The sequence below is a fragment of the Anas platyrhynchos genome, chromosome 13, assembly GCF_047663525.1.
Source record: "Anas platyrhynchos isolate ZD024472 breed Pekin duck chromosome 13, IASCAAS_PekinDuck_T2T, whole genome shotgun sequence".
Lineage (NCBI taxonomy): Eukaryota > Metazoa > Chordata > Aves > Anseriformes > Anatidae > Anas > Anas platyrhynchos.
Genome location: NC_092599.1, coordinates 3,108,328 through 3,178,936, shown reverse-complemented (window position 1 = coordinate 3,178,936; position 70,609 = coordinate 3,108,328). Strand labels below are relative to the sequence as shown.

The 70,609-nt window shown below is 38.3% G+C and overlaps 1 long non-coding RNA gene across 1 annotated transcript; it reads right to left on the bottom strand.

The window, feature by feature from the left end:
* Window positions 1–10,737: 10,737 nt before the first annotated feature.
* Window positions 10,738–37,051, bottom strand: LOC110352798 (uncharacterized). Its single transcript, XR_003500343.3, has 5 exons — window positions 36,924–37,051; window positions 24,763–24,875; window positions 23,130–23,225; window positions 13,589–13,647; window positions 10,738–12,664 (listed from the first exon to the last, which is right to left on the bottom strand). It is a non-coding gene; the product is annotated as an uncharacterized lncRNA (long non-coding RNA).
* Window positions 37,052–70,609: the final 33,558 nt, after the last annotated feature.

Sequence of the window (70,609 nt, the reverse complement as noted above, 5' to 3'; positions counted from 1 at the left end):
CTCATCTCTTCAAAAGTCTTTTGCAAGTCTCTACTTGCCATTGTGAGTAGAATGTTTTTTTCTATTCCCATTTTTTGGATAAGTTTTTTTTTTGGGACCATCATGGAAGTGGGACACTCAGATAATGTTATTCACTACGTTTTGAATTTCCCCACAAAGCGTTTCTCTGTATTTTTCAATATATCAGCAGAACAAATGTCAGCACTGAAGCAGCAAGAAAACTGATAGCATTTGGAGATCATCTCGTGGAGTATTGGATATTCAGGGCTGTATATTGCCCAGCAATGAAAAGCTGACATAATATCCTATGTTATGAAAATAAAAGCACTAATCCTATAAATTGTCCCACAGAAAAGACCCAGTGTATTTTGTTGGGTATTATAGAAATAAGGGTTTGATTTGGCTCCTGCTGCCAGGAACGATTCTTTGCTAGAAGACAGAGCAGCGTCCTCATACTCACATTATAGTTGACAACCCAAATATATCAGAGCAGCACAGCCAGGATCTGTGGCCCCAGAACATTCGGTATGTGAACTCATGGAAAAGCGTATTTTTATTTTATTTTAGTTAAACATTGGTTAGGACCAATGTTTAATTAACTTTAGCTTTGGCTGCTTGATTGTGGCTGTTGGGACATGAATACTAGCCCTGATTGAAAGTCTGTGGTTTTGTTATTTGCTCATATTTTTACCTCCCTGATTGAACTTTATCTCTCTGTTGTGCTCCTGAGAACACTTGGGGGCAGTGGATATTCTGTTCCACAACGAAGACTGCTTATTTTGGGAAAGAGGGAAATAAGAGTGAAGCAACAAATAATAAATCTGGAGCCAGTTCATTTTAGATATTTTAATGTTCTGCTCTTCAAAAAGAAAAAAAAAAAAAGTCTTTAAAAATGACAAAAATACTTCAAAATATATGTACGTCAGGACCCTCAAATGAAACTTTATTTTATTTTATTTTTTTCTTGTACTGCTTTGCACCAGGAAATCTGTTCTGAAAATCTGTGTGCTGGGTGAATCAGCTCACCAGCTCCATCCTGTCCCCTGCTACACTGCTAGGGGATTTCTTCCCCCATCAGGTCTGGCAAAGGAACCTCCTCTGGAGAAATAGCTGCAGCTGTCCAGTTAAGATAGGTTTGAGACAGGTCTCATTATAAACAGCAGGTGTGATGGGGTCAAAAAATTTGAAATTCTAGCTCTGCCCAAGTGCAAGGAAGAGCAAAATCTGCAGCTGTGTTTGTAAAGTAGTGAATGTTGCACTGAATATGGAAATCACATCACCTTCTGTTTCTTTCTTTAACATTTTTCTACGTATAGTGAGAATAGAATACGAGTTGCTGGGTAAAGGCCATAAGAGCCTTCTGAGTGTACAGATATTATGGCAGACTTCAGAAGTCTGACAATTCCCAATGCACTCTTTAATAAAACCTGGCATGGAACCGTAGAGTAATCTACCTGTCTTTGCTCTAGAGCCTAATACTGTGGGTTACATCAATAAGGTCTGAGTCATTCTTGTCACTGTGAAGATTGTCTTTTTGATGCCTGTATGGCTCTGAACACTCATTGGAAATTCATATTGACTGGCACTGGGTGTACTGAGTATTTGGATACTCAACAGATTTTCATGATGATCTTAAATAAGTTATGCATTTAAGTATATCGTATATCATAAGACATATGTATATCTTAAGTATATCATAAGATATCTATGCATCTGGACAATTTCAGCTATTGAATGCCCTGCTGGTGCCCAGCTCTGCCTCACCTCTCAGCTGCTCGGCCTCCAGGGAGCAGGAACCCGCACATCCCAACTCCGGCAGCGAATGCACTCTGCAAATGTGGCCATCCTCCTCCCTTCTGCTTATTAAACATTCATTATGGCACAGCTAATGCAACACAGCTGCATGTGGTAAAGTTGGTAGTTGTGCAAGCATACAAAGATATACGCCTCAAATGTTTTTCCAATGACATTATTTTCAGCACTTATCTATTGCTAAAACTTAATATATGGCCAGACATCGTTATTTTTAGAGCCTTTTTAACATGCATTCTGGACACACCGGAAACGATATTTTAAAAATATTTACATATATTACAAGAAATATGCAACAGCATTCCCTGAACTCAGTAACAGCCACAATCTGGCTTTACCTTTAACACTGCATCTTTATTACCTTAATGATGCAGTTTCCATGCAGACAAAAGACAGAATGACTTTGATGCAAGCTTTGTGCATATGAATATTATTGGAAGAAGCCCTTTGTTTCACCTTTAGTAGGAAAAGGAAGAAAATATGAAGGAAGTTCCATGGCATTTACAAGTTAGCAGAATTAGGATTTTGCTTTTGTAATTTTTTGTTTGGTTGTTTTTCCCTGTTGCTTGAAAAAGTGGCATTTGGGGCTCATGCTATGCTGATTTAGCCTTGCAAAAGTCTATGGAGTGCTTTGATGTTATTACACAGCCTGTGTTGATGCTGCGAGGGGTACAGAGAGATAGGCAGGGTAGTTGCAATAGGAATTATGTCAGATTTTGTATTCAGACAACCTGTAGTTGCAGTTCTGACATCATTGTTCATAAACACACTCGGAGCCAGCTGAAATGTGGTTTCCTGCTCTGCTCTCCTGAAGCACTGGGGTCAGCAGGGTGCTGGAGGGCAACATTTTGCAGATCTTCCTTCTACCTTGGAACCACCCCACAGGACCTGCACTAGAATGCCTTTTGCCTTCATGTTATACACACATTAAACAGATTTGAAAGATCCCATGCCAAATGAATATGATTCTAGACTATTCCAAACATATTCAATTGCTTAAAAGAGAATGCATTTTGTCTTGGTGCGCTGGCATTACAGGTTGAAAATAACTGAGCAGGTAGCAGGGACTGTCCTCACATTTATTCCAGCTGCTGAGGTATCATAGTAATTCTGCATTCTTGGGTTATGTGTATTTGATGGCATTTTACTTGAGAAGCCACCTAAACCAAACAAACTGATGTGGTAGATATGTAAGCGTGCAACACAGGATGACGGATAGTTTAAGGAGAAGCTGGGCTCTCCTTTTCCGAGCCACAGTATCTTCAGGCTTAAAGGATCAAAATTTAATAGAATCTGATGGACTCCAGCCCTGGATGAAGTGCTTATGAGACTACAGAATATGACCTAATTTACTAATCAGACACAATGAAGAATAAAGTCTCCGGAGAGAGAAGAGAAAATTTAACAATGGAAAAGGATGAAGAACAGAAGAGAAAATGGGAAAAGGTACAGGAGATATAATCTCATTTCAAATAAATTATACATGTTTGTCTTATTGCAGGTACTTCTCTTATATCACATGCTTTGCTGATCTCATGTACTCCTCACCATAAAAAGCTGCTCACAGGTACAGTGATGTTTCTAGAAGGTGAGTATATGTATGTCAGGAGAAAAAATAACACTTGAATTGAAGGATGATTTAAGATTATTCTTCTACACTTCTGTGTAAGATTGGATCTATTGTAACCTTCCTAAACCTTTGTTACCTTTGTAATTTAAACTGACAGGTTAAATGCTAATGCAATTGATAGGGGTGAACAACTGGTCAAGGAACAACCTGATCTGACTGTATAATGCATCAGAGAATTGCAAAAATATGCAGGTCAGATGTAATTTTGACAGAAAATGGCTCGCTGCAAGGGTTTATGTTTCCCAGGATAGTCTTAAAAAGAGTTGGACTATAGTAAGTACCACATTGCTTGAAAAAAATATCAAGTTAAATTTAATGGAAAAAATCCAAGTTCTCAATATCCTCAGATTTCATTATCAGTTTTTATTGGAGCTGGGATAATAAGATTATAGAATTAAAAGAAAAGTTATACCCATTTTCTTCAGCCCAGCAGTCCTAATGTGAAAAAAAGAAAGTGACACTCATTTCTCACCATAAATACACACTGGAAACTACCTGGAAGAAGAAGAGGCTTTTGACCACATGCAGTCTGACTTGGTCCTTATTGAAGTAGAAACTCTGTTACTTCAACAGGCACTGGGCCATGGCAGTTCCTGGTAACGGTAGGCAAAAAGACATTATCTTGTGAATTAATCCTGGAGTTAATGGTTTTCCACTTGGCATAGCATATATGACTGGTGTTCTTGTTTTAATTGAGTGCCCTAGCAGCTGCCCACAGAATCAGCTCTCTTTTTCAGGTGTAACTTATTTAAATGAGACAGTAACACCTGGGAAGATTGAGGGCAGTTCAGGTTAGACTACCTTATTTGTGGTTTAGGGAGCTTACCCAAAAACTAAGAGAGACACGTTTAAGTTGCTCTGCTGACTGGCCGAGATTAATTTGTAGCAGAAAGAAAAGGCTATGTACCCTGGATTGGAGAGTAGGCATCTTGTCCAACACTTTACTTATTTCCTTATTTTATCAAAATGTGCGCTTAAAAAAAAACAGCAGTGTTTTGGAATATAGATATGCTGGTTTCAGGGGACTATTTACTCCAGCATTAACCAGAAAGACATTGCTTCTACCAACTCGCTGGGGAAGTAGCTGTTCTCTGAAACCTTCCCATCAAGAAGGGAGTGGGTCTCCCTCCTGATTTGCCTTCTGTGACATTATGCTGATGCATTTTTGGTAATATAATGCTCAGACAAGAGTTAGTTTGTTTGTTTTTAAACTCTGAAATGCCAGGAATTGCTCACACTGTGCTACCATCAAGCCCTCGCCAGCTTATAGAGGTGGAGGGAACACACTCCAACAGCAAGCAGGCAGCACAAAGAGAGGGAAAGAAAAAACATATAACTTCTCCCCTTGAAAAAATAATGTATTTTTAACATTTTGCTTTTTTTTTTTTCTACTTCACTTTTTCTTTTCTACTTCTCTTTTTTTTTTTTTTTTTTTTTCCCCTATGAAAACTTGAAAGATGAATTTCTTCCATTGCCTGTGCAAGTGTTCCCTGTATTCTTCATCCATATAAATGTTTGAAAAAGGAAATAGAAATGTAAATTGCCTCAGTGCTTTTAAAAACCCTAAAAATAATAATTCATAGACTACCTTATGAAATGGAGCTGTCCTCACTGCTTAAACCTGCAGAGTAGGTTAGCATAACATGAAATCAATTATTGCTCTGGACACATAAAATCCGTTAGGTTTAATGCTTTACTGCGTTATCTCTTGTGAATGTTTGATTTCCAATCGCTTGTGTGAAGCTCTAGAAATACAGAGATATCAGAAAGATTCAGGGCTAAGAAACGTATTTGACTAGCCTGAGTTACAATGTGAAATCTGGAATGAGTAATGCACCCCGTGAACATGACTCCCTTTTTAATCAAATATTTTCTAGTCCCCTAAAGAAACACAGAACACAAACTACAGAGCAGATATTGAATTTCTATTCTGCATTGTCATAATTGTGACACCATTTCATTTCTTTCTCAGCTTGTCTGGAACCAGCTCTGCTTTGGCTGGAACATTATTGTTATCATTTTATTTTTTTTTAAATTTATTTATTTTTATTTCTGTTCAGAGAGAGAGAATCAGAAATACAAAAGAAATGCCTTGACTTTCACAGCTCTTCTGTCTACTACTAAGCTTTAGTATGTACTTAGATATTATACACAATGAAAACAATAATTATTACAGTCTTTCCTCTGTTATGTGCTTTATTATGTGACCTTGTTATGGCTAAGATTGCAATCTGACAGTTTGCATTGCATTGGCAGCAGTAATTCACTGACAACAAGTCCTTGACTTGGGACTCTAAAACTGATGGATTAAGCAAGTGTTAAGGATGGTGAAGTACTAATACTGTGGTAATGGGCACTTTAATATCCCCAAATATCTCAAAAGTAAAACCAAAACAATCCATCGGGGCTCTCAAATCATTCAGGGGCAGGTTTGAAGCTCTCGGTCACTTGACAGCTTTGCTCTATTGCTTGTAATGCCAGAAACATCAGCTGCCTGTGGTCCATAATAATTTGGTACAAAGAGTAATAAAAGCATAGAGCAGGAGAGGTATTCATCATGGCATATTTCAAGGTAGAAATGACAATCCTGAATTGATTCATTCTCTGAAATAAAAACTCCATGCTTAGCTCCTCTTAAAATTAAATAATAAAAAAAATAAAGAAAGAAAGAAACCAGGATTTATCCTCAAGATCAACACTCCTTTTCTTTTAGAAATTACATCCTAGACAATAAGTAATCACTATGTGCCAACAGACCTGTGAATCTGATTTTAACTTTCAGGTAACATATTAGGGCTATAACCAAATCTGAGGACTATTATCATAGCAAAATGACTGTAATGCTTCAAGGCTATAATAGTCATCACCTTTTTATCATTCATATTACCATCAGGCCAAGAAACAATGAATTTCTTTAATGTTATTCTACCATAACCTTTAACTATATGCATTATTTCAAACATCTGAAATAATACTTTATATGGCACAGCAGAACAATACATCTGCCACTCACTGCGCACTACAGTTTGCTAAATCCAGATGAGTGCAAATGTTTAAATCTGTTCTGCATATCATGGAAATACATCTATTCTTTCTATCATAGTGTGGAATGATCTTTATGGGATTCATAAGTTGAAGGAACATCAATAGAAAATATAAGGTTTGTACTTAAAGTCAATGAAAGCTCTTTCAGTTATATCACCATTATAAAATTGTCCTTCTTACCTGGTTTTGGGAAGGCTTTACATGGCTAGCTCTCACACACTTTATGTGGAATGTAAAACATAAATATTCCAGGGGTTCACTATATAAATTTTTTTGTGATATACCTTTCCAGCGTCCTTTGTGTTCTTTCATGAAATGTTTATTCCTGTTATATCAAGTAGGTGCTAATGCATAATACCAGCACTACACGTAGACCATCTTGATAAATAATCATGTGTATGCTCCAGTGGTTTTGTGCATAAATGCTCCTATATATAAGTTGCTACAGCCCTGGGCCCTGAATGGATCAAATTTGTAAATACAGCACTATATTTCTTACCTCAGTTGAAGTGTATTATGATAGCAGTACTGGCATTTATCTACGCTGTTGATATAAAGGTTGCTAGCCACACAAGCAATGCATATTGCATTATGAAATTCTGTAATAAACTGCTTGAATTATTACCAGAGATGGAGGATCTTGCAAAACATTGCATGAGGCCCAAGTTGAAATGTTTGTTTCTGACTACACAGTGCTTTGGATCAGGCCTTTGAGAATACTACCTATAAGACAACAGGCTTGAAGAACTTGTGATTTCTTCAATGTCATTATGTCACCCTGAAAACTAGATGCTTTAGTTCAATGAAAGGTCTCAGCAGTATGGAATTGGTTTTTGGTGAAGTTTAGCTACTTCCAAGAATTTGGAAATTTCATTTATGTGGCATGAGGTATGGCTTTCCATTGTACTAAAATGCTTAATGTAATTGTGAGCATGCAAGCAGGATTCAAAAGCTTTGGTTCTTCAGTTTGGTGGGACTGGCTTTATACTTCTTCTGTTAGGAAACTTGTCCAAGAGATCTTTGTTTCCAGGATATGCTTGGAGCTTCAGCATCCACCACCAGGGAAGGCTCCAGCTTGGATCCCGTGGAGGAGAGCTGTGATGTTCAGCCTGAATGAAAACTAATAGTGCTCCAAAGCTATCAGTTGTTCCATGTCTCCTCTGCTACAGCACACAGCTGGTGGTGACACGGAAATGTGATCTTAGAAATCTAAATTTATTGGAATATTTCTCAACTGCATTAAGGAAAAGGGATTCAGATTTAAAGGGCACAGGCATAGCATAAGGGGCAGCTATTCTTCTCTTACTGAATGAGCAAGAAATTATTGAACTTCAGTCTAATTTTTCTGTGATTTCTTTTGTGACCTTTTACAAGCTACACAGAGTCTGCCCAAGGAAATCACAAAATGATTTCTATTGGCTTCAATGGATGAGAGATTAAGGTTCTAATTTCTCTTTGAATCAGTGTTCTCATTAGTAAATTACCAACCTCAAAGCTTAATGTTTTTAATGCTCTTCAGTATCCTTGAAGGGAAAGTGATAGTGGAATGTTAACTGTCCTCGTTGCCAACAGCTATACAGCATACAAATCTAGATTAATATGAACATTTCACTGGCAGTGACAGCACTGTGAAATCTGTACCTGCGTTCCCTCTACCCCAGACGAAGAACTAGGCAAGAGTCAAAAAGATTAAACGTTATAGCTAAAGAGAAAGCTGATTTCTCAGCAGGTACCTTGTATTTCCTGCAGGTTTTACTATATTTTAAGACAGATTTTCCTTTGCTGTCATCAGAACCTCTGTTGAACTACTAATTTCATTCACAGAGTTAATCAGCAAGTTCACTTCACCTGGATTTGAAATTTCTGGATCTGAATATTCACTTTCTTACAGTACTCACAGGCTTACAATGTTCAAACACCATTATGAACTAAAAACTCAAGGAGAAGTAAAAGTTCTTCGTGCTCACAGTGGTCATCTTATATACAAACCTTTTAAAGGAAAATGTGAAAATTTCAAAGTGACCTTCAGTGGAGAAGAAATGAACAACTGATGGTGAATTTGCTGGTGAGCTAAGTATTTCAAAGAAGGACATTTTTGAACATTTCCCAGCAGAAAATCATTAAATCTGAGTGATAAAATGGGTTTACTTTAATTTGCTAGCTTGGATGTTCATGAACAATTAGCGGATTGTGGAAAATATCAGTCCACAGCTTGAAGCAAGGCTTGGATAATAACTGTATTAACCCACTTAGACTGTCTACCAGCAGTTTCTGTTATATTGGTTTTTATCATATGATATTTGCATCACAGGAAAGGCAACTTTTATATTGGTTAGTGCTATGGGCTAGACCCACTAGAGTATTTCTATCTCTGTAACAGTGATTTTGGATGTGAATGCTTAAATGAGCATTCTCAAAACCTCTGCTCAGATATGACCAAGCCCTGGAGTTACTGGCTGCTGCTCTGGCCAAGCAGATGAGCCTGTGTCACAACTGGCAGAGCTGGCATTCCCTGAGCTGCCATGCCTGAAGGACCCAAGCCAATAGATGGTGAGATCTGGACTTCATGCAAAACACAGCACCTTGTGTCCTTCTCACCTAGAAGGAGATTAATTGTGCTGCTGGCTCACAAAGAGGCAGACTGGGGTTGAGCTCTGTCACCTGGCTGAGAAGGGTTTGGTTCCTACCTCTGCTTGTTCCCCCAGGACTAGGCCACCGGTTACGAGCAGGGGGGACTTCTTGGTGTTTCTTTGAAGCTGTTCAACTTGCCATAAAGTATTCATGAACTCATTGGGGTAGGGCTTGGAAAGCAGCTGTTTTCCTCTTCCAGTGTGGGTGCTTTAATCTGCGGTCACCTCAGCCACGCTCACCATGGAGTGCTAAATCTTGCCTTGCACCTGTAGAAAACTCTAGATAAATCTAGTTTTGGTATAATCCATTATTTGGAATAAATACCTATCTCCCTCATTCCCACACTGCTCCATAACAGCTTGATTTTTCCACCACCAATTAAAAAACGATTCTTGCTCCGTCTCACATATGCTCATTCATACCAAGCCTTTCAAAATATCTACACAACTCCAATATACTCTTCTTAGCCCTCTATGCATATGATTAACCCAGCCTTTGACTCAGTAGTTATCCAAAATCCCCCAGTGGCAGATTCAATTGTATACTGGGTGAATGGGTGTCTGGTGCTATGCATAAATTTTGTATCAAATGACTCCATCCCTTTATTGGTGATAACTAGAATGGTAATTCTTAGACTGTGACAGATGGTACAGTTATTTTGGAAGACTTAGATGTCTAAGAGTCTAGGCAGCAGATGAACAATAGCTTAAAAATATTAGTGATATCTACATAGAAAATTAAATTGTGTGGAAGTCAGGAGAGGCTTCAAAACTTGACCAAGGGGCAAAATTAGGGCAGGTGTGGTAGAAACAGATGTACAAGTCTAAAAAGATTGAAAGCCTTTCTGGTATACCATTATATTGTCACTGATGGGATTATAGGTACCCACTTGTCTATATGGCTATTTTATTTTCCCTTGGTCAAAACACGCTTTGAGACACAATCTTGAGCTGACTGGAGCACAGTGCTGTTCTCACAAAGAGGCTTCAGTAGATCTTTCCCCTTTACACTGGCATCATGACACATGGTATAAATCACAACCCTTCTTTCTTCCTACTATTACTCAGTATTGCATGTGATTGAATACTATTGTTTTCAAAAATCATTCAGGTACTGCCTGCACAGTCTGAATATCCCAGCTGGAACTGCATAGGTTAAGGCCCAAATCAATCCTGCCTTTTACCAGCCTGGGGAGCAGGCAAACAGGTTTCTTACAGAAAGAGTATTCTGACCAGCTTAAAGGAGAAAAAGGGTACAGCCCTGAATATTCAGATTCATTTCTTGCATTGTTCACATTTCTGATTTTATCGATTTTGCATATTAGGCAATTATTTTATCACTAAAGACAATTGTGCACATGTACGTACACTCATATCTTGCACAAAAGTATCTTCATAAATAGTTCTGCTATGCAAACACACCAATAGTCCCCTGGGTGAGGGGGTGGAGCTGTGTATCCAGCAGAATTTCTTGGCAATGGGTCCTTATATCTTCATCCCTGTGAGAATAGAATGTACCTTTTCAGTAAATTAAAAAAGAAACCTCCATCTTCGCTGCAGAGTATCACCTGACATGCTTGTTGATTTACTCAACTTATTTTTCATTCCATAATTCTTCCAGACTGTTCAAATGATCTCATCCTGCATTTGTTTGATGAAGGTTACCAATCTGGAAAAGCCATCTACTTCCACCTTCATTATTATGACTGATATTTCTGCTGCTCTGTTTACTTGCCTTTAATCTAATCCAAGGCTAACATTTGTTTTTGGCCTCATCCACAAGGAATTCAGCAATACACTTCCCCCCATCCCCACCTAAGCAGTGGGAACTTCTGCATGGCAATGAATCCTTTGCCTTGAAGTAATTTAACATTTTAACTTCTGATCTGGAGGTGAATCAAGAACTGTGGAAATAGCATGTGGCATAGTCAGGACAACTCTAACTGCCCCTCAGTGGTCACCGATTTCAGCCACAACCTGAGTAATTGATCATGACACTCATTTCAAATGGGTGCAAAGTGAATATGAGCAACTGTTCTCCTTTAGTGTTCATTATCCCAACAATAGTTATGGATTAGATCCTAGTCCTGGGTGCCAGCAGGCAACATGGGCAGAACAGAATCATTCCTAAGGTATTTTAAAAGCCATCAATTTTCAAAAGTGTGCTATGTTGAATTAAAGCTTGTCCAAACTATTCAACCTGGTCATATTTCTTCACCATCAGTATTGTATATGTCATCTGTTGTTTCTCCACCTGTTAATCCGTCTGTGCTCTAGCCGTAGATTTGATTTATAAAGATGCCTATATCTTTTTTGCTACATGCGACCAAAGCAGCTTTATTTTTTTTTCTATCATTGTTTATCTTTTCATGTTACATCCACCTATTAGTCTAAATTTTGAAAGACAGGAAATATAAAAAACTAATTCCCACAACTGTCACTCACACATTTCTACCTTTTCATCACAACACAACAGGACATTGTTCACGTACATATTTTGATTTACAATTTTTCACCACCCCTATTCATTGCTATCAAAAATGAATTTTTAACCGTGAGTGATATATATAAACCTGATGATTTGTATTCATAATCAGCTAAGGTTGTAAGAAATCTCCTGCTGTGGTTAGTCAAGGTAATGCAGACATGAGTAAAATTACTTTACTCATAACCTGCAATAATTTTAATAATGTTATTTCTAGTTCTTTCAAAGTTCTGAAAAATATTAGTCAGATAAATGGTCCCTTCTTCAAATATCAGCTTTGCATTGCATTTATCAACTCCAGTAGGGTTTGTTTTGGTTTTGGTTCTGGTTTTCATATCTTTGTGCCTGGATATGTCTGCTCTTCAGTTGTCTTAGTATGTTCCAATACAGTAGCAACATTTTCCCTTTACTGCCTCATTTAACCTATGCAATAAAGATGCTTGTCGTGTCATAAGTAAGTATTTTCCCTAGAAATTTCTATAGAAGTTCTTGTCAAACTGGATGTTTTTATTGATTTTTGAATTGGTATTAACAGGTGTTTTTCTGCCTTATTTTTAACAATTGACTTTTAGACCTTCACATTTCTTGAAAGAAATATTGCTGTAAGTTGTGATGACCCAATGTAATCTTGACCTGCTCTTTTTCTTCTTCTTCTTTTTTTTTTTTTTCTCTCAGTGCTCCAGTATCCTAATAGCTTTTCTTATACTCCTTACAATTAGTTCACAGAAAATTAGAAGAGATAATGGTTAATGGACAACTGCCATTCACCATCAGTGAAGTGCTACAAATGAAAAGGCTATTTCAGAAGCCAGAGAAATAATATTACGTGGATAATAAGCCATCTACAGTTGGGGAAAAAAATGTGAGGAAACTGAAATTTTCCTCAGTCAAGACTGTTTTCAAAACTTGAGAATAATCATCTCTGTGTTACACTCACTCGGGTCAAATCTTGAAGAACTTTTCTAAACCTCAATACTTGCAGTGAAATGACACCATGTCAACTTAGGCCAGTGATACTGTTAGAAACCATCTCGCGGTCTTTCACAGGCTTGTCTTGAACTCCTAAAAAGATAGAGAAAAAAAACTGTTAAACCTGTGCAATACTAAAGTATATGACCAATATTTATACCCTAACTAACCAGTGTTTTCATTGATGGCCAGCATGCTGAGAGGCCCAGATTACTTTTACTTTTACCAGCACAGAAATCTAAAGTTTTTACCATGTTAGGAAAGTTTTCCATGTATTACTATTGCCTCATTCCTCCAAGATGAAAGGAGAAGAAATAAGAAACAATTTTTTAGTTATTGCATAAATTACTTAACCACATATATCTCCTTCAAGTGATTGCCAGTGATATTTTATAACTATATTTCTGCAACTGTAATTTAACTGGCTTTCATATGCATCACAGAAAGCTCATCATGGTACTACTATCTGAGCATCTTTGAGAAGTGCATGGTTGCCTGACTAATATGTTTTAGCTGTGATCTTTTTGCTTTTGAGTTTACTTAGATATAATTTATGTTTGAATTACACAAAATTCAGCACTTTGAGCTTTTCATGTGAGTATGGAGATGCATTTTGCCACTGTTAAGTTGAATGCTTATGGATACTGACGGCCTCATTTTAACGGCTCAGTACTATTCATGAGTTACAGGCATTTGCCTATGTAGACACTATCACACTGAGGGTTTTTTTCACTTGTAATTTGGAAAAGCCAAAGCTGACGGTTTCGTGATAAATATAATTGACAGAACATGAAGATCAGTTTAGGACATAACATTCCAGGAATACTGGAGAATAATCCCACTTCCGTAGGTTGCTTATACCCTTGTGGTGTACATTGACAATGCAGAACCTTTTATTCTACTTTTGCTTTTGTTCTAGAAGTAGTCACATCAAATTTAAAGTGGTTACAAAATTTCACATGAGGTAAAACTGGTAAAACTCAGGGCAGAAGAAGGCCACTTCTATTATTTACTTACCTAACCAAGCTTAGTCAGAAATGCCTCTGAATGTGGTTCAGAATGCTGTTTGTCTTCATCTGGGGGGAAAAAAAAAAAATCAATTCTGTTGTGGAAACACAGTGCACAGCATGGGATCACACTAATCAATTCAAGCAGGCCTTGGTAAAATTATCTACTACTCTGTAATCCAGCAGCATCAAAGCTAATTAATACTTTTCTCAGCTTTAATTAATGTATTAGTGGTTAATATTTCTTTATAAACTACTCATAACTCAATAATCCTATCACATTTGCATTATTAGTAGGACAGGTATGTGCCTTTGAGTTGATTGGTCATAAAACCTATTAGCCTAGATTGTAATTTGCCTCCAGTTACCTCCAAGAAAGAGAAGTAATCACTAAAGGCATGATAGCAGGTAACAGATTCAGTGATATGAAGGTCTTTTCAGCTTCAGAGTGACTGTTACTGGAGAATTACAATGACATATACATTTTAAACCTCAAGTGAGTTAGTCTAGAAAATTATAAAGTGTCTAAAACTAAGGACTAAGTGCCCTGGATTATGAGATTCCCAAACTCTTTCAGATAAAACTCACACAATATGGGAAAGTTTTACTCTCAGATTAAAACTGAAAAAAAAAAAAAAAAAAAAGTCTAAGCACAGGCTTATCCACTCTGCAGAAGAGAGAATTTCCATTACTCTCGTTACCCTACTCCATGTATGTAAAAACCTACTGTGCAGTGCAAGCTTATTTATTTAAACGATTCTGTGGGTTGTTTCAGGTGGGATATGAGTAAATACACCAAGCATTTCTCTAAAGCATGTTAGAGAAGAACAATATTTTGCAATTTCCCTCCTACAGGCTTTGTGTTCTACAAAGAGAAATAAAAAAGTACTTCATCCTTTTCAGCAGCCTTGAAAGCTTTTGCTTATTCATACCTCTTTACAATAGAGGACAGATAATCATCCAGAAAGGGGAAAGCAACATTCATACTCTGTGGAGAGAATACACAGTCAGATGGGTTCCACGTGAACAATAATACATATATATATATATATATATATATATACACATATATATATATATATATATATATGGAAAAAGCAGTTTGCTCCTTTGGAGACTCATCTTTTTAATGCACTACTTCCACAGGATCTTCTAATTGCTTCTTGTGGGATTGAAGTGTTTTCCCTTGCAATCTCAGTTTAGAAATTTGTTATATCAGTTGGTAGGCTGTTCTGCTTTTTTGTTTTTAGGTTTGAAGAATTATTTTCCTATTTTTATTCTTTTTTTACCCTGAGATATTTTCCCCACATCTCACATTTTCTTGTTCATGTTGTTACTATCAATGAAACTTAAGTTTATATGATGCTGTGAAGCTGAATCCTCTTTTATAGCTATACTTTCTTATACGGTGGAACAGCAGTGAAAGCTGCCAGCTAATCAGTTCTGAAGTCTCACATGCGGGCAGGAAGCTATGTTATTAATTATAGAGTGAGGTGTACCTGCATGCCTCACGTGAATTCATTTTCCATTCTGCACTGTATTTCTTTAGTTGCAATATCTTTGTTACAACCATATATAGAGAAAATTAAAGTGGGAAGAAGAACGATGTATAAGAAGCCATGCTATGTGAAACCAGAAGCAAAAGACACAGACATCACAGCTAAAAGAGGAGAGACATTCAAGTAGCAATGCCACTATTCCTGGCTGTACAGGAGCTACCAGTCCTGTATTTTTCACCTCATGTGAGGTGAGTTGCAATCAGTACAGGCAGAGCTATAGTTTTATGCATCCAAACTGCCTATGTATGTACAGGAGACCTCTTGTCTGCCAGGCTAGCAGACATGGTGCAGAGATAGAGTCCTGAAAGGAATGTGGACCACAAGCAATGCTTCCCTGTAGGGCTGAAAAGCTCACACAGGTCAGCATGGTCCAAGAACTATGAACCTGTGAAGGCATCTTGCAGTGCAGAGCTAAGCCAGTGCCCAAATGTACTTCAGAAAAAAAAAAAAAAAAAAAAAAAAAGCTCAGTTTTACAGCTCCTGAAAAGCAGAGTATTGCACATGGTTTTATCATCCACTCATTCAGACAAAGCTATTTATTGACAGCTGCCATGTGAAATTAAGGCCTAAAAAGTAATTTAGGCAGTCTTCCATAATGCCAAGAAAATGAGGAAAATAATACACTTTCACCATTTTTCTCAGAGCTTTGAATTAATGGGTTAAAAATGCTCCTTTATTTTGCATAGGGCTGAAAAATGTCACTCATAAATAATGTAGTAACTTAATTTCAACACTTTTCCTCTGTGAAATGTTTCTGAGTAGGTTTAAAAGTATTTCTTTTGAAAAAGTATTGGTGCTTGAGAGCAAATTACCAGATATTGTATCTGCAGATGACAGTTATATACAAACAAGTAATACTGTATATTGAGAAAGGCTAATATTACCTCTGCATATAGCAATTGAAAAGCATTTAAGAAGTAACTTTAAGGAAAATATTTATAGTTAAAATTAGTGTGTTAGGAATATTTTGTGCAACTGAAGCTCACTTACCAAGTGCTTGAGGAAAGTCATTTTGAAGGACGGAGGCTCAAATAAAAAATAATTATTTCTTAACATGCCAGTAAAATTATTGCTATCACTTGATTGGCTTTAATTAACAAATTCATTGCTTTTTAGGACAGATGATACTGTCTTATCTATACAAAGACCATGCACTCTCATCCTGATATCGAACTGCTCTAAGACAAATTGCCTGTGTTTAACTAAAACATGTCTCAGGATTACATCAAATCTTTTATTTCCCTTGATGCAGTTCTGTTATTTCCCTTGAAGCACTCCGTGTAGAAGGTTCAAACTGCGGCAAAAACAACAACTACTGAGGTAATGTGGAAAGATGCAAAACGAAAACGTGTCCAGATCTCCACTGGAAAAGCAATCACATTTCTGGTAAGCAGCAGAGATCAAATGAGGCAGAAAGAGCCTGACTGCCCACCAGTCTATTAAGGGCAATGAGAGTCAATGGAAGATCAATATGTTTTGGATACAGCCTTGAAACAGACCTCTAGATGTGCATAATTAGCCATTCTTGGAAGTGTCAAAATAGTTCATGCTAAAACACTCTTGCGTATGTGAGAACATTTGAGAGCACAGCCTGTGCTTACACCCGCGTGAAATGCAGCCTGTCCGGCATGTGTGAGAGGAACGAGAAAAGCCAGAAGAGTGACAACAGCTACAACCTAGAATGTGTTATATGAGTCATTCATGCCTTGGTTTGGTGAGAGGATGAATTAAAACTTCCATGTGCATGCCTGAAGACCAGCTGGTCTGGCCTTCAGTACTGCGAGGGGTTTCCCGGGTGCAGAGCGGCAGCAGAGATCTGTTCCACTTGCAACAACGCACGCGAGAAGCACATGCATCCTCTACTACATCTGGACAACAGAAGCTCAGAGATCTTACACTTAATTAGAGTTTTAGGATAATGTTGTACTGTACATGAGGACTAACGTTGCACAGTAAATAAGGACTTGCTACCATCCGGGAGGAAAGCACAGCCTGTAATCAAGGAAGTGATCGTTACTGTTTTCTTTCCAAAGCCATATCTCAAGAACTTTTTCTGCTAGGTCATTTCTGAACATTTGAGGTGCCCAAACTGGGGCTATTGTGAGTTTGGACCCCTGTTTCATTACATTGTAAGTAAGGTTGTACTTTTAGCATTTGGTGGTTTTCCCAAACAGAATCTCCTGTTTTTCAGTTACTGCAGTGCAGAAGGAAAAGCCCTATTGCTTTAAGAAGAATTACTAAAACTCCCTGCATGCCAGGCAAAAACCAACTTTAAAAAAAATCGGCGGTCTATTTATTATCCTCTTGGCGTCAGTGCATAACTCTCAGGAACTCAAAATGAAGCTGTATGCATGGATTGTTTACAAATGTTTGTATCTCTGGCTGCAGACACTCAAAACACACCAATATAAAAAGCAGCTATTGTTCATACACTGCAAATAGGCTTTTACTTTGCAGTTAATAATCCACAAACAGATTTATTCTCTGAATAGTTAGCAATCCTCAGAGCAGCAATATTTTTTTTCAACCAGGCTACGATTTCTGCTTTAATGACTGAAGGAACTAAAATATATGGTTAGGTTTCTTTTTTTTTTTTTGCTTTTTTTTTTTTTTTGCTTTCTTGTGACATTAGATTGGCATTTCAGAATGATCATTAGAAGTCTCTGGTGGTCTTAGAGCAAAAAAAGGAAAATGCAACAAACTGAAAGATATAAAATCTATCTTCACCCCCCTCAGGATGGGAGCGTGCATATATTCTGCTATTTAGGGCCGGTACTTTTCAATATTTTTATAAACGATCTGGATGTAGGAATAGAAGGCATTTTGAGCAAGTTTGCTGATGACACCAAACTTGGAGGAGTTGTGGACTCGAATGAGGGTGGAAAGGCCTTGCAGAGGGATCTGGATAGGTTGGAGAGCTGGGCGATCGCCAACCGCATGAAGTTCAATAAGAGCAAGTGCCGGGTCCTGCACCTGGGACGGGGAAACCCTGGCTGCACGTACAGACTGGGCGATGAGACGCTGGAGAGCAGCCTAGAAGAGAGGGATCTGGGGGTCGTGGTAGACAGCAAGTTGAATATGAGCCAGCAGTGTGCCCTGGCAGCCAGGAGGGCCAACCGTGTCCTGGGGTGCATCAAGCACGGCATCGCTAGTAGGTCGAGGGAGGTGATTGTCCCGCTCTACTCTGCGCTGGTGCGGCCTCACCTCGAGTACTGTGTGCAGTTCTGGGCACCACAGTATAAAAAGGACATGAAACTGTTGGAGAGTGTCCAGAGGAGGGCTACGAAGATGGTGAAAGGCCTGGAGGGGAAGACGTACGAGGAACGGCTGAGGGCACTGGGCCTGTTCAGCCTGGAGAAGAGGAGGCTGAGGGGAGACCTCATCGCAGTCTACAACTTCCTCGTAAGGGGGTGTCGAGAGGCAGGAGACCTTTTCTCCATTAACACCAGCGACAGGACCCGCGGGAATGGAGTTAAGCTGAGGCAGGGGAAGTTTAGGCTGGACATCAGGAAGGGGTTCTTCACAGAGAGAGTGGTTGCACACTGGAACAGGCTCCCCAGGGAAGTGGTCACTGCACCGAGCCTGACTGAATTTAAGAAGAGATTGGACTGTGCACTTAGTCACATGGTCTGAACTTTTGGGTAGACCTGTGCGGTGTCAAGAGTTGGACTTGATGATCCTTAAGGGTCCCTTCCAACTCAGGATATTCTATGATTCTATGATTCTATAATGTATATAAGATTTTATATATAACATTTAGTGCATATGGTTTCCACTACAGGACTCTCAGCCTATTTATTAAAGATCAATTTTTGTGTTATCATTGATCCACTGCGTGCTGGGACTGCTGTCCTTGTTCAGGAGTAGCTGCAGTAGCAGCTGAAGTACAAACCTTTCTTCAGTTCTTTGTGGATTAAGCCCTCATCATACACATAATAAACTTCCTTTGTGAAGATTATATGCCACTGGTAACAGACAAGGAAAAAAATAAATAAACTAAAAAAAAAGAAATGGTTATTGTTAAATGTAATATGTTATTAAAATGTTGAGGAATTACAGAGCAATCATACTCCACTCTGTGCCCAGACAGATACCAGAATTAATAGTCAGACAATCTATTTAAGTACTCAGAAGATAAAAGATGGTAAGTAAGAAACAGCATGGATGGTTTGAGAAGGAACCATATCAAGCGAACCTAAAGCCTTTCAGTTATAAAGTAACAGATTATGGATAGGGAAGCAGCAGTAGATGCCTGTAGAAGAGGAGTTATGGTGGGAGATGCTAGGAACATCATTGACATAGAAAAACAGCCATCAAATCAGGATAAATAAATAGGGATAGTATATTTAACATAGAAAGTAATTCTTCAAGCCTAGTCATTGGTCCGACCACAGCTGGATTACTCTGGCCTGTCTTTGGCCCAATACTTCTATAGATATATGGATTAATTAAAGGGAATTCTGAAGACAACATGCAAAATAGAACTACAGGAAACCTGAACCATGAGAAAAGACTGTAATTACTGAGCTTGTCTGGAAAAGGATGCTGAGGAAGGTGAAATGCCTTCACATGACTGAAAGGTTGTTGTAACCTACATTGACTAGGTCTAGCTCTTTACTTTGTGAGGAGGAAGGCTGTGAAGAGTACTTCTTGTCATCAGGGAGAAGATGGGATAATTTCCATTATTATGCAAGGGAAATTTAGGTTGAAAATTTCCAGCCTAACTTTAAGGAGAAATTTAACAGACATCATGCTTTTTCTTAGTTGTAAGAATCAAAGTCCCAGAAAAAAAAAAAATAATAATTTCAGTTAATGACATTTATCATAATTTTCTAATCCCACTTCTTATTTTGAGAGCAATGAAGACACAATTCTGATCTTGCACTGCTGATTCTGAGCTCTGATCTCCAAATGTAAACATCTGTAGAATAAGAGTCAAAGGTTTCTTAAAATTGGATGCTTAGCAGCCAACAGATATTTGTTATCATTGTTCATGAAGTCCTGTTCTCATGAGATAAATACACAGAGGCAACTTTTATATTTCACTTTGTTGAATTCATTTTATGAGATCCTCAGGTTTAGTGGTGCTTCATTGCATTATCAGGATTTTTTTTTATTATTATTATTATGTTTTCATCCAATTGTTCTTCTATAGATTTATAGTCAAAACAACTAAGGACACATTGTACCTAACCCTTTCATAAAAATGATTGAAAAGTTCAGCTGAATATTCTCAGTGCATTTATTTTCTTGCCATCCTTCACAGATTTATTTCTCTCCATTCCGTCTAAAAATATTGTTTTGCTTAAGAAGAAAAAAAACTATCCTTGTGACAATTTGCATAATATGTTAATGCTGATATGCATCTAGACATCTGGATGGCATTTTAATATCTCATTCTCATTCAAACAACTAGAAACCACACAGATGGTAGAGACAATTTTAAGAGCATTGTTGTAAACAAATAAGGCAGCCAGAAAATCAAACACACTCTAAGATAGGCTTTAGAGCCTCTACTGCTTTCTGTGTGAGAATATGCATATGACATGTTTTGACTGCACGAGCAAGCAGCCCTCTTCAGTTTCAGATAAACTAAGAGGCAAGTGCAAAATTTTTAATTGACATTGGTAATCATTTTATGGGAAACTTCTTACCCTACCCAGCCCAGCATAGCTGGCACCACAGACCATACTCACCACTAGAGAGACATTTGAGGCTTGTGATGCTGCTGGGCAGACTATGTGTTTTATTTCTTCTTATTTTCAATTAGCAATAGAAATATGAATAATCCTGATTGCTTCAGGAAGAAGACATGCCAATTTTGTTTCCATGCTTTACATAATAATGTACCTTCTAATAGTTGTCCCTGTTAAAAACTCACCTATAAGAAGTTGCATAGGACTCAGTAATTCTCTGCAGGCCTCTTTAATCTGCTGCTTGTTTGCACCTCCTTATAGGCAGGTAATCTTTCTGAACTAGAGGGCCTACTGCAGATGCCAAAGTTTGGGATCTGTTCAACATGGTTACATAAGAGCTATAGAGCAGCCTTTTCTGTAGGTGGAGCTGATGTCTCACCAGCTGCTGTAGGCTGGTATATCTTTCTGGATTGCATTAAAGTTACTCCTATTTTTACGAAGTGACTCCATAAACTGGTTATTTTTCCTCTTACTACAGTTGTTTCTGGATCTCTTAGCAGTTATGGTCACAGATCCCACATAATTAATTTCACTGACATACAGAAGTTTTCAGGGATTTAGCTTTACCCAGTGGAGTACATAATGCAAGATTCCAGGACCTCCTTCTTTTGCTTCATTCCCTTGTAGTCACAGACAAAAAGCAATAGCTCATACTCAATTACTTCTCTGTGTAATTGTAAGTACATCAGAATATTCCAAAAGCTGTTGAATTTTGTAATATAAAACTAGGTATCCAATCCTTTCATGGGAACCCAAGAAACACCTCAAGCAGTGAATGCCACTGACATATTTGGCAAACGAGTTAAAAATTAGTGCCCAGTATAGCCTAGTTAAATGAAGATCATAGGACACTCTTGAATTAAAGAGAATGGAATTAGAAACTCATGGAAAACTGGTGGTAACCTCTTCAGAAAGCAGTTTACTGGGAGACATGGAAAATAGCAGTTCTTCAAACATTTCTGCTTTTCCTCTCATATTAAAAATCCCAATTTGCAAATTTGCATATGGTGCATGCTAAGAAGGGAATAGAAGACAGCTCACAGATACAAAAGACAATGCCAATGGAAGTTCCAAAAAAAAAAAAAAAAAAGGTCTTAAGTCATCTTTTAAACCTAGGGATAAAAACAATATTTCAGAGTAAATTATCCCAACAGAAGCCTTTCGGACTGAACACTGAATAAATTCATTTCCCTTTATGACTGCAGCCTTCTCCCATGCTGAGGACCATCCCCACTACTGGCTGACATCCTTCTTTCCCACAGATGTTTGCTCAGTCTCCCTCTCTCACACTTTTCCATCCTGTAAGAACTCATTTGCACGTAAGTTTGGTGGCCCAGACTGAACCATGAGCCAGGTAGCTACAGTGGATTGAAGCTTGTCACTGAGACTGGAACTGGGAGCCCTAACCCAGAACAAGAGGTAGCAGGAGTGGGAATCTGAGTCAGGAAGACTTCTGCACTCTAATGCAGCTATGAAAACTTTATGGGCCACATTTGAAGTTTGCCTTTTAAAAAAAAATCAATAAAACTTTAATCCTAAGCGTGCTTACTTTGACAAATTTAGTTAGTGTCTAGCAGAAAAGGGAGGATAAAAATAGTCATTTAATTTTTAGTCTGCAAATTGTAAGATTGCAAACAACATTTGCTCTCAAAGATGATTCTTTACTTTGTTCACACAGCTGGATTTTTGTGATGTCTTGTGCATGTTTAAAGAAAATCATGATCTAATTGTTCATACTTCAAGCCTGTTGATGATGGAGCTATTGTGGCAACTAGAATGGATGGAAAAGACATTAATAACAAATGGTGCAAGCACCTCCCTCTGATCACAGAGTGCTAGAAAGCGGGAAAATGATTAAATTATGATAGGAATTGTCAGAACACAAGAGATGGGCACTTTTACAGCACAGATTTATCCTTTGTGCTTATGCTGAGGGGGCTGGTGCATTCCCTCTCCAAGTGTGGTGGGTTGGTAGGGGAGGAGACAGCTCCAGGGACTATGCTTAGTGCCTGAAAAGTGAGGTTGTCCACAAAACCAAGGTGGATGGGGGGGGGGTGCTGTGGGCAGGAGTTGCTGCTGGCTTCCTCAACATGGCAAAGGGATGTTGGCCATGGGCTTTCACCCCTGCTTTTTGTGGTGCAATGGCAGAAAGTGTCTGCCTCCACCCACCTGTCACTCCTCTCTTTGGATCCCTGTTTGGACGTGGGGAGGGCTCCTCCAGTGAATTTTGGAAGCATGTCTAACAGCTGGACTTCAAACATCGCCAAGACATTCATCTGACACACTTCTCACTCACCCTGGTTTTACAGCAGCATGCATTAGTGAAGCAGGTCAGAGAATCCAAAGTTATTTTTGAAGTCCATCATCTTGCCAAATATCAATCTTCCTGTGTCTCAGAAAACACAACAAACAGGCATTTTTATAGGATTGCAAGAGCTTTTGGTGAAAGGTTTTCATAAAATATGTATGAATTCATTGTATATATGCAGTAAAAAAAAAGAACAGATATATCACAGAGTATCATATTTTTTGTCAACTTTGGTGAGAAAATATAGACCAATCGATTCTAAACTCTTGTTTTGCTGGTTCTGAAACACTACAAAAAGCACTGATGTAACCAATGTAGACACCACAGGAAGAGTTATTATCTAATGAGTTTTCTCTATTTGGATCTGTAACTTAAACAATTCCATACTGAAAGAAATACATTTTGCTGTCTACTATTCTTTATCAACTTCTGAAGAGCAGAAAAAGCATTACAAGACACTCATTAAAGACAAAGAAACATTAAAGCTTTTCAGCTGAAAATTTATAAGAACTTTTATGTAAAGAATATAATAACTTGTTCCTCGATCTCATTTCCAAAATGAATGCCTTTTTAAAAAATTGAAATTTCTCCAAAACAATGTAGCAGATCCTTCAGGCTGCATGATTAAATTTGAGGACTTGAAAGCAACTGAAAATAGGGTATTAAATCAGGTAGTATTGATCGATCTGCATTATGAGTACAATCCCTGCTGTTTGAATAGGTGGAGAAGAGAAATTACATTGCCTGGAGATGACTGAAATCTGTTACCATTAATTTGTGTAGGCCTGGTTGGGAAGCAGAACATCAGTTGGTAAATTGAGGGATCATGATAGACAATCTTTTAAAGAATTTTTAAAAGTATAATGAAGAACTGGGATACTGTAATTTCTGTAAAGAAGCCATGATTGCGGGTATGTATACAATAGCATTAGATAGAGATATTCAAATTCCTATCAGTATTATGTCTGTGATCTCCAAAGCTACATTATTAAAAAGAGAGGTGCAATTAAAAGAGAAGGGGGTAATTCAAATATTAAAGTATAGTGGCTCCTTTAGAGCTGTTCCAAGCTTTAGTTATTTACCTTAATTAAAAAAGAAGGTGGGATTGTCTCCTCCATTTGCATGCTTAGAATAGCTATTTTGGTATCTCTCCAATACTCTGTGTAATTTTAGACTTAGGACAGCTGCTCACTCTAGTCAAGCTAATAAAATTTCACAAAGAAATGCATCACTCTGTGCACAGAACAAGATAGAGGCAAAGAAATATCAAAATGCATGATTTTTCTTACTACCTTGCAGCAAAGCCACCCCTGCTCTCAGAAATACTGGGGTGTTTGGTACCACAGAAAGTCTTTTGAGTGTAGCAAAGTGCCAAGGGATAATATGGAAATGAGAGGGAGAGATGCACTCTCCTTGATGCCATTTAGTTGTTGTTGATTCTCTCTCTATGGGATTAGATCTCCCAGCTGTCCTGAAGCAAATGACATACAAAAATGTACAAAAATGTCTACAGGGCCACACTACAGCTGCACATGTATGTCTAGTACTTGGCTGTGGAGTCCTGAGGATGGAGTGGTTTAAAGTTGAATCATTTTGGGGAGGGGGGGAGGTAAATACTTACTCCGGGTATTGTGCCTGTAACATTTGTAGGAAAGTTGTCTTTACGATCCCACCAGCTGGTCTTCTGTTGGTCTTCAGACATGCGCGTATCTATGTCTACCCTGGAGAAGCCACCTGCAATACATTCACAGATCAATTTACTGTCAAGTGGTTTGGAGTGGTTCTGTGCTCAGTTAGAAATGTAGTTGCCATAAGCAGCTGAATTTCAATGAGTGTTTCCTAGAATTGTACTTACAGTAAATTAAGCCATTTCAAAGGTTTTTCATTTAGATACAGGCAAGTGTTTCTGTACTTAATCAATGTTGTTTTGATTAGAATCTACTCTATAGGACTTCTGTGTCCTCCCTGTAAGCAGATGGGGAAGCAAAGGTTTCTATAGCTTATCTTGGTTGTGTAAAAAGCCAATTGCAGCCTTTGCAAATGAGCCACCCCTTCAACTGGGATCCATCCTGGTACAACCAGACTCATATCACACACACTGCAGTGGGAGCCTTTTCTCTCCTACTATCGAACCTCTTCATATCTCTCTCAAGATTTCTTTTTTATCCCAAACACTTCTCTACCAATGTACTTTAAGTGTATTATCAGATTTCATTGCTGTGTATGCTTCCTTTCTACAGACAGATTAGACAGATTGACTACTCCTCATATCTTAGAAAGCAAACAAAATAGGGAAAAGGCAAAGCCCTTGAAGGCCAACAGAAGGGAATCTCATTCTGCTCAGTTGAGTTTAATGCTCGGCTATTCCTCTTTCATTTATATTATGGACCATGTGGCAAGAGATCCTCCACTTCTTTCTCTTCTAACACTCTGTCTTGTCGCAATCGCCATGCAAAATATACAGGGTCCTAAAATGGAATCAACAAAGCACACTCATCCAGAAAGAAGAGGTAACATTGCTCAGCAACATGGATGAAAAGTGTGCATCTGTGTGGATGAAACTCCATTTGAAAGGGGTGAACAAATGCTTTGTGTGTATGTATGCATTATGTATGTATATACAGCACTTGTACCATAACTGGTATTTTTTAATTATCTTAGCTATTTTGCATCTAGGAAAATCAGTTTTGCCCTCTTTGTTCAGGAGAAGGATATTTTAATTGCATTTATAATGTTTATAAAAACCTTTCATACCTGCTTATATTTTATAACACCTGAGGTATGTAGTAAATTTCTATAAAGAAACTTCTTTTTCTTTCCAGCCAAACAAGAGATCGGACTGCATTAGATTATATGAAATTTAAATGCATTAGTTGTTAGCCAAACTGAATTTTCATATAAATTAATATTGTTATTGTATTTTAATAAAGCAATAGCATTTATGGAATTATGTAGACATCAATCACTTGGGGGTGTCTTGGAACAATTATTGACTTCATGCATCATCTGCTTCTTCACTTCAAAATTTGTTGCACTTTTCATAAATATCATATAGCAGCGAGCCATAAAACACATTTTAAATGCCTCCTAGCCCATCATAGACACTGTTGTTAGAAAAAGCCCCCTGAGCTGATGACATCCTAATATGTGACTGTGTAATTAAAATTTTGACATATGCAAAGAGTTGTAAAATAGATAAAAGAGTATGTATTGTAAATAGAAGTTTAAAGGCGCTGAGCAGATGGTTCGTTTGTGAAAGAGGTATGGGGACCGCCAAGAAATGACAAACAGATGGCTTAGGTGTGAAGGACAGGCAGGGAAATTTGGAAGAGTTGAGGACATAATGGACAACTATCTGGCATTTTGTACACACTAAGTGAATCATGGGCCTTGAATAGAAGGTTAAACATTTTACATTTTTGTATTTGAATTTATATAAATGTGTCAATGGAAAATGTCCAGCAATAAAGCCTGATAATAGTAATAAAGACAAGTCATGCTTCACAGACTTTGGGAAGGATAAAAATTCTGTTCAAATTACAGATATAACTTGAGTGATAACACAGGTACTTTTATCCCAAGTCATGTGTGTGCACTGCGTGGTCTCAATTCAAAGAGAAAATTTTCAGAATTGTAACAAAACCATATTGCCAATATTTATTCAGGTGCCTGAAAACAATTTTAGTAATGTCCTAATAAATTAACAAATGTTTGCCAGCTGCTGCTACTTGCTCTTCTACTATCTGTTGTGTTAGCAGGCTGTTCAATGAATTCAGTTCAAGTTTTGGTGATTATATACCAAAATCGTGACTGAAATGCAATATTTTGAGGCAGAAAGATCAGATCAAATAATGTTTATTTTTTGAAGTAATGGGAAGCTTTAACTATGACCAGATTAAAATTATGACATTACTAAATCTATCCTTGAATCTAATTTTCTGTTGTTTTGACTTTCCCATATTTGTCAGACTCCTGGCAGGCTTGAAAAATACATCACCAGCTAGAAAGTAAAGAAATTTGTGCATAAAAATGGACAAAAAAATCACTTTTAGTGATCAGAATCAAACTTGTAAAAATGTAGGGATTTTGAGAGTGGTCTTTGATCAGATTCTGCATGAAAACATGATCAATGTAGTAAAAGGGGGATATTTATGAACCTTTTTGCAGAAGTCAGTTAGTTTTGTCATGTTGCTTTTACAGGTCTGTACGGAAAAACTTGTAAGTCTATCCAGACCAGACTACTAACAATCCTTCCAAAGCAGCATTTAATAGAATTATTTTTGCTTAATTCTAGAAGTTATTTATTCAAAATTTATTCTTCTCTCCTTAAACAAAAGACTATTTACCTTGGAAATAGCAATTTTAATTAGGAAAACTGAGTTTCTGAAAAACAATTGTTACCTGAGAAATTGTGGAAGATTTTTCCTTGCAGCTTTTTAACTTGAAAAACAACAACAGAACCCAAACATACCAACAACAACTGGGCACTAGGCACAACAATAACAAGGCACTTCTGTGATGTGTAGTGTCTTTCGTAACTGTATTAGTAGCTACGTGCAGCGTAGATACTATGGTAATAGAGAGGAACACTGGAGTACTAATAAAAAATGGTCTTTGCTACCTACTGCTGCGTTATATAAACACTTGGGATTATTTATTGCTGCTATTTGAAAGACTAGCAGCATACAGTTCCTCTAAGAATCAAACCAGAGCCAGGCTGCAGTGTTCTGTAGTAAACATTATTGAAAACAACAACTGCTTACATTTGTCTTTGAAGAGTTCCTATAAATCGGTTAAAGTCAATTATAGTTTTCCTGCCTTACGAAGGCCCAAGAGTTATCCCAAGTCTGACCCACACAGCAATCTACCTTGCAATGTACATGCTCCTTTTAGATTCTTTTTTTTTTTTGAACTTTATCTGCATTTGTTTTGCTTACTGGATGATCGCTAATCCATGACTTACTTCTTTTCCTCAGCAATCTTGTTCTTTTGTGCATGTCTCTCTGCCTAGTTAATTTTGTGTCTGCACTCCTCAGGCATGCCAAACAGCAGCTAGCATCCTCCCAGCTGTCACCCCTTGTCATGGTGACAATCCCTTCTCCTGCCAGCTTCCCCCTGATTTTCCTACTCAAAACATCTCTATTGCTCAGCTCTCCATTTCTACGGTACTAGAGCTTGCTATCATGCTGCATAATTCTCGTCATCGATCCATCCTTTTTTCCTAGGATGTTGGTAAATTTATCTTCCATTTGTCTGGAGAGGAGCTGTGTATTTGAGCTCTATGTTATACACAGAAGGATGAACTTATTTGACCTCCCCTTTTTTTATTTTTTTGGCTAAGAGAGACTGTTACCTGTGATGTGTTATATCTCACTCCTGTATTCTGGGCTATCCTGAATCTTCTCCTTGATTTCTTTTATCTGCTAGGTATCACACCATACCAGCTGTCCAAAGGAGATGAATTTTAGTAGGACTGTTTGCACTATGACAGTTAAGATTGTGTCAGGAAAGTATTAAAAATGACATCCTTCAAAAGTTTCTAGCAGCCATAAACATTTGCTCTACAAATCTGTGGATTTTGTTAAGGTATTATTTTTATTTTTATTAATCTATATGATTTATATAAACACATCAATTATGTACTTATAAAATACAGTGTTATATTAAAATGCATAATAGAAACAATATAACTACAAAATAAATATGCATGTAACTATAGATTACTGTTATTTCAGTATGGGAATTTTTCTTATGCAAAAATGTTACTTGAATGACAGAATCCCTTTTTTTTTTTTTTTTTTTTGGTATATCTAAAAATAAAAACTTTCATAAAATAAAAACAATTAATATAGCCATACATACTTTCTGTGTCAGCAACAGAGAAGGCAAAGGCATTCCTCAACAGAAATATAAGATTGTTGATGCCATATCATAAGACTGAGAACTAAAACAAAGAATTAAAGCAAACCCAGTCAGAGGACAATCCGGTAACAGAAAAGCAATTGAATGTAATTGAGCTTTTGTTTCCCTTCCAGCATGTACACTAGTGAAGGTATCAATGCTTCAAACGTTCATTCAGTGTCTTTTCTAGGACCAAAAGTACTAAATGTTGAGGGTTGTTATAGGAAGTAAGTGTCACAGAGCTCCTTCTTATGCCCATGTAGGTTGTCCAAATGATGCACTGCAGGAGAGGAGCTGCAGGACACCCGAGCTACAAGGAATGGCTGGCAGCCAGTGGTGTGCTCTGCCACACCGGGCACATCCCTGCCAGGTACAACAAGGTACCAGAGCAAGACACGTCCAAAGAGAGAAAAAAGAAACCTTCTTAAGGATGTCTGACAATCATAATCTCTTCTCTTCCTTTCTGCCAGGGCTGTGACAAAATCATAGTAAATTTTATTCTGTTCTCCTTTATGAGTATAAAAATCTTAAGCTCATTCCATTGAGGAAGGCTGCAACCTCATTTACACTGAAGTCAATGATTTCTTCAGATGACTTCAGATTTATAGTGCCCCAAGTGAGAGAAAAATTTGACCCATAATTTTTTAAAAATAGTTATGGTTTTTTGCAGTCTTCCTTCTGAAGACTCACTTTATTCAGCCATCAATATTCACACTTTAAAGGCTTATTTCCATCAAGTTCCATCAATGACCTTTAGAAATTGGTCCCTTCAAATAAGAAAAAAGACCTCAATTACAACAACATCTGCCTCCATCTAGCACTTTATTTGCCTTAGAGAAGGGGTGGAATGATGATTAAGTTAATGGATAGGTCATTTTCATTTTTCACATTTACCATGTAAGTGGCTCCATGAATCACCGTTTATCTGTGGCCCAGTCATGGAAGGCAGTGGAAAACATCCATTGGTTTCCAGAAACTCGTTTCCTGTACACTTAGAGAGGGGAAGTGGAGTACTAGTATTAATCAACCTTTACAACCCATAGGATAATATATTTGTCTTTTCTTCAGTCTGGAAAATAAACACTACTGCCCTCAGGCTCCCGTTTCTCTAAAATCTCCCTTGGCTACCTCCGCTTTTTCTACCAGCACTCCGTTAAGCAGCATCACAACTTTACGTAGCCACTTGCAAGCTGTCAACTGATGATTTTGCTCCCTTAGCTAGGATTAAAGAGTGAAATTACAGCAAAGAAGAATTTCTCTACCAACTTCTTCTTTTTTACTAGGTTGATGCAAATATATAACCATAAAGACAGTCAGTGATGGCATGAGACGTGAGTGTCCCAGCCCTTGTACATGTAGTACTGCAAAACACTGTGAAATCCTGCTTGAAGAGATACACAGTCACCTTGTATGTGTGGACTGCTGACCACAGAAGTGAAAACCCAAAGCAGAGATCACTTTTAAAATATAGGATGTGTATAACATAAGAGAGGATACTTGCAAGACATACAAAAAAAAAAAAAAAAAGGAAAAAATAGCTATTTGGAAGCTAAGGAGCTTAGATTCAGTAGGAGACAAAGCCATAAGGCTAGTGTGTGAGCCCCAGGTAGTTAACACTGACTTATCCCTTCATGTGTCTTCTTAAATGAGAGCCTGCAGACCTACTGACTCACTTACTGGTCCAGTTTCATCCATGTCTTTGCAGAGTTGCAAGGACTTTTTTTTATAGGGTTCGTCTCCCTGACCTTGCTCAGCTTTGCTGTCCTCTTCTTGGACAGATGATGAAGTGCATTCACTGACACGATGGTGTGAAATTCCCTGGGTGCACACACAGTTATATATGAATATATGTTTGTATATATATATATAGTATATATATACACACATATATATACAAATACATATATACATACATATGTAGTATATATACCACATATATTATATATATACTGTATATATGTATATATACATAGAATGAGATTGAAAATATAGATTAAAACAAACCCAGTAAAGTACAAGAGAGAACAGAAGCTTTTAACAAATTAAGGTTAAAGATGTTTTCATTGAAAAAGAAAATAGGCCCCTACTACCGTGTCAAAAGGAAAATGAAAGAGCAGTATGTATGCTACCATTGTTACTCCTTTTTTGATACACCATGTATTAAAAAAGAGGGAGGAAGCAGAACAAATTGTTGTAGTGTTGGAGCTGACAGTGAAGCTTTAAAAGACTGAGAATGCACTGCAACAAATTGAACCAAGTGGGAAGCAAATATGCACAAAGCACAGCTCTCTTCAGAGGCAAAATGTATTACAGTGAGAGCCTGTTTGACCATCCCATTTGTTGACAAAGTTATAAAGATCAAGATCATTAGACTGAGCAAGTAGCCAAGATTTACAACAAAGGAAACAATAATGTGAAAAAATATATAGAAATTGAAGGTTTTTTTTTATTCGAACTGACAAATTGCATTTATTATTCAAACACTATAACCATCAACTGGTTCAAAACCAGAAGGAGCCTTGAAAGATGAGACATAAAATGGACTTAAATACAAGGCTGGAGAGAACAATAAGATCAGCATAAAGGCAATAAAAACCAGCCCAGAAAGTTGCATTCTGTAAAAGTTAGGGGCTATAGAGAAGAGACAAACAGGGCTGAATGTCACGACTTCAGTGTAAGCAGTGCCTGGACTACAAAAAATGCAACACGAGCATTTTACTAATAGAAAGTGCCAAAGGGAAGAAGCTGCACATAGTACGTGCATTCAGTTAGCAGCACAAAATCACTTGTGTCACAAAGCAAAGGGAGACAGACATAAAATGAAGTGCCTCCCTGATGAGCATACTGCTGGCACCATGAGACTGACAGCAGTAACATCCGCAAACAAAGAAATACAGAAGCTGCATAATTTAGCTGCATATAAATGCATGCTCAGAAAAATGTCCTTTCACTTGGACTCAGATATAGAATTCAGAGTGCAGACACATGCATACACACACACATATATGTATATATATACATTTTTTCTAACGGCAGAAGCCTGCGCTCTGTCCTCTGATCGAATAGAATGCCAAAATAATTAAGCACTATGTAGGAATATATCAGCTGGGAAGAGCAACACATCTGGAGATGTGAAAACATAAACAGTTCTAAGCAAAATTTCATTTCCACAGAGAATCTTTCTGTTTAAACTGCTTTCCCTATCCTTCAAGGATATGGCATCTATTCGCCTGAAGATAACGTATATCAATTTTAAGCCACATTTATGAACTTCTTTCAAAAGCTAGGATGCCTCTGAGTTATTAAACCATTAAACGCTTCTGTCACTTTTCACGTCAAGGTTAATAATCAAATGATTAAACAGATTAAAGTTAGAAGTCCAGCAGTAAAAATGTAATATTTTCACCCATTTTATTAAATTCAAGAAAAATCCTAAATGGGTTTTGATGTGAAAAACTGTGTTGAATTGTTTGTAATTAAAAGACAACTGCTGGAAAAGAAACTTAAAATATTTTTCATAATGTTCTTAAAAATAAGTTGTTTGATTCTTCTTTCCAGTAGGGAAATGAACCCCACATTTCATTTCAATATATTAACAAACCTCCATCACTTTAATTTACCTGATTTTCTTCAGATTAGGAGTCTGAATATGCTTCCAACATCAGAAGCGCCTAATCAAGAACAATGATGAATTTGCACTGGAAAATTAATAGCTGCTTTGGTTGTGACAAACTCTAAAGTGGGCTACTACAAAGTTTTCAACAAAACACACTATACACACAATTACTGTTGACTTACAGGTGTGTCAGCACACAGGGAGAGAGATGAATAATGCTTGTAAAGGACTGTGGTTTGGGGCAGTATTTACTTCAGTGTTGGACACAGCCTGTAGTGAAATGCTCGGTGGGGTGGGCTGCTTCATGCACTAGGCAAGAAGTGTCCAGGATGGAGCACCCCAGCAGTGTGGGAAGGTGAGGGCAGTGCCATTTGACTTCATTTGACTTCTGTTAAGCTGGAATTTCAGCAAGAAAGTTTTTTTTTTCTTAGATATTCATTGCCTCAAGTACTCCTAAAAACTATGGCTTACTAAATCTTTTATTTATTTATTTTTAATAGACAGTGGAAATGTCGAAATTTACTGTAGAAATATTTGCTAGAGAAACATTTTCCTGGAGGAGAAATGTGTGGAAATTCCTTTAAGAAACCTTGCTGACAACTTCACTGAATCCTATTGCTGTTTCTATTTTGGGACAGTTCGTGAAGGATTTATCTGGTTTGTGAAAAGCAGTAAGATAGTTCTATACAGTGTATGATGATACAATGAATTTAGCATTTGTGTTACCTTTCAGACTCCTACATTACAGCAATCTTTCAGTTTTATGACCACATGCTGTGTATGAAACACCACAGTGCCATACTGCATGCTTCTCACATCATTACATGCCTTAAGTAAACTCTGTGTTGGTCCTGTTCAAAGTTAAGCATTGCTGTGTTGGGTTCTGCTGTGATACAAAATGCGCAAACATACAGAAAGCACTAGGATCTGGAGCCAAGTGGCTGAAAGAATACCACTGTTTGAGACGGTGGTTTTCTTGTTTAGGTCGTGGGAGTAAATCATAAGAAAACTATCTGAAAATTACGTAGCTGAACAAAAAAAGAGCACATTAATTCAAACAGTCATGCATCCAATCATCTAAGTTGCATTTAAAGAAATCCAAATGAAAAATAACTTGTCCTGAGATGAAATCTCAGCTTCGGTACACACCAGAATAAAATGGTAATCACTGTAACTGGTATCTCTAATTTGCCATAGCAAAAAATGCCCATTTGTTAATAAACTGCATCCCTTGCAGTGCTCTTCTGTATAAGAAAAGTAATCTCCATTAATTAAGGTTTATAATACAGGAAACAAATAGGAATGATAAAACCCTTTCTCAAAAACTAGCTTTTAACTTCAATTTGAAGTGGAAAATGTGCATGTAGACATGGCAGTATTTGCGTGAAAATTTGCTAGAAACATCCTACTCAAATTAACTTCTCATTCTATTAGCTCGCTATTGTTGAAGATAGCAATATAATGTTGTAAAAGTCACTCCCTCTACATATACTGTTTCTTTATAGTAAAATGCCATGATTTATTATTTTTATTTCCAGTCGCCTGGCTTTCTCTCTGGAGGAATAGCTGATTAGTCTCACTTCAGGCAGTTTCAACCGGAAAGAGAGAAACAGCTAAAACAAGCTAGGAAAAAACACTACAGGAGCTATTTTGCTCTCTCTATAATTTGAAAGAGCTCTTCAGCCACTGTGTTGTTAAATTCCACCGGGTTCTGCTGGAAGAAAGTGAATGCTGCAGGCGAGGTGTTGAGGAATTAACATTTTTTTTTATTTATTTATTTTTTTTCCAGCTGTGTGTCTCTCCTTTTTTGGAAAATATTTTTAGATTAAATCCTTGCTATAGCTTAAAATAAATCTCATACTTGGGATATATAAGAGTAAATCTTATTTACTCTGTGTGGTAGTATGTCTGTTTCTCAGGATTCATGAGAAAACAGGAGCTCATTTATACGGTCAGATGAGAATTGAAGGTGATGCTATTGGAGCAAGTAGATATGGTGTCTTCACATCATTGTCTGACATGAAGATTACTACCTATCATAGTAGTAGTAGCACAGCTCTGTAGAAGGAGATCTCAGAGAAAACTTGTCCTGAGGACCTGCTGACCATACTGCAGAGATTTCCAGCACTCTGAATGTACTGCACTGCCATCACCCATGCACTCCAGGTGTGATTGGAGCACTTTGGTGTGCTCCTGGAGAACATCTTCCTGAAGACACACAGTTCAGGTACTTTGAGACGGCAACCAAAAGGCAGAAAAGGGAGACACCCAGGATGTGTGTTTGTCAGGTACTTCAGCCTGGGCTGAACAAATCCATTAATGCCTATGCACTCATTTTGCTTAAGAGAACAGGATAACACTATTGTGAATAATTGAATTGTTGCTCAGGTGTGATGGGGGTACTGTAGCAATGGAAAAAAAACCAGGTCTGCTGAGCCGTTCTTCACTTTCAAGTGAAATAGCTTTTCTCTTTTGTACGACCTGAAAATAACTGAAACATGCACAGAAAACTTTTCATTAGCTTTGCAAGGTCCCCTAATGAGACTGATGGAGAATCAGCTGCCTCTTCATGTGACAGGCCTGAAGCAGGTAGCACAGGCTGCAGACCCCCAGCAGGAACTTGGGGTGGAGGTAACACCTCCCCAGCCTGCATCTGCCTTCAACTGGCATCCACAGAGAGGAGTTAGAGATCCACAACCTGTAGTAGTGTCCCAACACCTACAACATGCACCAGCACAGCCTTGCTCTTGTGTGAGGCTATGGAAGAGGAAACGATCTAAGTTATTTGAACTTCTTCAACAAAGCACACTCAAGGAAACAAATGACAGCTAAACAGAACAAAACAAATTCTTCCTGAAAACCTCAAAATAAGGCAATTTTAAGGACAACATCTCCACATTATCTATTATGATTCACCATAATTATATTTATTATTGGCTTATTTTAGTCATCTCTAGACATATTAGAATGTTTTTCTTTCAAATTCAACAGGACACAGAGGTTTAGATTACTTATATTTATGAAAGGAATTATATGATGTGATGTGCTAGCAGGAGACAGGATATGCCAACCCAGGAGATCTTTTCCCACTTCTGCTTCTCTTTCAGTGTTCCTTTGTTCCTACTTAGGAGGCTGGTATAATACAAGCAGTACTCATAATATGCAATATATTTTTTCCAGATTACTTTAATAGTACCAAAAAGATAACCAGTGAATAATCATAATAAAATATATGCAAAGGGGATCACAAATCTCACTGATGCAGAACAGGAAGAATTTATTTTCAAAGTGTTGCTAATGACTTTCTGCCTGCCCCTTTGAAAATTGCTTTGAGCTTAGTACTATCCCTTTGAAATCCAATTCATAAATTCACAAGCAGTGTGAAATTCCGGTAGGAAATAAAACACTTTTATTCAAATGTATTATAGCATGTTAATGTTATTTCTTAGAGCATAAGCTGCAGTAAACACTGCGCTGAAATACAAACAAGGAGTGACCTTACTATATGATTTTGAAAAGTTTCTGGGTTAAAAGCCACAAGTTCAGCAGACTCACACACAGATTACTGCAAATGGATCCAGATGATATTCTGTGGCTAATGCAATCACAGAGAAAGTGTTGCTCCTGTGAGGAGCGTATACCTTCCTCATGCCGAGGAATCAATACTGAGCTACTGCTTTGGGGAGCTACAGGGACAAGTGCGATGCTTCCCAAATTCACTGCCAAAAAAAGCAATATGCAGAGAGCAGGTGCTGCAGACTGGTGCTTTGGCAGCAGTGCCGTGTCATTCAGCAGCTGCTGATAAGTGATAATTTTTCATGGGAGCTATCTCAGAAGCATTTCTCCAAGTGGCTGGTTCTCATGACTGCCTCTGCTCTCATTTTACTCTGAGTGCTCCTGTTAAGCACTCTCTACAGATCTGCTCTGCCTGGAGTGTGATAGAAAGTTGCTGAAATTCTAAATATTGCCACTAAATACATATTGGTTTCTAACTGGGCTCTGGAAATAACTGGTAGTCTCCTTGTATCATGGTCTCTATAGCTCTGCTAAATATTTTGTTGCTCTGCACAGATGGAAGGCATAGCTTCTGATGCTACCCAGCATTGTCTGTGCGTATTTGGCTGCCTCATGTCAAGAGCTGCTCAATTGCCTCTTCCTTTTCTTTTTAAGGAAAACCAACTGATATTCCTAGAGAATCACAAGAGGAAGTGATAGAAATATCCAGGATGCAGAAAAAGACAGAGAGATCAGAATTTCCTTAGTACCTGGTGGATGTGGTAGGTCCTGAGGATGTCCAGGGTGTGGGAGCTTCTGTCCTGCATCGCAAGAGGTGTGATCTCCTGGAGGCTCTGCCAAGCACCTGTGTGAAACCAATGGCCATGGAGTGAAATGGTGCCTCTTCAAAAAATAATTAAATAAATAAATAAATAAATAAATAAATCTTGGTTGTAAATCAGAGCAACTACCTTTGGAAAAAAAAATAAAATAATAATAAAACATTAATGAACTGCAACTTCTATAGTCTTGGGGAACAGAAAGTTGTCAAGCTCAGTCCCATTCATGAGAGAAGTGAAAGATCAGTCACCTGGAACAGCACTGCCAGGGAATCTCTGGAGCAGCAGACGTGGCTTTCACGGGAAACCTGTCTCTTGTCTTCTGCAATTCTCACAAAATATTAGACAGCAAATGAAAGTGACCTCCACCGAATGCCAGGCAAACTTTCTCATTAATCGGGGAATTTACCAGGAGCTCTCTCTCTTTTAATCACTATTTTACATTTTTGACTAATGCCTACAAAAGAAAAAAGGGCAATTCCATAGATTAAGACTAAAATATGGGAAAGACAGAAAGGTGGAAATATCAAGAATTGGCTGATTTTGTATCAATGCTCAAAAATCCATGTTTTTCCATAAATTCTCTCTTGAAATCTCTCCAGCTTTATGATGTACTTCTATCATCTGTGTGCTGATTTACAAGAAAGGTTATTAATGTTTCTAAACAAGCATTTTTCATAGGAGAAAAGAAGTCATGCTTCTGACCATTTAAGGATCTACATTTATAGACTAAATGTGCAATTTCCAGTTGTGTCAGGCAGTGCATCCATCTCCTAGGTCAGGCCTCAAGCTCTGCAGTGATTCGGACAGACTTTCCTTTCAGTCCCTGCTCTGCTACCTGAGGCCAGGAGGTATTTGGCCAGCCCTTGTACCTCTCTTCATTCTGGGATAACATGCAGCCGGGCAGCCTCTTTAAAATGTTATTTATTTTAACGTAGTATCATAGAGAAAAGATGAAAATTGCAGAGCTGCCTCCCTTCAGACACCACTCTTGGGATGTGGGAAAGGTCAGCTCCTCCAGGCTCTCCCAGCCCCAGCCCTGAAAGTTTTAACCCTTTCCTTTTGAGCTCCATGATCCCAAACATAACTGTCACTTCTGAAAAGACAAAAGAAGTACAATGTTCTACAATAAACTACAAAAGCCCTTGCTTTGTCTGGGACAAACCTAGACATTCCTATTCCAGCTTGATGGCAGTAGATCAATTTTTGTATTTTTCACTTTACTTTTTATTGAATCTCTAGGAATTCAGTGATCATGATGAACAACACTCTGCTGCATTTGACTAATGGCCTCTCTTAATAACTATGCTGTACTTCAGTATTCTTGCACTGTAGCCCCCGAAGAGTTCAGTGCATTATTAAATATCAATTCCAGTTCTGTCATTTCAGGCTCCTTAATGCTGTTGAAGCTATCTTCATATTTGAAAACCATGTACAAGTACATGAATATCTTTTTGCTTAAAATTAGGCATCTAAATTCACCTTAAACATCCAAATAAAGCCAGACAGATTCTCAAAAGTGCTGAAAATCTACATCATTCACAGCCATCAGAGAGATCAGATGATGCTCAGAGCCTTTGGAAATATAGAAATCTGTTTTATAGCAAAATATACAGTTTTACTAGCTAAATGTCAGGTACCCACTCTCAAATATCTTCTTCAGAGAACTCTGCATTTTGCATCCAGAAATGTTTTCATTTCCTGGAATAGCTGTGTTTATTACTTTAATAAACTGAATTAGGAAATATGGTTATTGGTTTCCTAACTAGGCTAAATTAAGTTTCATTAAAAAATAAAATCTAGGATTCCAGTTTATTCTTGACATAAAGGCACTTAAAATGTAAAACCAGCCATATTCCTTTTCCTTTTTTATTTTAAAATGTGTAGATAAAGAAATCCTTCCTGCATTAAAGGTAGAGCTATTCTCAATGTTTCAAATGGAAGACAATACCATAAATACAACTTTTAATTAAAATATCAAGTACGTAATATTTCTATACTTATTACGTGTATGATTTTTCTGCTTTCTGTAGATCACAGAATAAAAACTCTTAAAATGTCTTTATTAAGCTAGCAGAGTGATGCTGCAGAGCTGTTACCTTGTCTCTCCTCTAGGAATGGAAGTATTTTGTGGAGCTGCTGTGGGCTGCAGAAGGTCCTTTCTGGAAGTAGGGTATGAATGTGGACATGGGCTGTAGCATCCCAGCCAAGTAAAACCCACCAAGAAATTATGTATTGTTCCTGGGTGAAATTAACTTGTCTCACACAAAACCTGTTTAATGGCCATGCCAGAGGTATGTCTCGGTTATGAAAGGAAACAACAGGTAGTAACATTTTTTGTGCTTATTACTTTCAGATCTGACACTGAGACAGCTAGGTCATGACTTTTTCAAAGCAGTTATCAAGTTGGTTGTGCATCCAGAGCTAATGCTTCTGTGGCTCCTGCTGAGGCATTGTGGCACCCTGCTCTCCCGCCGGTCTCTAATGGGCATCGGCTGACACCTTCCTGAAAGCTCTGCTGCAGCGTGATTTACTGTGCAGGGAGTAAATGCAAAGAGGTACAATATTAACTCTGGCTGCTTCAATCCAGTGTGCCCTGGCATGAAAGGGGGCCAAAACACAGCAGTGAGAAAAAATCTGCCTGCCCCAGCTTGTTTTGCTCTCCTTTGTACCTGATATTATTGTTAGGCTCCCCCATGCCCACACCTTCCTGGAGTAACGTTAAGGGGATCCCATGTCCCTGGAGACATTTGGAAATCCCATCCAGGAGCGTGCTTATGTCCAGCTACACCCAAGCCTGTGGTGTGGGTGACCCACTCGTGTCTGCTTCTGCACATACCAGGCCTAGAAAAACCTGAAGGAATGGGTGCAGAACCATGAGCTCATCAGGAACAGCCTGGTACCCATTCACCAGCACATCACACCTCACTGGGATGGTCTGGCCTTCCTAGCAGGACTTCAGCACGGCAGTGAGGCTGTTCCTGTCACGTCCCTTGCAGACCAATTCCAGCTGCATTTATTAATGGAGAATCACTGAAGCATGAGCTAATTCTTTTATCTACACTTTTGTCCCACAAATTGGTGTTTAATTGTCTGAATAAAGAAAATGGTGGGTGGACACTGTAGTGGAGATAAATGCATTGATTCTTATCGCTGAAACAGTTAAAAGCCCTGTTTATTTCCCCAGAGGAGCCTGTTCAGTATATTTATAAAAGCCACAGAGCTGCTTTGGACTGTGGGTGGGCTATTGTGGACTAATTTCCACTTGCAAGATTTTCAAACGATAGATTACCTCCAACAAAAATTATTGTGGAGATAAGCTGAAAAGGTTCCCTAAAATAAAAAGGTTCAGCTACCTCTAAACATAATGGCAGATTCAGCACATGTACGTCATATGCTGTGAAAATTACTGCATGTGTGTCAGAAAGAAGTTCTGCAAACTTTTTTCCAGGTTCATAACTGAACTACTGAACTTTCCACTCAATGAATTTAGATGTTGTAGGGCTGTAGTATGGAGAGAAAGCATTAAATTCAGTTTCTGTGACAGTAATTAATAACAGAAGAAATACTAAAAAAATAAAAAGCTTTGTGAGAGGCTTAATAAGTAGCTAAGTGATCAAAACCATTACAAGGAGTCACAACTGGGAAGACAAACTGTATCAAATCCTTATCTGCAAATGTTGAAAGCTTAATGAGATAATTGTTTATTTCCTTGTCTTCTTTATGACATTTTTTATTCTAAACTCTCTTCAACTGTACAGGCAGCACTGTTTAAGACAATGACACCTCCTTGCAAGCCAGGCAGGTCATCCCACTGAAATCAGTGAGATGGCTTCTGGCATAATGCATTTTCAGGCATTAGGATATAAAAATTGTCTTTTATTTTATAACAAATGTTATGACTGTCCTGGACCCCAGTCCAGCCCAAAGCACACACTTTCCTCTGATAGTGTATCTATAGTTTAAAAGGTAATTAATACATCTGAAGCTATTAATCTGTCAGAAGAACATAGGTTCAGAAATCACAATGCTTTAGTGAGCAAGATTATGCACCAGTTCTCCTGAGTCTTTGAACCTCTCAGTCAGGCACCAGCTCGATCCACATTCATAGGTCATATGGCATAAACAGAACAGTTAGTCCCAAGGAAATAAGAACTTACTGGAGAACAAAAAGCCTTTTTCTGTTTGTTCCATGTAGATACGTTAATCCTGCACCTGGGTGAGGGTTGTGTTACCTCCTCCTGCATGGAGGGGAGGACCAACCAGAGCACTGTTTCTTGCCCAGCATTAGAGGTAGGCATTTTTGCCTGTTGGCTGTTGCTACCACTGCTGCTGTGACTTTTCAGGCTTCATTCTTGAAAGGATAATAACTGACGAGATGAATATTGCTGAGAGGAGCTGCAGTGAGTGACTGAAAAATTACAATCTCAGGTTCTGGTTGCATATCTGCTTTCCACAAAAGTAACACAAGAAGAGAGTAGGATGTTCAACACCAACAGGCAAGAAGAGAACAGTGAAGTATGCATAAAACTGAAATAAACCAAAATTGCATGATTGTCTAGAGCCTCAAACCATTATTCATCTTGATGAAGAAAATAATCCAACAGAACATGCAATATTGTCCATGTTGCTCTCTTCTTAATCTGTTAGGAACAATTCAAGCTATATTCTCCTCATATAAACCCTGGCCAACTCTGGATTATCACATATGAATGTAAGTTGTATCCTCATCTCATTTCTTCCAGAAACCTGCTGAAATCCATGGGAATTTGGCATTAGAAAATAATACAACATATCACACTATAATCATCATATTGCAGTGTGCCAGGCTATCATTGCAATAAATGGTTGTGTGGAAGGAGACAGAAGTATATGCTGATATCACTACACAATGCTTAGCACCACAAAGCAGTTTTACTAACTCTGCAATGGTAATTGATTAAGGGGAGCATGTTAAAAAAACACGTAAATAGATGCATTAGCTAATTACGAAAGAATCACTTTCTTCTCCAGTTGCATGAAGAGCACAGGAATGATTTCCCAGCTCATTAAGTTAGTAAATGAAAGAATAAAAAATCAAGCTGCATGTGGCAGAAAACAGTTAGTAGAGACAGACCTGTGCTGCAGAGGTACAGATTTCCCTGCCAGCATAAAGGTATGGCCAAAGCTCAAAGGGACACAAAACTGGAGGGTTTTTTTGCATGCAGAATGTTGAGACGTACACAAACAGAATAATATATACATATATTTTTTCTAATATGCATCTCCAGCTTTTCAGGCATTAGGTCTTTGCCAAGCTTGATGCTTTATGCCCTACTTTTCAAAAGGACAGAGACAGTCAGACAGAAAAGGAGGGCCTACCCCGTGCCAGGCTGCAGCTGGGAGGGGAGCATGGAAGGGGCCGTGCAGGTGGGGGAGCTCTTCCCCCAGCGGAGATGGAGATGTGTGCAGCAGCCTGGAAGTGTAATAGATGAGCAAATGCATCCTGGTGTTATTGGGCCATGAAACCAACATCCCAGTAATGAATTGAGAGATAACCGAGTGAGGAGAGGTCATGAAAATGAGAACAAGTAGCTTATGTTTGCCATGACACAAAGAGGAGCTAATGGGAGAGCACTGGCAGGAGGATGAAGTGCTCAGATTAGAGAACTAAATATTCATTATTGAAATATTTTGAATGTATACGAGTGGAACAAGATGGGATTTGTCAAGGCCAGAAAAGAGCACAGCGTTTCCTTTCTCTCCTCCATCCCAGGCTGAAGTCCTTCTGAAAATCTGAAACAGTTCCTTGGTTTTGTCCCACTGAACCAGAACCTACTGCATTGGTCAGGGGTCATTTGGTTTACAAAGAAACCCTGCGGCAGGGCACATACAGAACTAGGGTAAATGGCCACTGTTACACTAAATGCTTTGATTACAGCTAATTTGTGAGATACAGCATACAAATAGAAGACTAATTAAGTGGGCCAAGATAAGCAAAGTCAAGATAGCAGGTGTTAGAAAGCAAACTGAGAAAGGATTGCCAGGTTTTGTATTTTCCACAACTTAGAGAAGCAAAGCTGCTGCTGATTTGATATGTTTCACAGAACTTGCTGTGAACAGTATGGCACAAAGCTTCAGGTAAACACGCCGTAATGAGAATATGTAGAATGTAAAAATAATTAGTCGAGGTTTATGGACCCTACCAGCTAAAGACAGGACACTGCGAAATTATCAAAGACACTGTACAGGTGTATAATGATATGAAAGCGTTGTATGGCAGATTCAGAGAGCAGATCTGCAGGCTTTCATAGCACAATTAATATAACTTTGTTCCCTGTTGGTGTTGAAAATAGTCATTGTAAGTACAGCAAAACACAGATAAAATATACACTTACACTGTATCATTCCATCTCCATATTTGTCTTATAAACTGCTTTCTCCAGTTCTCGTCTTAACACATTTGGAAGAAAGACTTCTTGAAAGTCTTCTATGAGAGTCAGATGTTGATTTCCCTTCAAACAAGTGCGCTTTGAATACAGAAAACACAAAAGTAGCTCGAAAGTGTCTACTTTCATCTTTCTCTTCTCTCATCATTAAAAATATTTTTTACATCACCAGTAATTTTCATCAGCCTACATCAAAGAATTCTGCACTCTGGGGAGGAAACTTGGACAGTGACCTGAAGAGCAACCAATACCACAAGCTGCTGGCAAGGCAGCTGTATTAAAATATGGGTAACATGGTGAATCAAGGAGTGCAAAATACACACCTGCAGAAAGCTTTAGAACAAACAGTGATCCCGGGGGAAGGTGTAGACTAATTGCAATTAGTGCTACAAAAATATGTTACTGTTCTAACGTGTTAGCATGAGGTCATGCACAAGAGAGTAATAACAGAAATGTCAAAGGAAGTGAGCAACCATGGAAGAGCCTGGGCTGAGGGATCTAAAGATGAGTGTCTGGGGAAGCAGGTCAGAAACTGCTTGTAGCAAATAGAGTTCTCTAAAAAATTAAAGGGTAAGAGAAACCATGTGCAGATGTCTCTCTCTGTCATGGGACAAGACACAAGCAGTGTTCTCAGAGGCAGATGCTCATACCTAAACACAGGACATTTCAAATGAGACCATTTGATTTGCATGTAATCAATGTCCATGACATGGACTCAACCGCGTACCCACAGTTGGGGATACCACTGCTCTGAGATGGCTGGAGATATTTTTTTGGAATAGGAAAGAAGAGACTGCTAGATTTCCCGCCTTAACCTGCAGTCCGCAAATCACTTTCCAGTGCTGCACATCAGCTGCACTACCCACACTGTGACCTCTTTTTTTTTTTTTTTTTTTTTTTTTTTTTTCAGATGTGTAGGGCTTAAAAAGTCCTACAGGCTCCCCTCCATGAACCTGCAAGGCAGGGCTCATCTTGTTGCTTCTGCCCCTTCTGGCTCATCACAGCAATGGGCAGACAGCTGACTGGAAGACAAATTCCCTAGCAAATTTACCTCAGTACCTGAAGGACTGAATTCATTTCTAGCTCACATCTATTATGATACAGAGACATAGCTGTCTCTTTTATGAGAGGCAGTTTTAGGTGACAAAGTCAGCTGGGTTGCAACCAGCGTGCTGCAAACCAAAGCCAAATGAGCACCTAACACACCCCCAAAAAGAACAAAAGACCTTCTCTAATTGTCTTCCTCCTCCTGGAAAAAAATAAAAATAAAAATAAATCCCAAATGCATGAACTGGGCAACCTCCAGTTCCTGGGCCTCTGAAAGCAGAATGATCAATCTTTTCCCATCTGGTTGGTCTTGGACTAATTAACTGACATGGTTGAAAATGAGCATCGGCTAATTGGAGCACTCTGTTCTCCCTCTCCCTGGCAGGAATTTAATGGATTCCAGATGATCAGTGGTTCAAAACCCATCAACATTTTCCAAGTAATCCCACATCAATGCCACCAGTCCTGAGCCAGCTTCCCAGCAGCAGGCATACATCCTCACCTGGGGCTATAAAGCCAAGCAGCATCATTGGAAAGGAAACTTGCCAAGCATCCTGAAACGGCAGGCAGATGTGTGTAGTCCATGGTTTATATGATACCCTGAAAAATATGCCACCTGCAAGAAATAATTGGGCCAGCCGAACTACAGGCCTTCTCTGAAGCCAAAGGAAATCCTTTAAGCTAGCCCACACAACCTAAAGAAGCAAAGGCCACCTGCAGAGCTCCTCATGAGAGAACTGGCCTCGTGTGGAGCTAACAGATGGTGGTGTGAATGCCCTGCAGGTGCTGTATCTCTGAATCCAGGGTCAGCAGAGACAGGATTCCCCAGGATTTCCCCGAATTTAGGCATGAATATTGCAATGCCCACGTGAAAGTTACGCAATTATGTCCTTTAAAATACGACCATGTACAGTGATGAATGCTAAAACCAGTTGTTTTCTTTTATGCAACTATGTCTACAACACTCGGTGGGGTTTATTTTTTTCTCAATTACACTATAAAGCAGGGTTAAGCCTGCTGAGGTCAGGAGATGGCTTGTGATGAAACCAAGGTTTGTGAGAACAGACTCTCACCTGAAGGAAGCTTTCTTCATCTTTCTGCAATGCAAATTTTTTAAGATTCTCCTGGCATATCTTGTTTTCTGCTCTTTAGTGGATATTAAAAAAGTGTATATTTTGATCCCCAAACTATGATTAATTTCAAGGATTTTTTTCCCCTCTATTTTTATCTTAAATAATTAAATTAGAGCAAAATTAGATTAGAAGCTAGATTCTCTAAGAGAAGTTTTTACATGTCTGAGCATTTTATTTCTGTGTTTATCAAGTTTGGAAATAAGAAAGCATAAATAAAGTATCTTCATGGAATGGTAATTCACTTCTTTTTCTCTAATACACCAAATACAGTTATGAAATACAGATCATCTTCTAGCTAGAAAGATCATTTAATATTTATTACTATGCCATTTGGCTCTTCTGATATATGGGGAATATCTCACTACTTCTTGATCTGTGGACTTTTAGGGTCGTGACCTCAGAATGTACCACCACTAAAAAACGGTGGACCAATGTTCCTTTTACCCTAGCAAACAAAGTTCGGTTTAAACTACAGGATTTTGGGACAATTCCCAGTCTCAGTCCTTTAGAGGCATCAACATAAAGCTCATCTTTCTTCACCGCCATACAAGCAAACAGCTTCAGGAAACAAGATTAAGGAATCTCTTTACTGTGGAAACGGGAGTCTTGTCAAATTAGAGAAAATTCTATCACTCTACAAGACCAGAGTCAAGCCTCTGCAGCAGGTTGCACAGTGGCTTCTGTTTCCCAACAGCTGCTTTAATCAGGCTACAAAGGGCTTTCCAACAGCTTCCATAAGAAAACAAATTTTATCTTGTGATAAATAAGCGAGCTATACTTTACAGGAAAATGAAAATGTGCTCCATTCTTAATAAGAAGCGACATTTTCTGTGTTTTATGTATGTTGAGTGATTATGGGTGGGTTATGTCCTGGATTCCTCATGGATGTTTACCTGTCCTGGCTTAATGGGTTCAGCTCTGCTGTGTGCATGTGCTTAAATACCCATATAGATATATGAGTCACATCACATTAATATAACAATGTACTAAACGATATGACTGACAATAGGCAGCAATTTTAAGTACTGGCCACCTCTCTCCTTACCTCACACACTTCAGAAAATGACAGCTTGGAAGAGGTAAAAGCTAATCTGCTGGCAGCACTCACTCAGAGTTAGTGTGTGCTCTGAATCTCTAATGCATTCTGAGTTGTGGTAATAAATTTAATACCATTAAGGGCCTGTTCCATCGCCCAGATGGATATGACAAAAAATCCAAGCATGTGAATGGAAAAAATACTGTTTATTTCAACAGCTTTTCTAAAGAGTGGCTTAGAAAACAGTGGGAGCTCTTGTGCACTGAGCACTTTTGAAGATCCAGCCCCTTTGAACAGGAGGCAGAACTCTCTTAAATACCTGCGCCTTTATGCTCCATTTAGGGTGGCAGCATGTCTTCCTTCCAGCATGACAAACAGCAGCTAATAGGATATTTTTAAAAAAGCCATCACCCCAAAGCTTGACTGCCTCTCCGTGGTTCAATTGCCACTTCGGTTTGTGGTTCAATAACCACTTTGCCTCCTTCCGAGTTTGTAAAACTGAGCAAAATGCACTGAGAATTGCAACCAGATTGCAGGTAAGGGACAGCACTATAAAACATCTTCCCTTGCTCACTCCTACCAACACGGGGCAGAAGCCTGTATCATGCATTCACTCCTGCATGCACATGAATTACTCACTATGGTCTCACGGCATTTAACCCTCCCATTTCTCTTCACCTCTAGAACAGAGCATATACCACCGGCTGGGCAGATCCAGCCCCACACCAAGGTGTTCATCCTCCTTGAGTACCTCAGGGCTGCCTTTTTGCCCCAGCCCCACACACGACAGCATGCCCTACGCCCACCCTTCAACCTCTGCATCTCCCAGCACACTGAGCTGCTTAATCAAGGAATGCTGAGGACCTTTCTCAAATCTCCGGCATGAAACTGGCTGTCTTTTCAACACATTAGCACCTTGCCTTTGAAATATAAATGATAGCAAGGCTGAATCCCAAGGTAAGCAACTGTGTGCTGCTGGCAGGTCACAGCTTGGGGCAGTGGTTGTGGCGGTAGCACTGGGTCTTATCACGAGTGGCTGTATGAACTGTGATGTCTGTATCCCAGACATCAGTGCCGCTAGTTCAGCCTCTAATTGCACTGTCATTGAGCATAATGGCACACAAAGAGAAAAGCGTATTTTTGTTACAAAAGTGTTAAAATCCTCTCATTGTAAATTTCCATCCCTACACCCCAAAATGTTTCATTTCTTAAATCAAAAGCTAATTTACATGCCTGATTGCTCATTTAGAGACCAGGGGAATTGAAGCGATCCTTTCCCGTACGAAAAAAATACAATTTAACTTTTTCCTCGTTATTAGGTATTGGCAAGGCAGACACAGACCAATTATCCTATGAAAAATATATCAGCATCCCCCCCAGAGCGAGGGGGGCTGACGTTGCCTGGTGACAGACACACCGAGCCACCAGCTGCGCTCTGCCTTCACTACCGCTGACAAACCACAGGCTATTTCTGTCCGAGGCAGGAGCCGAGCATTCACGATCCCACTACATTCCTTTCATTTTGTTTTTAAATTCTCATCAAGCTCCACGTGCTATTGTCAGAAGCCGCAAGGATGGCGGGCGTGCAATCTGCAGGCAGATGGGATAACCAGGACAGAAACAAAACATCCTAAAGCTGTTGAAAGGGAGGTTGCTTCAGCTCCCGTCTCCAACCAGCACTAAACCTGAGCCTACAAAGGATCCTGTTGACACCCAAACAGGTTCAGTTACTAAAACAGATAGACTTTCCAGAACGTTATATATACTCAAAATATAGTCATTGCCAAGTCAGACCTCATAACTGTAAAACACTAAGGAGCTGAATGCTGGAGGTTAGGACACAGCAGCAAACTTGACTTCTATGATGAAGCACCACAAGAAGATCAGAGTCAACACTGGGAGCAGATTTTTTTTTTTTTTTTTTTCCTAACACAATTTCATTCTCTCATATCACTTCAAAGTGCTGTTTTCAGGGGTTTTACACAGCATTCAGTTACTTGGACCTAAACCCAGTTTCTGTTCATCTCAGCTCTGCTTATCCAAGCTACGTGCATGCAAAACCTTTCTTTGCACTTTTAACACTTTGAAATAATTTCATAAGTGCTTTTAAAGTTATTTCATATTAGAAAACCTTTGGAGTGCTGAATTGTACTACTGTGGTGTGCACCCTGAACAAGAAATACAGAAAGCTAAGCAGAAAACAACGGGCAGCAGATGGCTTCAGACAAGGAGAGAGAACATGTGATGAAAATCCTCTGCTGCCCTAATGACTTCAGCAATTAGGGCATGATCTCCCCCCAGGTCTGCCAGTGCTGCTGACCATGCTGTGTCCACAGCTGCATTCCTGGCTCCAGCAGCAGTGGGACCTTCTACCTATAGCAAGGTTTTTTCCCTCTACGGTGAGGTTCCCATAGGAGCAGAAATCTACAGCTGTCTTCTTTGTAAGCAAGATTTCATTTCAAGCCACTTTTGTGTTGCAGCCTGTTATAACTCTCTAACCTTCTTGTATTATCATTTATTCTCTCTTTTGATGTGTGTTTATTTACCAGTAGATGTATAGGTTTGTGTCTTTCTCTGTAGTACCAGTCTGTCCTTGTACAGCTGTTGACTCAAGCTCTTCTCTCTCCCTTTTTATGTTCAAATTCAGCATAAAAGGAACTCTGGGACAGGACCATGTGCTGAACACCTCCAAACTTCTATTTGCATGGGAAATATTTCTTCACAGGTGCTACTTGTTCCCAAACAGATTAGGATCAGTGGAAAATGCTCAACATCCTTTAGGATATCTAGCATTCATACTGTTATATAATTAACTCTCATTACCACCTGCATTTGTCGAATTCCAGCAAAAACAGCTTTCTTGCCAATGACCTCACTTTTGGACGAGCACAGAGCACAGTGACTCAGCCTAGGGGTAGGTGAGAGCAGTCACTCCAGCACAAAATTGCTGTGCTTTGTGTTGAGGATATTTATTAGTAATTGGATTGCCTCTGAAATTACAACAACAGTGGATAATCTACCCCCTAGAAAAAAAAGAAAAAAAAAAAGGGATATTGTTGGCCTGCTTCTTTATAGCAAATGGAAAAAAAGGTAATTATTATACATGCCAAATGCATCAGCTCTAATGCGTGCATGTTCAAAGCACTCTGTGTGCCATTTACTTCTTCTTATAGTGGTTTGGAGAAGGTGCACCCTTCAGAGAGAAAGTCTGCCAAAAAGATATGAAACAAGTCCTTCTTATCTCACTTGCCCTAAAAAATCTTAACTGATTTTAATTAAACTAAGCAGAAGGTGGCAATTTGGGCAAGATTTAGAGTACCAGGGAAAGAAATCTTGTTCAAAAGGTACAGCTTCCCTGCATTGTATCAGCACAGCCCAAACACAAGCTGAGGACCAGGAGTCAAAATATTCTCTCCAGTTGCGTGGTGGATGGGAAAGCTGCAAGGATCAAATTTGGCCCTGAATAAAGATGCAATATTATTCCCCATGCTTCATAATGTACTGAAAGATGCTTTATGCTCATATCTTTTCTTTTTATGCTTATCTTTTGGCAGAGGTGCTGCAAAATATGTGGTAGAACTGAGAAGATTTTCTTCAAGGACATTTTAAGCTCCCAGGTATGAAAGTTGCTCAAAGTCTACTATTATTATTGCCCTTTAGGAAAAACATCTGTGAAAACTCTGATTGCATTCACTTTAAGGCTTGCTGTTATATTTATAAACAGAAGCAATGGTGGTTTGGCTTTTTAGAAGCCCATTTTGCTGTTTATCTGTAGAGGGAAAAAAGATATAGAACAAGAAGTACATTTCAGAGGGATGTCTTAAACAGCACAACTAGAAAAAGTTTCCCATCTGCTACAATTCCATTAAATGCTGAAATGAAGAATTTTCAAGCTTGTGATTTTGGTGCTAAAGGTGTAAGCAGTTCTAGTCACATTTACAGTTTGTATCCATCCAGGCATATGTGGAGAGTTTACAGTTGCCTGAGAAAAGCCTGAAAAAGGCCTAAGTTTGTACTCACAAACAAATACATTTTGATTAATGAATCACATTTACACATAAACCTCTACTTGTATATCAATGACTTCGGAGTACACAAATTTCCTCGGATAGGGAAATATTCCATTAGCAGTAAACAGAAATGCATTTGAAAAACAAGCAAACAAGAAATCTAAATCAACCAACCAATGAACAACAACAAAAAAACACTCCTAAATATGTACTGTATAAATATAAATATTATATATTTATTATATAAATATATTTTATAAATATAATATAAATGTATTATGTTATTTATTATATAAATATGTATAAACCACAGTACTTTCAGCCAATGTATGTCTTTATAATCATTTCAAATGAATACAATTCTTCAAAAACTAGCTGTGTATGACAAACTGAAAAATCCTCAAGAAAAGTGCTCTCTTTTGTTACCAGTTACCTGTGGAATAGTCTAGAAAGTTTAACTGGTCTTCATGAATGGCTACACCGTGTTTTAATCTCATTCTTGTGTACCACTTCTTGACCCCTCTTGCTTGTAGCACAAACAGCACAACATGACCCACAAAGAGAATAACTGTGTTCAAGTTTCATAGTACTGTCAATAGTTACTTTCAGCGAAAGGATGAGGATGAGGAAAGGATTCTACAGTCCTCCTGAATGGAGGGCACAGGAAATTCTCCAAATACGGTGTGTGTACTCAGAGAGTTTCACTATCTGTACTGTTTGAAGAAACAAATTACATCTGCACATAGAAACTCAATATCCACATGGGTAGGTAAACTTGAGGATGACAGTAATAGGGATTTATGTCTTTAAATAGAAAACTTGCAAATGTGTGTCTGGTTAAGTTAGCATGTGTTTTGCAGATGAACCTATCACTCGGCCAGCTCACAAATTAGAGCTGGCAGTTAAAGAGATTAACTCAGGTAGGTATTCATGTAGTAGATACATACCTGGCATTAAATTTTAAGTGCAGCTCGTGTCTGCCCTTAGGGTAGTGCAGGTTTTTGTTTATTTTGTTCTGTTGTTTGTTTTTTGGTTGTGGACAATCAGCTTTACTTCTGACAATTATGAAATGATAAATAAAATACCATATTCCACAAAGCAGAGGAAAAAATCCCAATCCCAAAACAAACCTCTCTGAATTTACGAAGAGCAGTCATAATTCAGCAACGATAAGGATATAAATAACTGAAAGAACTTCTAATGGTCAAGTGGTAACGTGGATTTTATGTCAGGATATAATATTTGTGGGACTCTCTAGTTATTAAAGAGAAAATGAATTTGCCCTATTGATTCCTTTTTATTATTATTTTTATACACCTATGTTTTGGTAGTTTCTATTACATATTTTTGGTAGTTTGACAGTTCTTCAGCTCTCTTGTAAACAAAATTCATTCAGAAATACAACTATACATTATGAGATTCAGTGGGATATTCCAAACCATATAGTTTAAGACTGGAGAGAAATCTGGTAAGGCTACATTTTGTTTCTACCCAGACTGAAAGTTATTGGAACAGAAATGAAACGTGCATAAGATTGCAGAAATACATTTCTTTTCTTGCCTTCATGCTTCTGAATAGCTGAGACAGACCCCAAAGCTCCCAAATTGTCAAAATTAAGGCAGGAAGGGAGATGCAGTCCTCTCGGGAGCTTTTGCAGAGGGAAGGCTGCTATGGCAAAAGCTGTCAGAGATGCAAGGTGAGCACACACCTGCTGGCAACAATTCCCCATGGAGATGCTAATTGCAAAGCAGAGATGGGAGGTAAGTGAAAGGAGTGTATGCTTCAAGACAAAGAAATTATTAAAGAATGCTATGATTAGTGGAGTTTTCCTTCCTGAAAAACTACCGAAAGACTTCAGGTGTGAAAAGGCTTAAGGTAAGCAGAGCTCTGCTCTCCTGGAGCAGTGCAGCAGGGCTGGAAGTCATAGATGAAAGTGATTGATCTTGATGCAATGGTGGCTCTAAAGGACAAGATTGTGCTCCTGTATTGGTAAGGAGGAGAACTGAGTTCATAACTTTTCAGATACCTATATATTACGCCCTTTGTCTACAGCAATTTCTATGCACTTTGTTAAAAACAAAATAGAGCAACACTTGACAGTCTATTTTCCTTCTCCTCCTTCTCATGCTACTTCATGCATCATTTGTACGCTTTTCTGCTGGAGGCAAAAATGGAAAGTCTATTGCTTACAGCTTCTTCCCAGCCTTCTGTTTAAAACAAAATATTGAGTTTGGTTATTTCTCACATAATCTCATCTGGAATTTCTTCACTTTTAACTTTCAAACTCTATTCTTGCCTTGACCAGAATATACCTTATGAAAAATATTCATTATGTTAAATTACTTTATATTTATTCCATAAGATACTTATCAGACATATTGGAGCACACACTGGAAAACTGCAATACCTGATTAAAGATTCATTAAGCCTTAAGAGGAAGAATGTTTTACTTTTATCCAGTTTTCTCAAATCACAATCCTATCCCAATTAATGAAATGTATAGACAGGTGTATTTACAACACAAAAAGTATATCACTCAGTAACAAAATACATGGGTGAATAAATTAAAGAAAAACTTCTCAATCTATCCTGAGGCCACATCAGAAAATCATCTCCTGCATTTAACTTGCTAATAAACAACTCTGCTTCAGAGAAGTGTAAATCTCCTCCTCCTCCTTATGGTGACTATGGTTTGTTTTTCTGTGAACTCTACCTGATACCAAAATAACAATGATACCAAAATTCATCTACTACTGATTTTTGAAAGCATTGAAGGTTTGATAGGTTTGGGGCAATGGATATTTCATCTTTTATAGTGCACACTGGAGCACATCCAAATAGCCTTTTAAAATTATAATTGAAGTTTTATATATGTAATAACCTGACTACTGAAATGCAAATTAAAAATAATTACTATTGCTGTCATATATCTATCTTCTATAGGCAAGAGTTGTCCTACAGCACAACAACTGATATCTAATGGGGACTTCAGGGACCATTTCGGCTTCTATGCCTTATTTCTACAGAAAAGGGGAGCAGAGGGAAAGCATATCAGAAGAACATTTAGCCCCCTATTTTCATGTAGCCATTCAAGCTTAAAATCCTACTCCTGGCCTTGCTGGAGTTAGCTCATGTAAGCTTAAACATATAACTTCAGGTTATCCCAGGACTAGAAGCAGTAGTGTTCTTGTTTCCTCTAAAAATTCCATGCAATCAACTGTATTTTAGTTTTTATGTTCCCCCATCCATTTTATTGTTGCTTCAGATGATGATGCTCAAGGAGGGATTTCCAAATTGTGTGACATCCCTCACCACTGGTGATACAAAATTACTTCAAAGCATTACGAAAAGGCTAACTGAATAGCTACATTTCTCCCCAGACATCTGTGTTCCCCATGTACGGAGTCTGGCACTGCAGCAAGAGAGAAGCAAATTAAATCTGGTAATCCACAAGTGCCAGTGATGCAGGCTGAAGATGACAATTGTGTGTGTTTGTGTGTGGCAGATTATTTGAAAGAAGAGAGAAAGCTCAGACTAGAACAGCAGGTGAGAAGCGTGTTTAGCTAACTTGTTGGCACCCAGGTATCTAGGAGCTTCCACAGCACTTCGAGGAACATTGTTCTGGTTGATAATTTAAAACACTTCACCTTTCTGAACAATGCTTCCATCCTCCCTGAACTCAGCCTTTACCTGCTGCTCCTTGTCCATGAGCTCATTTCTGCCAGGCTTCATAGGCCTGACAAGAGAGTGCAAGAGGTTTGCAGAGTTGATAAGTAAACTTTATCTTTCCAAGAAAATGCTATCTATATTAAATGCTAAAATTAACCAAGGCTAATTGGTTGCCACACACAGAGCACGATATGCTCTGCTGGATAAAGAAACAAATATATTAATAGATTTAAACTGTTCCATTATTCTCTATTACAGAAAGTGTGTTCACCCTATTAAACTTTTGGCATTAGAGATGCGCTGCTGACTGCTCTTACATGCTGAATACGGTCACCTAGGCTGGCCCCAAGAGCCATGGCTCAGAATTAACCAAAAGGAAACAAACCTATTTAAAATACAAATGCATGTTCTGACCTTTCACATATTCTGGAAGTTATTTGCAATTAGAGCTTCATTCCTCTAAGTCTCAGGGAAAGCCATGGATATTGAATAGTACAACTTTTTTATTGATTTGTGCTTCCTAGGACAACACTTATTTTATTTCAGATCCTTTATGTGGAATGACCCTGGTCACCACCAGGGATTCACAGCTGGAGAATTAGGGCACTGTCATCAGTTACCTCCCTTTTTTTCTGGATAAGACAAGTAGTGAATGAGAGACAACGGAAGGAAGAGTTGAAAGTAATCTCTGGGATTACTCCCTCTGCACTGGTACAGAAAACTGTTAACATGGGAAACAGAACCTCTATACTGCAAATTTCACTTTAAAATTGCTCCCCGGAGTCCCTGGAAACAATTAACAGAGGTCATGGGTGATTTCCCTGGTAGCTCTTGTCCCATACTAGCTTTGTACCTCAAGACCCTAAGCTTTCACTAGGGCTCTAGGCTTACCAAGGTGTTATGGTTATAGCTGCCTGATGTAACTGACACATGAAAGGAAAGGATCACATGAAAACATTCTACGATATAAAGGAAAGACTGTCATGAATTAAAAAGACTAGGTTTCCAGCTGGGTAGAAGTCATGAGTTGTTTAAGATCTCTGGTAAAAGATAGATTATTAAAAATGTATTTGAGTCATAACTCATGCCTATGCCTAGATTCATCTTTCCTGAGATACTTACTTACCTTGGGACTAAAATTATGCTGAAGTCCCTAGCAGTTAACAGAAGGAGCAGGGTGGCACCTCCACAGGTGGAATCCAGGAAAAAACTGCCCTCAGAACACAGACATCTCAGTTTCTTCCCTTATTAATGACAACTTGTGCAGGCTCAAGCCTGATCAACTCTGAAGCTGAAGAAAACTGCAGGTAATGCTAAAAATATATATCTATGTTTTATAAATGTCATCTAGAAAAGAATTAGATGGAATAATTTGATCCCACACAGGAAACATAATTTCTTATTTCTTTCAATGTACATGGAGAGACTTCTGAGCTAGGGCTTCTGATTCTGCTAAATAACTGAGGCCCATACTTGCATAGCTAAAATTCAAGCCTGTGGAAAGCCAACACAGTATCTTTTGATTCTGTTTCTTCATTTCTTCTGATTATTTGACAGCACCGTGTTCTCCAAATGTTTGTTTAACTTAGTATGTTTGCTTAATTAAAAGCAAGCTTTGCAATGAAAATATACTGCCTGGTGTCTGCATATTTTATTGCAGATTGAGATGAGGGGACACTAGGAAGCCAAGCTATAGTATTACCAAAATACTATACACCAAGCAAACAAAAAGATACAGAGTATTCCTTTTCTTGTTCAATCATTGTAAATAGATGCAAACTTTTTTCTTTGTCATTTAATTTAAATTATTCAATTCAGACATCTGCTAGGATCTGTCTGAATTTAAAAAAAAAAGTGAATATAGATCTGATATGAGCACTCAACTTCTGTTTTCCTCAAATCTCATTAACTTGCATGGACACACTGTGGAACTAATTGAACATCCCTAGCACAATATTCTAGACTTTCTGATTTAACTTTATTATAGTCAGAAGGAATAACAGTGTAGAAAGAAAAATGTTGCTAAAGACTCAATAGCATACAGTCTTGAAGTGGATCAATAAAAGCAGACTGCTTATCCTAGTGCATTATTTTAATTATTGCTCCTTTTTAGATGGAAAGAGAATTTCCCCACAAGTCAGAAGAGCAGTATTCAACACAAAGGTCTTTGTTTTCTTTCAATAGCTAAGTGTATAGTCTACTTCCCAAAATTTCCTAGAATCTTTATTCTTACTACTGCAGGAAGAACTTCTGATATTGTTGCAATCTCCTCCTTTTCCTGTGATACATTATGGTTTCATTTTTCAACATTTGCTAAAGGTTTTGAAATTGCTCTACAACATCAAGGAATATTCTGCTGACTGTGAACATATTCTGAACTAAACATCTGTTGCAGAACTCCAGAAATTACAGAGGAATTGCATTCAGTAACACAGATGGTCTTTTTCAGGTTTATGTTCCTACCATATCCAGTAGTTAGGACTTTCAAAAACAGATTAACAAAATTGAAGGGTTTTTATTTGTTTTATGTTTGTGGGATTGATATCTGTACCAATGTAACAATCATCTGGAAATCCCACTAATTTCAGCAGTCAGATTGCTGGTTTAAATCTACTTGAAGAGATACTTTAGTATTGATTTTTATTTTTATTTTATTTTTTGAGAAATCTGAATAAGAATAAAATTTCCTTACTAACTGGCAGAATCTGAAAAATATCTATGATTTCAAGTTGCAAATCCTACAAGTAGAATAACCTCAAAATTCTATGATATATGGTAACAGAAGGACTTGTGTAAACCCTAAGAAGTGTAAACTCTTGTAATCCTTCTCTACTACTGCATGTTCATGAAGTTTAGAGAATAGCTACTATAAGAGAAGCTTCCATTCTTGGGGCATCCCCATTCAAGGTTGCTGTCAAAGCTGTATAAGAAACAGCCACGTAGCTTTCATGGACTTTCCAGATACCCATCCCGTTTATATAATCTCTTAAAATAAATAAATAAAACAAATGTCCCTTTTTCTATGAATAATGGGAAACGGAGAAGAATCAGTCATTGGCAAAGTAAAAGATGCTTAATATTGATTGTTTTTCTGAAGGATGTTGAAGCTTTTCTAATGGTCTCTTGGGAACAGGTGTAGGGGATATCTTATAGATTTGTTTTCTTTTCTGTATTCTCAAAGGAGTAAGGAAAAGATGAGGCTATGATAGATTATAATTCTGCAAGGAATGACTAATGAGTTACTGAACCACCATTGTAGCAGTAGTGGAGGAAGTAATAACCAGAGTAATTGGGTTTATTGGTTTCTGCTTAGCACACATCCAGTCCTCTCCTAACATCCTGTCCCTTCAAATCACTTTTATGCTCTGTGTCTTCCCTTTTATTTTTATTATACTTGACTTGAGTTATTTCATAAGATGTGACCTTGTGTTCTTAATCTCATGTACTTTTTCTGAATAGTTTATCTTCTTTACTCACCTTCAATAACTTCTGTCAAATAGTCTGTATAAATATAACATCTTAGTCTGTAATGCCAGCCTATATGTGACTGAGAGAGAGGATATACATTAGTATAGCCCCAAGAGCTAAATTTCTCATTCTCAGAGAAACAGGTTTAAAAAAATAATACTTTAGGATAGATTTCACAGAAGTGCATGGCTCTATTGCACAAGTTACTCTGGTACATGTGTTCAAATTAATTATAGCTTCTATTTATTTATTTTAACAGATAGGAAGCAGTAAGAATTACAGGAAAGTTCAAAAAATAGCTATTGTTTGCTATGATGTTGTGGTTGTTGTATTTTTTTTTTTTTTCTTCCTGAGAGGTTTTTATACTCCTGCTGTGAAAATGTCTCTGTTGAAATGTATTCTTGCAGGGAAAAAAATCCCACATTTCATATTTCCTGACGGTGACATTCCACTTCCAATTCCCCAAGAGCAAACTAGACATTTCATTCAAGCCTAATGACACAGTAGCTGGTTGTTCCCTTAAGCTGAGTGGTTTGCATAGTGATTTTATTCCTCTTGCAATATTATGTCATGCTGTTTCAACAGGATCTCCCTTTGGGGAAGTGTTTTCAGCCCCCACTCATGCTTTCAGCATATCTGGAACTTGTATTCACAGATTTCCCAATGGCTGTTCATTTCACAGTCAGTGCAAAGGCATGGCTCATGGTTTCTCATTTTCACTACATATGCTCTAATCCCAGTTGGTTTCATTCGCTCTCAAGAGAAATCTGATAATCCAGAAGTTGTTTGGTCTATTATTGTGTCCCTATCTAACAATAGTTTTCATGGTTTGTGTATCAGATAAATTCTTTTAGGGAAAAAGAGACATTTTTGTAGCCAGTCTGCATCTTCCACCTATAAAAGAGAAACTGCAATGCTTACCTCCTTTTTGAAGGCTAAGATGAATTGTTGAAAAATAATGCTGTAAGAGCTAAGTGCCCTTTTGATTCCTGAGTTTATTCTCCTTTTATCTTTGTACAAAGGAAAATAAATTATTATGAAACTACCTAGGACATGACAATTGCTGCTTGACCTTCTAGTTACAGACTGCAATGTAACTTAAACAAGGCAACATGCAAGTCACTGAAGGATCACTGAAGGAAGAGAAAGGTGCAAAGATGTCAGAGAGTTTGAAGTGGTCAATTTTGTTTTTCAGTCTTTAAAGTGCAGTCTCTTGGGATGAGTTCAGTTTCCATGCAACAAAATCAACAAGAGAAACAGTCCTACAGTCCTTCTATGCATGGTTGTGGCAATTTTTTTTGAGAAGTTAGGCATCTTCTCCATTTCATCTATAAAGCCTCCAGTCAGGCCCAAGACTATTACACAGAAAACACAAATGCCAAGTATGAGAGATATTTCATCCTCACTGAAAATATACAGCAACACATCACTGAGACATATCTATGACAGTTCAGAGGTTTTTGAGGATTAGCTTGTGCTGATTGTGCCTTCAGCTGTGATCATGGTCATACTAAGATCATGTGCCAGGTCTGATATGTGACAATTTGGATCTGTGTAATTTCCTACAGCTTAGGAAACAGTAATAATAAACAGAAAATTTATTAAAATCTTCAGACATACAGGTATTATTAGGAGGCCCAATTGATTATAGAACATAATTTTGAAGTCAGTGTGTGTCAGGCAGGGTTATGAATACATGCAGGCAAAGTCCTGCTTCCCTGGGGAGTCCCATCAGGGTCTCAGAAGCATCAATTTCCCCTTTACAGAATCTGTGGATGGGGCATGAATTAATACCAGTTCTGGAGACTTTCAGACATTTTGTGGTGTCTTTCTGTGGTTACCCACACTTGTTTAGACTGAGAGAAGAAAAAAAGTATTTCTAACGGAGAAAAATTATACACAATAAGGGATTAATCAAGTCTCATATAATGCAGAGAGTATTAGAGTCTTTATATTCCTGAGATTCACTGTAGTTATTCAATGAGGACGGTTTTAGTGGCCTTCTTTCTTTATCCATTAAACCTTGAATTGAGCCCCCCTTGTTTTATATGTTAGCATCCTCCAGCTCTGCTAATAGAAAGATCTTGGCACTTTTCAAATCCACAGAATGTGGCTGCAGCAGAAATAACAATTACAAGAGTGGGTACCTTCATTTAGGGAAAAGGTAGGAAAAAAGGACTGATGGTAAGTATAATAGTAACTGCATTAGGCCAACAGGGTCAACAACTAATCTTGCTGCAGTCTGAAAAAGGTTATTTTAATTCCAATAATTGTCCCCAACCACCAGCAGCAACTGATGTGCTGCCACTTTTATCAGCTTGCTGCTTGCCATGTTCATATGCAGCTGCACTGCAAGATGAACACAAATTACCTGCTCAAGTCAATGAAAGTGATTGCTTCTGCTTACATTATTGATCAGTTGCGTTGCTTATACAAAGCTCGGTCATTGTACCACCTCTAGCTTATTGAGGATGAGTTGTCTGTAGTTACCACAGTATTTAGACAAGGAACAGACTAATTTTTATTATACTGATGATCATTATTATTTTTCTTAATGACTAGCATTTATATGATGTTGATCATGCCTATGGCAGTCAGCAAGCTTCACAAAAGGTTTTACAAGCTATATTTCCAAGCCTGAAAGCATTGTTTTTACTATTGCAACTACATGTTACGTGGCCTAGGGCCAAAAGAAAGATCATGACGATCTTTTATAGGTGTTGTGCAACTTCTTAATCACAGAAAACATTACATCTTGCTACTTTTAAACAGACCATACAACAGCCTACAACCATGACCTGTAGGCGAGGAGCCACAGATGGTGAGGGACATGCCATAGGTTTCCAGTTCACCAGCTCTGTAAGTGAAAAATCACAAAAGCCACTGAGAAGGGCTGCCACTGTTCACAGGCATTCATCAGCGTTATCACAGCCAACCAAGGAGACTACATGGCCACCGTTTCAGGAAACTCTTTTTCACTTTCAGCTTTTCAGGGGGTATAAAGTTCCTACAGAACACAGTCTGTTTTATTTTGCTATCTTTTCATATAAAGTTTGAAGTATTTTGTCAATTTTGCCCTAAAAAGTATACAAGTATATGCATATTGCATATACAAAATAATGTACATTTATGTTATGCTGTTATAGTAAATATCAGAACAACAGCCTGGAACCAGGGTGTCTTGAGATCTGCGTAGCTCTGTTGGGCAGGTTTGTCTGTCTTCACAGAGATGTCCACATGCTGTTACATGCTGTCATTTAATAGTTTGAGTTTTGTCTGACTGTCCTATGCACCATAAATAAGAGCATAGGGAATTTGAAGCAGCCTGTTTGAGAATCCTCCTTTTCCACAAAATCAGGGCACCTCTAGATGCCTTTTCTTCCCAGTGCTTTAACTCCACATTTGTGTGCTAAGGGGGAAGCAATTAATTACAGAGGTTTCAGCAGAGCTGAGAGCTGTTCACTGGAAGACACCTTAATATTGGGTAGAAATAAAGCAATCCAAGAACTTTGGACTGACTCCAGGACTAATGTTCATCTCCCTCCTTTATGAATACCAAGAGAGAGAGTTGCCTCCACTCCCCCAAACATATTTGAGGAAATTATTTTTTCCACCTGATTATTTGGCCAATTCCCCATAGCAGAGATAAGAACCACAGCATATGCATTTTGCAGATTACTGATCTCTGTTATTCTTGTATTTAAATATTTCAGCCTAAACAGCTGGAGTACTTTTCTTTTTGACCCTCTAAAAGATAAATTAAATTAGAAAGTTCTGCTCAGCACAGGGAAGTTTAGCCACCTATCTTCAAGCCACATATGAGATGAAACAGCTTTTTAATTGCACTTGTTAAATGCCTATTCAGTGGATTAGTTGGGGAAAAATATATATAAACTAAAAAAGGTAGCAACTGGCTAGGAACTCTGTTATGAACCACTACAACTTCATTGGCTTTTGAAGCGATAGAAAATAAATGAAAAACATAGATTTGTGTTGCTTTTTTTTTTTTTTTTTTTTTTTTACCGTTTACTAAGCTATTTTGTCTAAAACGTTGGAGTAAAAGATGGGATTTCCACCAACATTAAATCATTGATTTCTATACTTACAAGATGAGAGAGAAAACCTGACTAATTCATTCATTGATTCTGAATAAGACCCAAGACATGGGAACTACTCCAACATATCAAAGAGAACAGAAGTTACTTCCAAGTTCGGGTAGTTATCCAGTCCCTGGTGTTTCAGGGATTGATGTCTAATTGTTGAGTTTGAAGCTGGTACCACCCAGAATCCACTGCCTGGCAGAAGGCACGCTTATATTACTCTACAGCTAGCAGAAAATGTGCACAGAGCACATCAGGCATGTATAATGCCTAAGTCCTGCTGCAGAGACATCCCCAGGCAGCTCCTGTTGGGGTAACATGACTGATCTGCACTAACTGAGCTCACGTTACCTTAACTTCTGTGCTGCTACCTGCCAAGTGCAGCTGATTTTGACTGCTTTCAGTGGTCCTGACGGGGAGGTGAGGGGGTGTCCCTGGGCACAGAGGGGACCCACACCAGGCAGCACTGTGGAAATAGTTGGGTGCACTGCGCACCTCCTCCCACACATCCTGGTAATATTTGCTAGTGTTGTTATTATTATTATTATCATCATCTGGAGAAGAATTTACAGAAGCTATGCGTACTTCACAATGACTTTCAGAACAATTTGGCTACATCTGGAATGAACAAATACAGAAATGCACATCTTTTTAGGTATTAATATCTACATAAAAAATATGCTTACTAAAGCTCCTCTCAGACCTCCTTCTCACTACTTATCAATATAAAATCCTAAACAGATGACTGACAGCTGGCAAAACATGAACAAGCTGTGCTAAGGACTAGACTTGCTGTGGGTTTTGCCCCAAGTCTCCTTATGGAATTGGAGCCTCATGAAAAAACAGATAAAACAGTCTTTGTCATTCAAAAGGATAAGCTGTCTATAGATCATGCAGATGACAGGCAGTTATCTTGTTGGAAAAATCTGATGTCTGACAAAGTGATAGACATTGTGATTAATGACACACAGGGATTATGGCAGGTTAATGAGGTAAGCCTATCTCACTATATGAACAAAATATCACTGACTTTTTAGGCAGACAACTTGCAATTCTCCTCACACACTACATTTACAGTATTTATTTTTGCGAGTGAAAACACCCTTTAAAATGATCGAAAGTTTTCTCTGGCTATTCGAGTTACACTTACAAATCATCCACAATCTTCCCCCTTGGTCTTCAATTGAGACTTTTTAAAGCCAGATGTAGTTTCCACTTTCAGACATGTAACATTACTGTTTAGATGCTGTCCTCAAAACGGTCCCCCAGGCCAATGAATGCCTTGTCCACTTGCACCTGGTTGGCTCTACACAAAAGCACAGCTCAAGCAGCAGTCTGCAAGCCATGTAAATGCAGTCACACAGCAGACCCACAGCAAATCCTACAACAAATCACAAGGGGATGGCTTTTAATCCTTTCCTCAGAGCCTTCTACTAGTTTTTGGAATCTCCCTCTGGCTGGACTGTGATTAAATGAGGATTTAATCACCAGCTATGACTCCAACAAGCTGCAAAGCCAGACCACAGTGCACGAGGTGGGAGAGAAACAGGGACGTTTCCATACCATGCCTCTGGGTGAAGACTTGGCATGGGCTCAGCGCAGCCCCGCTGAAGTCACACATCTTTTCCTCTGTGGTGTAAATGCCTGAAGTAACTAGGAAAATAAAACTAACATTCACGTTTTTAAGGAAAAGGTACAGCTTTGAAGAGGCTTTCAGGGTAGGGCATAACTGCATTATCTGAGCGTTCCCTAGGCTCCCAACCTTAGATGCTATCGCGCTGGGGAAACTTGGTGTGCTAGCTCTAAGGAACACCACGGAGCGTGGAGTGGAGTGGAGACACCACGGCTAGGCTCTGTGATCAGGTGGGACCTCGATTGTTCTTGTGCACAAAGCTGCACTTTTTTGCCACCCTAAGCCAAAGACCTGTCATGTTTTGACAAATGCTGTACCCTAGTGTTCTTTTTGCTCATTATAATATCATTATAATACCAAAACACACCTCCATCCCAAAAGCTACCCGCCTCCAAGGTGCGACCACCCCTCACTGAGCATGCGCTCTGAATTTCTCAGAGCCTATTACTTTAAACGGAGACGGGAAAACTTTACACCAATCATAACTAAGATATGCTTGACTAGAGCCACTCAAGCTCCACCTGAAAGATAGAAAATAATATAAATTGGCCCTAGAGAGAGGGGATGTTAGGGAAGATACCATTGTCAGGGGAGATACCATCCCGAGGACATACAGCATCCTTAGGACCTCCTGACTCCTGGGATCAGTCGACGGGCTGAGCCTCTCTTCCCCCCCCATTGGGACGCCTTTGGGTGAGATCTGAATATTTGCTTATAAATCTCTATAGAGTCTTTGATCCTTTCAACGCGTTTATTTCTAGGCTGTGCACCCATAACACCTATAACACCTATAACATCTGTAACACCTATAACATCTATAACACCTGTAACACCTATAACATCTGCAACACCTATAACACCTGTCACATCTATAACACCTATAACGCCTGTGTATTTCATGCATACTAGCTTGCTTTTGCAGATAGTCACTATCACCGGCAATCCAAAAGAACCTGATTATCTGTTGCTGTAATAAACCATACTTGATTGCATTGTGATAGCTCTCATTAATGCAACTAGGGTGAGGGTGGTTATCCGTGATAGTTCAGTGTTCTGAATCTAACCAGACCCCCAGACGGTTAATGCATTGTTGGTGAATGTCTGAACGGACCCCCAGGTGGTTAATACGTTTTTGGTGAATGTCCGAACGGACCCCCAGTTTTGGTGAATGTCCGACTGGTTCAGTACTCTGAATCCAACCGGGCCCGTAACGGTTAATCAGCTACACCCCTTTAACGCGACATCCTCTGCTCATGCAATAAACTAAGAAGTGTGCACAATCTGTAAAACTCAGAACAAACATCAAATAGGTGGTAGAAACAACTCAAGCAGATGATAGAGGACAAACTGTCAACTCTTCAGCTAGGGGACCTGGGGGGGTCCTTCCCTGATTGTCAGCAGTTATGAAAATTAAGTCACATTTAGAGCAAAGCAAATTTAACTTCACTGAAAGTGATCAATCTAGATACCTGCATTTGTTGTTCACGATGCTTCTTTAACACCAGCTCAAAAAAAAAAAAAATCTGTATAAGATATGTATCTTTTTCTGCAGAAGCAGTATTAAGATAACAGGTTGTCCACATGCATAAAAGCAATATAAACTGAAGTTTGACTGCTTTGAGGCTCAGCTCAGGTTGTATTGTGGTAAATGTCTCAGCTTAATAAATTCTGGGAGTTATGTTCTGCTAAATAAGGATGAAGCATATTACAACGCTTCAAAACAAGAATCTCAGAAAGCACTTCAATAAAATTAGGTAGTTATTAGTAATATAAAACAGTTAGCGATTGAAGATTTAACATGTCTTAGACTCACAATACAACCATTCTGAAAATCAGTAACATGCTTGTCGGATTTATAATTCCTTTTGGAAAACATTGTAATTTACTTTGAAGAAATTAAGCCCATTTGATCTTGATATCATTTCAAAGAATTTATAGAAGCTTATTAAGAGCAGATTTTTTTTTTTTTTTGCCATGAAAGCAACGGTGTTATGAAAAACAATAAAAGTGTTTTTCTGCAAAAACGTACAACTTAACAACTTTGAATTTAAGGGGAATTTAATAAAATCCTTAGAATGTCACATCAATGTGCATTTAAAACAGCCATGTTTCTAAGAGATAAACAATAAATAACCCTTTAATTCACAGTACAGAAACTTGTCTGTAAATACTAATGTCTTCCCATCTAATACTCAGTAGATCTATTATTTTCATCTGAAACAATTTAGAAATTTAGAAAAGAATCTGAACTATAATTTTAACGTAAAGCACATAAACAAATATGTATTTGAATGCATGAGAAATTGAAGTTAAGTTTCTTCTACATATTACAAGCTTGATTCTATCACCTTTTTGTAAAGTAAGTAATCACATAAACCTAATCTTCCAAGATATTGTGGTACTAAAAAACAGGAAGGTACTTAGTAGGACTTTCAAAAGTAGCTCCTGGATTAACCCATTATAAAATCAGTTTTTATTACTCAAATAAAGGCAGTAAGTAATTAAAGATAAAAGCAACCACATACACAGATAAACATGTCATTGCAGTGGTTTACAGAGGTGTTATGCACCTAAGCTCCTTTGAAATTTCCATTTGACAGATCTGTATATTTAGGAGTATGACTACTATGAAAATTCAGCTCTTAGGTTTCTGTGTTTTCTTTGACCCATTTGCAAAGGTCCTTTGTCTTCCATATACAAATAAAATTATTTTAAACAGTTATGTTCTTCATCCATTGCTGATGTATCAGCTTTGTCTTATGCGTCTTTGGGAAAAGGACAAGCCAGTGCGTTACATTGAATCCCCACAGATCTGCTGTAGGCCTTGTTTTGAGAGAAAATGAGAGATTAGGGATAACAGAAACGATGGTTATGAAGGATTAATCCCTCTGGATGTTTCCCTTCCTCAAGCTTAAATCTCCCCCTCCATCCTCAAATCACCAAGGACTTGTTCAGCATCAGTTTCTCTAAATGAATGTTGCAGGGTGGAACAAGCAAATCCTTCATTACCTCATTACCTTTTATGAGTAGGTCATTTGGCGACCTTGAGGCAGTTACACAACCTTGTTTCACAATCGCGCTGAGCCAGAAACATGGGTGAAATGAGGACCACGCTCAAAGCCAGCTGCTTCAATTCATCTTGTCTTTCTGTGGTAGACTGATTGCAATGCATGTTGCAAATAGATTAGTTTGCCTGAGAGCAATCTATTTTTGGTTACCAACTTGTATTCTGAAAATACAAAAATATTATTGTTTAAGGGAAATGTGAAATGACCAATGCAGGCTGTTGAAGTGTAATATTAATTCCATTTTGGTCCAAGTCAATATTATAAAATGAAATATCTCTCAGGCTTTTGAGAAATGATACATAGGAAGCTGTGAAGGTCAAACTCAAGTGCTTTGGAAATTCATTCCATGTTAGCTAGAGTAGGAGTTGTTGACAAACTTTACCAAAACTCTTTGGAGCCTATGTATCTGGCAGAGGTTTGAAACTCATGAGAATGACCTTGCTTGGGGTTACTCAACCCTTCCTGCCTCTAGCGCAGCTGCAATTGCTGCTAGGATCAGTTCAAAGTACTCTGAAACTTGAGCTTCTCGTTGTAACCAGAGAGCAGAGTGTGAGATCATGATCACTGCCAAAAATAAAAAATATTTTTAATAGAGGAGAGTCACTACATGTGATTGGATTGAATATCACCTGAAATTTCATTCGCTCTGATGTTCTCAAGTGAGAATAAGCAGATCTGAACTCTCATATCCACTTTTCTGTCATTAATTTTTATTTTTATTTTTGTTGCAAATAGGTGGATGCAGCCAAAGCATCAGCTACAGGAAGAAAAACTTGTGATGTCAATACTTTGAAACACTTTAGGTATCTTGCTCATCCTGTTGGTTCTATCTTCTTCACATCAAGTAGTCTCATGAAAGGCCTTCAAGGTAATAATTTCCCAAAGTACCATACTTAATCCAATCCTTAGTGAAATTATACTGATGCATAATCTAAATTGTCAAGGTCTTCTATGAAGACTTGATAATTTTGCAAAGCATACTTGAATGCTCGTAAGTCAATAGTACCCTTGACTTGCCAAGGCTGGTTATTCATTGACCACACAACATGTTTTAATTTAAGGAGAGTCATAAGGATGCAAAGAGGTCCCTATCCAGTTTCATCATCACTAAAACAGATGAGTTTCTCTACCACTATGCTGGTAATAATTAAGAATCAAAAAGAATGAGCTGACAAGCAGTTGAAGCTTTTGTTTCTGACTTGCTTGACCTTCTGGTAGTTAGCCAAACATTAAGAGAAAACTATACTATATCAGGCAAAAGGTTACAACTGATGAGAGATGCCTTCTGAAGCAGTGGTACTCCTGCTTTTCCACACTACATGCATTTTTCTCCATCAATACGCTTCACTCTACTTTTGCATGCATTCAATACAGCCAGTCCTCTGAAATCACAAAATTTTAAATACTGTGTTTTAACTTAAACCCAGAATAAATCTCAATTTATTTGTGAATACAGAGGTTTTTTGTCTCCGATCTTTGCCGTAAGTGAATAAATTGATTTGCTTAACTTGTACTGTCTTCCCCTTGCTGTTCAAAACTGCAAGAATAGTTAAACATTCCTTGTAGAAAAGAATTCACCTCATTGGGTAGTTTATAGACTTTGGTGCCAACTGGATCACTAATTTACTCTGTCAAATCAAATTAATCTTGTCTCAAAATTCACTCCATTACGTTAAATGGATCAGAGATGAACTGCAAGTAATTCAATGGAACCCATGTTCAGATTGAACAGTGTATTACAGAAAAACAGCTGAAGAATTAATAGAATTAGTTCAGCTACAGGGAAAGATTTCCATTCAGAATTCCTTTCTAGAGAAGGGCCTGGATTTTTTCTGCTTGAGGTCACAAGTGCCCCATATATACAAATCTTCAGTCATATAGTTTATTTTTAATTATAAAATTGAACCGATGTCAGCATATACATGTCCAGAAGGAGCCCTGTCTTAATTGTACAGAAATCAATATACTCTTCTGAATTTAGTGTTAAATAAGCCAAATCTAAATCCCTTCTACAAACCCTCTTCTGTAAACACTCATATATGCCACTTTGGATGCAACACAGCTATTTCTATTCCAAACAACTTACTGTTCTCAGATATATTTTACTAATCTAAAGAGAAAACAAAGAGAATAAGCAGTGAAGGTAAAGGAGACTAGCTGAGATGGATGCTGGATTGCCCATGGACTAGAACAAGTGCTTTGCATTATTTTTAACACACAGTCCTTACCACCAAGCTTAACGCTCTTAAAAATTCAAGCAAGAACTAAAAGGAGACACTGTTTCCTAAGCTCAGGCTTATCAAACAGCTGGTCTAACTCAAAAGTACTTATTCAATTTTGATGGATTAGACATGATATAAATATGCACAATTAAAACCTTACCTACTATAGTAAACCTATGCTAATATTATAAGAGGGCTTGCAGGACACAGATAAATGTTAAAGCTGTGTTGGGCAGCACAGCCATCAAGTTCCTTTTTTATTAGTAACATTTAATGGCCTTTTCACTTTTGCAATGAATTAGTTGCACTCATGTCTGACACTTAAAAAATTAACAAGACAAATCATCTGTAGAAAGACTTTTACCACAGTGACAACTGATTTCAGCTGCTTTCACTTGAAAAGAAGAAAATTAGTCTTCTGTGAGCAGCCCTGAAAGCACTGAGCAAGAACCATCCTTTTACATGAGAGCTGGGAATTTAGCGGGAGTGCTCAACCCTTTGCAGAATCAGACCTTTAATTTTTATTCTGCAGGAAGAACTTGGAAGAATTTGCTTTAGCAGAATTTATAGAGATGTACTTTATATGCACAGTCCATAATACAGATGAATAGTGCTAGATGTTTACGGTATATTTAAGTACACTCGTGGGAACCATCCTAACTCAATTCTGTAATATCAATTTTGTTATATATTTGCTGTGGGGAAGATGTTAATAGGCTGTTAAAACAGTCGCTAGAAAAAAATGGTATCAACTTCATAAATCCTAAAGCATCTGATTTCAGTTTTATGTTTATTCCTTTCACTAAGATATCCAAAAGAAGAGTTAGACTCCCAGTAAATGTTTTATAGGTTACACTGTTTTATAGTCTTAAAATGATGGCACTTGGTAGTTAATTTTGTTTCACACCAAAAAAAAAAAAAAAAGCATTATGCCTACATCCCTACATCACATCCTCAGCTTAACAGCACATTCTGTAGCCATTGCTCTTTAAGGAATCATAACTTAAAGCTAGGATTTTTATATGCCTCCCTCTTTGGAGGTTCCTTGAGCAAAGCACTTCGTTACAAACCAAACCCTTGTAAAAGGGAAATTGGATCACAGGGTGGATTATCCCACTCAGGTCACTCATTGCCCTTTACCACTGTAGCAGAGACTCGAGGCAGCGCAGATACAGACAACAAAAACATACAGAAACGAGGGAACAAGAACCTGTTAGATAATTTCACCCTTAAAGAATTTGTGAGCACATTCCTACCTACAGAGGGGAAATGCAATGTAACCAGAGCTTCAAGCACACAGCAAGGAGGCCCAAGCAGCACCCCTCTGTGACAAGCCAGGGGTGACAGGAGAACAGGTCTGCCTAAACCGTGATTTCAGCAGTCGCCTCAGGAAAACTGAGTTTTATCTCCTTGTCCATTTACACCAGCTGAGGACATGGCTTTTAGTTTACAGGCTCATCTTAGGATGAGCGAGCAGTGGATGAGATGCATATAAATGTATATTGCAGGTATACATCACACTCACAGTACCATAGGTCAAGTTACACAGCAGGCTTTGGGCCAAACTGGTACATTGGTTTTCAGAATTTTTAGGCCTTTTTTTCCCCCCCTTCTTTCTTTTGCAGAAGTGCCCACAGATAACAGAGCATGACTTTACACACATTGACCATGGTAAGACACCAAAGTCATGGGTTTAGTCAGCGTAATGAAGGGATCCCGTGAGAACAGATCATCCACACCTGACTCATGTAACATTCCCCTGAGTCTAATACTTGTCCCTGTGGTGTTCTTCCCCTTTCTCTG